This window comes from Thermobia domestica, chromosome 1 (genome assembly GCF_964235325.1).
Source record: "Thermobia domestica chromosome 1, izTheDome1.hap1.1, whole genome shotgun sequence".
NCBI classification, from domain to species: domain Eukaryota; kingdom Metazoa; phylum Arthropoda; class Insecta; order Zygentoma; family Lepismatidae; genus Thermobia; species Thermobia domestica.
Genome location: NC_137454.1, coordinates 175257220 through 175328311, shown reverse-complemented (window position 1 = coordinate 175328311; position 71092 = coordinate 175257220). Strand labels below are relative to the sequence as shown.

Here is a 71092-nt window from a genome sequence, read left to right as displayed (position 1 = left end):
AAGTGCATTTTACTCCTATACTTATTCAGGGATTAATTATTTATCTAATTTGTCTAAGGATGAGTAAGGAAAGAGAATGATTCTAGATGGGGTTTACAAATTACGTGTCCGTTTCGAAATTGAGACTAAAATTGTTTAATTGAGATAAAATAGTTTCAATTGATAATATGATGGAAAATGAAATCAAGTTCAGTTTTCGGTCATTTTTGAATATATTTTATCTTTAAGATCACTATCTGAAGTTCTATTCAGAGCTTGAAAGATCCATGTCTAGATATTGAAAATGACTCATAATTTTAGAAACTTTCTTAACTTTTCCACGTACTTCAGCATACCGTACAAATTTATGTTCTTTTTCCCCCAATTTTGGTAATTGTACTTAATTCCTTTGTGCTCTGAAGCCCCATGAATCTTATATATGATTGTTTACTTAAAGATAAGGCGGAAATTTAGATTTTGTGGGACTTTGAGATAGTGGTAATCCTTTAATAATGTTCATGCGATGAATATTAACTTAAATGGAATGAAGTCTTTAAGTTTTGCATCCTACGGTTATGCCGGCTACGCTAAAGGAGATGGTCGTGATGAGAAATGAATGAAACGGTGGAATGGAGAAAGAGGGAGGGAACTAGAGAGCCCCGGGAAAACCAATTCACATGGTGTTTGTCCACCACAAAGCTTATATGGCGCTAGCTGTTATCGAACCACGGATCCTATGCACCAGAGTTGAACACTCTAACACCCAGCCATCGCGACCTCATATTAACTTAAAGGAGAATAAGAATTTAAGCAGACAGTGTGTCACGATGAAGGATAATTTATACATTAACGAAGTAAAATCGGTTGAAATATTCGTATTTTGAGTATTTTTCTAAGAGTTAGTTCTATTTAAAACTAAATGTAAAATTTTGAGTCTTTAGCTTTGAATAACATAAGTTAAAAAGAAAATACCTGAATTAAAGTGCGTACATTATTTTATACAATTAATATTTAGTAGGTATTTACTTTCTGCGCTTACAAGTATAATGAACATTAAAGTAAGAGAAAAGATTAAACATTTTTTTTAAAAAAAGTACATAAATGAAATAGTTCTTACTTACAACCAGCAAACGACATTTCGTTTTCCTAATCATTCATTAATTCTATTAATATTTCACGCATCCACTCCCGCCGCAGCCTCCATATGTACATAATGCTATGCTGCTTAATATTTAATGATGACCTTTGTGTTACAATATTCATGTGTCACGATGACGGCATAATTATAGTTGTTTATTGACTCACTGCACAGAATACCCCAAATGTTTGTAATTTTTAGTCTATAACTTATTAGTAAATTTAGTTATCCTTCAGAATTCAAACATGAAGCGTTTCTTAATATTACAAGAAGTGAACATTGATATCGAGTAAGAGTAAATGACTGATTAGTATGAACACACCCAAAAATAAGATTTTTTTTTCTTATACTCGTAATTGTTGAAAACAAGAAAACGATTTTACATCTCGTAAACTGTGGTGAGTCTTGCTTTATGTCTTTTAAAGGATGGGTCTACAGAATCACTAAATTAGGATTTCATGTACTGCTTTGTTTCATACTAGCCTGTGGGCACCGTGCTGGAAACGAAAAACTGGAGGAACTCTTGTGAATTACAGATACATGTATATTTATTTCATTTGTATGTTTATTAAAGTTTAACGTTCCGTGTCAGCACCGAGTCTATATGTAACGTAAACCCATAGGTCTACTTTAAGATGAAATCCGGACCACCATACGCGTTAAAATTTCTCAGTATTTTCCATCGGGAATGGAACCAGGGTCCCTGTTTATCAAAAACGCGAGTTCTAGCCACTTGCTAAGTAGGAACGGCATATTTTATGTAAGAGTTGTCAACGTAGGTATTATAGAATTCAAACATGAAGCGTGTTAATATTGCTAAAAGTGAATATTGATATCGAATCAGAGCATCTTCAGTTGAAGGGTTTGGTAGATTTTATAAATCGCTACTACCGGTGGCGGACATATCTTATGTAGCAATGTTTAATTCACAAGGCTAGACATAAATGCAGCATTCTAAACTTTGCTGTTCTTAATGTTTTAAGAAGGTAGAAACTTCCATTTCATTTTAAAGGCGTGTATCATGGTTTCATTCTCTTCTCTTTTCTTATTTAACTAGACAAGAAAAGTAGAAAGGAAGAAGAGAAGATGCAGGAAGGAAAGAACAACATAGTGAAATAAATATTATATTCAGAATCGTATTTCTTTTCTGGAGCTTCATGGCTTTCATTACTTATGCATCCTATATCTAGTTCATTGAACCTTTCTTCTGTCAGATCAACTGGGGCTAAATCTTAACATTTTTCTTTCACGTCAGAAGTAGCATATCTTTTACATTTCTTTAACACTAGGTATTCTGTATTATTTCAAAAACGATGCACAGAGTTGTTGAATGAAAATTGAGCATTCTGTCAAAGTACTGAATAATAATGATAAATTTAAATCGTTTTCACAAGAATAGAAATAGTATATCTGCGGTCTTTGTCAAATAAAAATATATGAACCAACTTCAAAAATCACTAAACACCAGAAAATAATAAAAAAAAGCGCTACAATGCAGAGAATAATTTTCCCATCCTATTGGATAAGTTTTAATTTAATTTAATTTATTACAAAGCAATAACTTTATGAACCTACCTACTTAAATACTTACATTATATTGTATCTATCTATATACGATTGATTGAGTTTTATTATTGTTATCTAGCTGAGGTTTTGTTGTATCTCTCTCTCTCTTCCTTTATATATATATATATATATATATATATATATATATATATATATATATATATATATATATATATATATATATATTAGGTACTAGCTATATTACGTCCAGAGGCTCTTTGAAGGTAAGGCCCCACACAAGAATTCGACACATAAAAGTGATGATGTGGTTAGCACCACAATCTGTCAATTTTCCCCTCAGGTTTCAGCAGGTACCGTATTTATAGCAATTGAGTGAAATTCCGAGTCACATTGGCACGAAGGTAGGTACAACGAAAAATGATTCCCGTCTTTATTGTGTATCGAAGCTGGGTAACCTGTTAATATATATTAATAGTATTAAAGAGGAGACATATTAAATATTCATACTCAACGATAACAGAACGAAATTCACGAAGAATTTAACTCAAGTTAGTGAAGTATTTTGTTCATGTTTCTACTTGACACAAAACTTTGTATTGTCCTGATAGTAGAATTTAGAAGATACTACAAACCTTGTTTGTTGGCAATTTCGATTTTAACATCTCTTTTCTCTCCATGGTATTTATATAAAACGGGAGACGTTTAACTTCGTCTTAGAGAATTCAAACCAGACGTATTTCCGCTGATAATCGAACCGAATAATGCAAAAGGTGAGCTGTAGTTCGCAGAAATGAAGTTGAATTAAACCGTAATTTATCACAAAATCTTGAAGAAAATTTTGTGGCACAAACAGAGACAAACAAATCGATTAACAAAGAAAGTTTTGGAACTCGAAAGTAAAATGTTAACAAGATGTACAATCTTTTATTATTGATTTGTTTATATTTAATTAAAAATAAAAACTTTGACACCTTTTCCTATTTGAAAAGGGAATTTGATTTAAAGTTTAACGTTCCACGATTATACGCCGAAACTAAGAGACATAGTAGTGATGATACTGAATCGTGTTTTCATTTTGAGCTGTTTTCAGATAGTTAAACCTTTTAAGTTTATTTGCAGCAGTATTAGTATATTTGCAGCAGTTTATGCACTAAAATATTTTTCTGAACTTTTAGAAAATAAAGGTTATACACAAATACGGCTTATATACGCCAGAATATAAATATGGAATGAATGGGAGGGAAGGAACTGTCAATGATGCAAACACTCTTAATACTAAACGTGTTTTTCAGATACTTGTGTCACACACTCAAAAAGAAATGAGAACATAATGCTACGGTGAATCAATTATTTATTGATTTCAGTCATGCTTGCAACTCTGTTGAAAGGAAACATTATAACATTTTTACCGAATTTGGAAGATCTACTAGTTATATTAATTCAAATGTGTTCAAATAAATCCCAAACTAAGGTCACAGTAGAAAAATACTTGTACGTGAGTTTTCACATCAAGAATGGCCTGAAACATGTTTTAGAATACGCTCTAAGGAAAACCAAGGACTGCATTCTGAGCCTAGAGCTGAATGGCACTCACCAGGTTGTGGTTTGTGCTGATGATGTCAATCTGGTAGGGGATGATATGAAGACAACAGAAAGAAATGCAAAAGTTTTATTAAACGCCTGTTTGAACATGGGTTTAGAAGTACATGCAGAGAAAGCTAAATATATGGAAGTTCGTCGAGATCGTAATACTGCAACTTATGAACACATTCTAGGACGGAAAAAGTGAAAAGGACGCAAGTTCCAGAATAGCGCAGGCTAAACAAGCATTCAATAGGGAAAGAGGACTGCTAACATCAAGAAATGTGTCGTTAGACGTTTGTAAACGATTTATTAAGACCCTGGTATGGAGCTTGACGCTTTACGAAGCAGAGACGTGAACATTGAGGGAAGCTGAAATATGAGTTTGAATGGAAATGTGGTATTGGCGTAGAATGCTGCGAATATCATGGATCAAAAGGAAAAGGAATGAAGACATACTAAAGGAAGCTAATGGAGGACAACAAATCATGAAGATTATAAGGAAAAGAAGAAAGAGCATGCTTGGCCATCTTATTCGGCACTCCGATTGGATTAACGTGCTGATAGAGAGAAAGGCAGAAGGAAAACCAGAAAGAGGAAGACCAAGGATAGAATATCTAAATGCAGTTACGAACAAGAGATCTTATCAAAGTATAAAACATCTCTCCCAAGGGAGAGAAAAGTTTTAAAATTTTCATGTTGACCACCAACCTATGGTTGAGATGAACAAAAAGGAGATAATCAGTATTAGACTTTAATCTGGAATAGTTCTCAGAAACTAGTGAAATTTTATATCATATCTCATATTTCTTCTCTCTTCTGGAATTTAAAAAGGTTTGTCTTGTCTCAACTTTCCTCTCGTAAGAAGCACTAAAAGATAAACAAAGTTTTTTTTTTTTTTTTGGTAAACCCAATTAATCTCAAGGACTTTTTTGATATTCCCTCATAACAATCTGCTCGCATAGTTGTAACTTCTTCATTCATACATTCCATGAACTCAAATCTGGAATTGTGGAGATAATCATATGAGCATAGAGGAGTGATTCAGCTTCACATGTAAGCACAAAATAAACAAATACATTAAAAATGATTACTTTGTTATGGTCATTGCTCAGCTTAGTACATCCCTCGACGATTGGATGTCTCATTATTGGATGACAGATACCACCAGAATTAACTTTTGTATTAAATCTTTTGTGTGGTTTTGATCAGTGTGTGCTATCAACTGGAAGGGATAATTGAGGCGTTAAGCGAAGGTCCAATGAGCAAGGTGCAATTAATTTGCCTGTCATCAAGCAACATGTATCCTGGGATATAGTGCTCAAGTGTATTGAGGACTCAGTTATAAAACAGCATCTCGCAAAGAGATTGTGTTGCATTATGGTTATTGATCTCCTCTTAAAATCTGAAACGAGCTTGGCAATAAAAGTTATCTCGATGGCTTTCCTGGATTAACGCATCATTAATTTTTTAAATTTTGATTTCTGTAATGAATTTACAATAGTGATAAGTATATCTCAGTTAGCATTGTAATTGTCAAGTTACTATTAGATCAAGATAATATACATATTATCCTATTTAGGAAGAATACACGTGGTCTCTGGTTTGATTTCTGGTCGGGAGAGAACAAAACTTTACTTTCAAAATCATTCACTTTCATTAATCATCCGATTTTTTAGTTCTAAGAGCATAATCGAAAGACGTTAAACTAAATATATTCATTCCATTTTTTTTTGATAATATCATGACACGAATAAACGCAATGATAGTAAAAGGCAAACATCTTAATGTTTCAGTCTGGGTGTCTAGTTAATTTCTAATAATAAACATTTACTCTAACAGATGTTACCATCTACGCTATCGGTTGCTACTCAATGCTTTAAATCAACGTAAATCTATAAACTGTTCTGTATAATCTACTCCTTGAATAATTGAATAATTGCATGATAAATTGTATGGAGTTTGGGGTAGAACTAAAAAATCGTTTTTATCCGTACATCGGGCCGAAGACTCGAAGAGAAAACAGGTAATTGCAATAAAAAAATAAGCATAACCAATAAAATAACCAAGTGGAAAACTGTGAGCGAAGTAGTGTTATGCCATATAATTATTCTAATGAAGTAATTTTGCACTACTTTAAGTTTCAGAACTTCTGAGTATACGATGTATTACGACGAAATTCGATTTTAAGGACGATGTCGCAATTTAACAATACCAGTACACAGTCTTATATTAATTCATTGCTAACAAAATAGAAATTCTCAATACAAATAGTCGAGTAAAAATTATTTTATAAAAATTATCTTGGGCCTATTTTTCAAAGTTACTAGTCTTGTAATATTTGTTTTCCTGCCACATCGGTAAACCTTGAGTGCGCTGTAATACAATAATAATAAATTTGCACTCAAACATGGAATGTCATTTCTAAAGCAACGCAAGAAGGTAGGCAAACATTACAACTCTGAATTAACTAATAAGGCAAAGATATAAAGAAACAAGATGGGAAACACAATTAAAACATCAAATGTAAAGACTAATTTGAGTAAACCCGATACTGACACGTGCCGAATTAAGAGGAATATTGCTCAATTTAAGCAAAATATGGTGTATTAGCCTACTATCTTGCTTAGAACTTTTCAAGAATTCCCTACACCATTTAAATCATCATCTGAACTTCCACAAACGATACATCTGTACCAAAGAGTTGAACAAATCTACACGAAAGTCTCTGCATTAACTGTACTGTTTAGCTGAAAAGTTAATTATTGTAGAACTTAAAAACGTTCATCTAGTGACTTTTTTGTTCCCGAAATCAACTTACTAGTGACCTACACAAAAGATGACTTACAGGGATGTTACAAACAATGGAGCGGCGAATGAAGTTCGTCGAAGGAGAAGGAGGACTGATTTGAAGGTGACACCACCGACAGGAACCAATAATGTATATAGTCTGTGTTATTACTTCAATCTGTGCGTGTGCAGGTGCGTGTGTGTGTGTGTATGTGTGTCATATCTGGCATATGGGAAAAGTTGGTGAAATTTAATAAAGAGTCTGAATACAATTCGTGCTACATTTGATAATATTGGAGCTAACAAGTACAAAACAAATACTGATTCTGTCTTTTACTGTAGCAGAACAGATTAATAGCGTAACCTGTTCTATGCAGATATTTCTATGCAGATTATTAGCTTAAATTAAAACTTGAGTGCTTATACATGCTTATATACTCTCTTTAAATTTTTATCCTGATTACTCTCTACTATAATATTGGGGGTGGCGTATTGTGACCCTGACCAGTGACGATGCGATATAACTATTTCAATATATTTTTTTTTTAACGCACGTTACACCATATGGCATGATTTTCTTTACTGTCTTTAACAGAGTTTAGTAGAAAAATATGTACACATTACTTTACCAATAATATACAATAAAATCTGATGTTTGTATTTAGGTAAAGTAATAACGCATATACCTTCATTAGAAAATCCGAGACAAATGATAATAAAATCCAACAAATACATTGAAATTTGTATGATAGAGCACAAAAAATGACAGCATATATTCGTATTTCTCGTATGCGACCTACATAATTCATTCTATATTAACCAAACTTGGCATTGGCATAAAAAATATTTTTCTGTGAATGGTTTTGGTATCTGATTTATGGTTCACCAAAGTTGTGGATTTGGTTTAAGAGATAAATCATTAAATCCCGGGCTACATACTTAATCCCTCAATAGTCGAGTCAAAATACGGTTTGACCTGGGCAAAATTGCAACCTTTAGTTTTACACCTGTATTTTGTTTAGGTACCTCACCTGATGAAAATATCCAAAATCCGACAAAATCGGACCATGGGAACACCCCCAAAAATGGCTTTCAAAATGGCGGACCATAGTTTTTCGAAATAATCGTAGACCTCTATGTTGGAGGCTCTAGTAGCCCTCTTAATTGACACAGAGACATGAATGATACCTCGTTGGAACACTCATAGACCACAAATTGCAACGAAGTGACTTTTGTACCCATCATGCCCAACCCGTAGAAGAAGAAGAAGAACAAAGTCGATTTTTGTTTTTTCAATTAATATTTCTTGGACCCTGGCAACACTGTACGTCCTCATACTCCGGCAGAAAAATTCCTACGCGTAGACTAGACATTGGTAGCAAAAATATAAAAAAATGAAGGACGTAGGTTCAACAGTAAGGGAGATAAAAATTCGGAACCGCGGACAAAGGAGGGTCCCTCTGTATATTTTTTACTGTGGTCTAACTTCTGTTTCTTAGATCTAGCATCCTCCCTAATTGTCACAGAGACATGAAGCATGCCGCGTTGGGAAGCTTATGGAACCCCCTTGCCAACGACGTATCGTTTGTGTCTCCTGTGCCCAACCTGTAGAAAAAGAAGAAGAAACCTTGAAAAAATTGGGAAAATCTACACTTTTACCTTTCTTGGGCCGCGGTGGCTCAGTGGTAGAGCGTTCACCTTTGGTGCTTGGGGACTCGGGTTCGATCCCAGCCCCCGCCAAGTGAACTTTGTGGTGGACAAACACCGTGTGCGTGGGTTTTCTCGGGGTTCTCCCGTTTCCTCCCACTTTCTTCATTCTACCATTTCATTCATTACTCATCATCACCGTCTCCTTTAGCCTAACCGGCATAAGCGTGGGACGTAAAACTCAAAGATTTCATTTTTTACCTTTCTTGGGCTCTGGCAATCCTGATAATCGTTCTATGCATGAAAAAAATCTTGTTTCTTTCTTTAAATCAAAGGTCGCTTTAATATAAGTACTATACATAAAACAAAAATATTCTTAAGCAAAAGAATGGGTATAACGAAAGACTTTGGGAGGCAAATTACACATCTACATCGTCATTGCCTACGCTAACACTGTCCTCACCATATTCATTTAAACAGTTAAAACATTCAGTTTCTTGGCATACACCACAAGCAATAGCAAATAGAAGGTAATACCATAATACAGTGTACAAGACAATTCGGTTTATAGAAACATAACACCTATATATAAAGCAAAAATATTCTTAAGCAAAAGAATGGGAAGACGAAATATTTTGGGAGGCAAATTACACACCTACATCGTCATCGCCTACGCTAACACTGTCCTCACCATATTCATTTAAAGAGTTAAAACATTCAGTTTCTTAGCACACACCACAAGCAATAGTACATGGAAGGGCATGCTTTCTGCAAGTACAATACGTTCTTGCACACCCGATAGCACAGTTGCAATGAACAATGGTGAGCAAATTCCATACCCATCAAATACGATAGTTGATGTGCCATATTTACGAACCGTATACTCAGCAAATGATGCAGCGATATTGTCGTACGAACTGCCTTTACACCATGGTAGTCTATGTAACAGGGATCCTCCGTCTAAGACATACAGAATATTGCCTGGCTCCGTTTCCTCGAACTGTGCGAACGATCATGCTGCGTGACTCAAATAAAGCTGGTGGGTAGGCACATAATTCATGCGCTAAGGTCTCCTCTAAAGATGTGCTGCCTGCATTAGCGACAACTAACAGTCTTTGAAACAAAAGATTCTAATCGACGGAGATATCGCTGCTGATTTTAACACTACTCGGGGATGCTAGAGTTTTGACTTTATCTGCACGTTTCCACTTCACAGTGAACAGGTCTTTGCCAAATAGTTTCTTCGCAAGCTCTTCTCCAACTGAAAATAAATTATGGACGTTGACTGAGGAATCCGCTGTGACGGCAGTGGCAATGTTTCTCAACGATTTGTCTCCGCAAATGGTGAAATGGGCTGCAGTCCTGCAAGAATGCGACGTGTATCACTGATATCACGTGACGTTCTTGACGTTTCGGCTTCTTTATGTTGCTCGCTAGTGACATATGCTGTGTGAGTAAAAGTTTGCATCACCAGATTGTACTCGGAGCACGCTGGCATTGAGAGCACCCACAAAGATCGTTGCATCTCCGACATTCTACTCCCATGGGTTAGACCTCCAGTGGATTTTAGCGATCTCATCAGAACCTGCTCTATGACTAGATCAGAGGACAATCCAGCCCAATAACGGTTGCTTCTAATAACTCCGAACCCATTTTGAAAGCTTTCGTGAACTGTTGGATTAACTGATGGCAGCGTTAACATTGTTTGCAGGTACAAGCACGTCGACTTCAAATAATTGAAGTGTCCTGCTGCAGCGAATATAGGGATGCACTCTGCTATAGCATCAAGGTGATCCTCCCAGCTTCCTGTTCGGTCTGCTGCCACAAGTTTCCTTGCTGTAGTCAACATGCGCTGGTATGCAAGCCACAACTGACTTGTTTTTGATGTGTTAATAAATTCTGACTTTCGTGCTTCTATTTTTTCTCATGCTTCTTGAAGAAGAGGTGAAGAACTAGCCCCAGTTACAGTAATCTTCCCCGACATCAGACTCTGGTAGGGAGAGTAAGCATCGTTGATAGTTCTGTGTGTTCCGTTATCGGTCTGCAGAAAAACATTTTACACAAGCAATGCACTTAATGCGAGGTCAACCATCATGTGCGCACGGAAGGCTCTTGCTACTTTCTCCATAAAGCTCATGCAAGATTTCACGTAAGCCTGAATCATCCATCAGGGAACCAATTGCTCTTAGAAGGTTCATCAGAGTATGAAATAAGCCCAACAGGACAACCGTGTCCTTAATACTGGTGTTATGTGCTCTGCCATGCAGGATACGTGAAGCTTTCCGAAACAGTGGTTGGTCTAAGGTGATGATTGGTGTGACTTTATATTTTCTCGCAAGATTATTAAGGTACACTAAAGTGGAATAGATGCATGACATATCAGATGGATGGAGGTCAATAATCGGTAAGCAGAGAACAGTGGATTTCCCTGGATGATGAAGAGGTGGATCTGCGTGAATGGCCTGCATCATTCCTGACCAGTTTGGTGTGCGTGACGGAAAGTGCCAGGAAAGTTTCCACAAAATATCCAGGGAGCTTTCGTTCGGTGATGGTGCTGTTACCAGTTCACAGTTGACCTTTTCAAGAATAGCCCTGGCTTCAGTGTATGCGTGAATGGGAACACTGGCAAGGGACTTCACATCAGCATCAGAGACGGGCTTCCGAAGAATGGTTAGACTGGTAGTAGTGGATGGAGTAATGGCCGCCAACATTTCCATACTATGGAATGTGCCTAAACCACTCAGCGTTTGGAGATTATGGTCTACATTATCCGCTGCAAAGAGGAGAGTCTGGTCTGCTGGCATTTCGATCACACGATTATCAAATGTACTTGCAGTACAGCGTTCAAACCGCTGCACTTCAGTGTATGAAGAGCAAAATCCCAGGTGATGCAGCGTGTCAATCAGGTGATGCAGCGTGTCGATCGATAGTGGTGGTGCAGCTGCACAGCAACACTTACTGCAGAGGAGCTAACATATCTCTTGGTCTGGCTGCTTGCATGAAACACTGGTCAATCGATGCTATTTTGGTTTCATTGTCCTTTCCGGCAAAAAGTATGGCATAGAATAGTTTAAGGCTAGGTGGAATGTACTGAAGGAATTCCTGAATGGTCAAGTCGCTGGATGAAGGATATGTATCACTTCCAGTTTGTAGTTTGGATTTTATGTCGCATTTGATCAGTCAAGCTACGGTTCCTATTATTCTATTTTTTCTTTTCTTCATCATATGCAGTGGAAGTCGCTTTTTCCACTGTCACTAGAAATTATAATTTTTTCACCGAAGTACTCCATTAGTTGACGCTTCATGTGCCGTCTGTCATATGCAATGTGATCTGTCCCTACAAGAAATGTGCCCATTTTTGTAACAAGTTCTCCCACAGTTAGTTGCTCATCATCGTGCTCTTCCAAATAACTACAGATGCGCTGAAATGATCGGATTCTCTCATCATTTGTAGGTCGGCCAGCCCAGAATTATTTTGACGCTGACTGATTGTCGGTGCAGTATTGTTGAGGAATTGCTTTACCTGTTCGAAAGTTGATATTACATGATCTGTGATAGACACAATCTCCTGCATGAAAATTAGATGAGAAGTACTCAATTAGATCTCGGACAGTTTGTGACCTGGTATCGTTTCGTTCATTTCAACACTTTAATGAACTGTGTGTCAATGCTTGTGTTTTCACTCGCACATTTTCTGATTTCAACACGTGACGGTCATCAAAAAAGACAGGCGTTCCGCTAAACAGGCAGTCACTGTTACTATTGAAGGACCCATCCTACGAGTGAGTAACTCGTTTTTGAATCGGCGATGACGTTTTTCTTTTTAGGGCAATCGCAATATCTTTTTTATCAATGTAACGTTGGCGACAAGAGACATGAACCACCATACTTATAGCGGCGAGAATGTTACTACTGCAAGCCTTACTGACATTGTTCACTCTTTCAGCTCCCTTTTCTTGAAGTGTGATGAGGTTATCGTCAGGATCTAGTCTTCTGCAGATGATACACAAAAGTGTTAGGGAATCAGCCATGGTTCTTCAGTGCCTAGGTTCATGCAAGACTGTGATATGCAGAAAAGCTTATGGAACCCCATTTCCAACGACGTATCGTTTGTGCTCCCTATACCCAACGATTATCAGGGTTATCAGAGCCCAAGAAAGGTAAAAGTGTAGATTTTCCCAATTTTTTCAAGGTTTCTTCTTCTTCTTCTTCTTCTTCTTCTTCTTCTTCTTCTTCTTCTACAGGTTGGGCACAGGAGACACAAACGATACGTCGTTGGCAAGGGGGTTCCATAAGCTTCCCAACGCGGTATGTTTCATGTCTCTGTGACAATTAGGGAGGATGCTAGATCTAAGAAACAGAAGTTAGACCACAGTAAAAAAATATACAGAGGGACCCTCCTTTGTCCGCGGTTCCGAATTTTTATCTCCCTTACAGTTGAACCTACGTTCTTCATTTTTTTATATTATTGTTACCAATGTCTAGTCTACGCGTAGGAATTTTTCTGCCGGAGTATGAGGACGTACAGTGTTGCCAGGGTCCAAGAAATATTAATTGAAAAAACAAAAATCGACTTTGTTCTTCTTCTTCTTCTACGGGTTGGGCATGATGGGTACAAAAGTCACTTCGTTGCAATTTGTGGTCTATGAGCGTTCCAACGAGGTATCATTCATGTCTGTATCAATTGAGAGGGCTACTAGAGCCTCCAACGTAAAGGTCTACGATTTTTTTCAAAAAACCATGGTCCGCCATTTTGAAACCGTTTTGGGGGTGTTCCCGTAGTCCGATTTTGTCGGATTTTGAATATGTTATTCAGTAGTAATTCCTGAATCGAAAACTGTTTAAAAAACTTGTGTTGCAATCTTGCCCAGGTTGAGGGTAAAATTGCTCTAGATTTCCTGGACTACAATTCCTTAATCCCTTAACGCTACAATATAACGAAATGTTCGTAAACCAATCTTATTTTTCCCATTGAAATCAATGTAAATAGTATTAACTCGTTTTAGTCATTACAGAAACTGGTCCTGTATGCATTTTTAAGTGTTTTCTTTGATAAAGAATAAACAAATAAATAACACTAAATTAAATGAAAGAGAACAAGGGCCAAAAATACACAAAAAGTGAGAGAAACAGAACAAAAAGTAGTTTTTGAACGCAGCACTCATGTTTCCGGAAAACGTGCAAAAGCACGGCTAAGAACGTAAAATTGTCGATACAGGCGAGTATTTGCGTTCGTATTCTGAAATATTGTTTATAAGCTGAGAGAAAAATTATTCGGAGAAATTGTTTGTTAAACGACTTACTTGTGAACCGAGAGATTCGTAAAATATTGGTCGACTTTAATCATATGTGATCTGAAGAACTGACTAAATTTGGCATGGGATTAGATTTTGAGTTATGTACTTAGTGAGCATATGAAATATCTTTTTGTGTACATCTTTAATTTCCGAGATATTTACCAATATATACATACATGCAAACTTTAACCCATATATACATACATGCACGTATACACGGTGTATGTAAACTCGTTACTACAGATAATTCCCGGCGGGAGCTCATGTGGTTCGGATTCCACGTTAATCAGTAGGTCCACGTCTCATATAGCCTCGCTGCTGAACGGGACGTTAAACTCAAAATCAAATCAAATCAAATCGTTACTACAGATAGTTTTAAAATAAACTTTGAAATATGTGTTAAGAAAACTATACCTAATAATTTTGTAACACTGAATTATTAAATACTTTTTTGAAACACTATTATTACCGTTGGCTATTTTCACCATATATGTAGAATTTATTAGTCTTCAACACATATAGGACACTGTTCATAAATAAATCTATCTACGTACTTTTAAACATGTTTATAATATGTATTTTTTCTTGTAAACATTTTTTTGTAAAGAAGAATATATAATACGTAAACATATCGCCCTTGGTGTAATTTCTGTTTGAACTTGCAACACTGTTTATATGGTCTGTCATAAAAATTGCTACTGGAGACTTGTCACTTGGATGTTCTGGGCAATGTGTGCTAAATGTGCTAATCTTGCCTTGGGGATGGAAAACAGGGGAGGAACAACAAGGAAAAAGGAAAACAAAAAAAATCTCTGAAGAAAATTTAATGATCCCATCACTCGTAATAAAAAAGCGAAAGTTACATTTTTTTGGTTTTGTTTGTTTGTTTTGTGTAATAGTACTATAACAGTATGCCTGCGCAACAACAAACACATATATAAAGCCAGCAATAATCTCGAAAAAAATCAGAACAGTCGTTTTTCAGTTTGAGATTCCATAGTGAGTGAATCGCAACATGTATTTTAAGGTAAGAAGCTAATGCGCCTTAGTATATACAAAAGCATCTGCTCTCATTTGTACATCTACACTTTGGATTGTTTGTTTGGAGAACAAAAAAGTGTGTTGTCAAATCGAAAGCTCCGTAGCTTTATGAATATAGTTGATCAGCTAAAGTGAATCCAGACTTTACGTGTGCACCCGTTGGTCAGATTGGTTGGTTGAATTTAGCGTTTCCATTGGAATACTGAAATTTATAGGTTCATCGAACAAATGCGAAATAATATCACAACTCTGTAAATTACTTATAATGGGTCATTCTATCGGATTAGTTAACCAACTCAAATATTAGTAGGGGACGCGGTGGCTCAGTGGTAGAGCGTTCACCTCTGGTGCTTGGGGTCGCGGGTTCGATCCCAGCCTCCGCCAAGTGAACTTTGTGGTGGACAAACACCGTGCTCGTGGGTTTTCTCGGGGTTCTCCCGTTTCCTCCCACTTTCTTCATTCCACCAGTTCACTCATCTCTCATTATCACCGTCTCCTTTAGCCTAACCGGCATAACCGTGGGACGTAAAACTCACAGATTTCATTTTCAAATATTAGTAGCCACTCCTGTCCTCCACTTAAATATTCGGAAGATAAAACATATTGGTAATTTTTTTATGATATATTGCCAACAATTCTGAACCTACTTGATCCATCTGTAGAAATAACAGATTTTTCGAAGTGTTGCAGCATAATACAGTGAAACCTGTCTTTAGCGGAATCGAGCGAGACTTGCAAAAATTTGCGTTAAAGTCAGGTTTCCGCTTAGTGGAGGTAGACCTTTCCTTAAAAAAAAAAAAAAAAAAAAAAATGATTATAAAGGGGCATACTGAGAAAATATATTGCTGTACATACATTGTTCGATTACAGTACTTCTTTCTTCTACGAATAAATACACAAAAAAATTGAAATGAATACAAAATATACTATGCACACGTTTTCTTTATTTTTCTAATAGCCAAGCAGGGTTTTCTGTGCACATTGCTGCTTGGCTGCTTGACTTTCCGCATACATTTTTGTCTGAGAAATTATACTAAGTGAATCAGAATCATTTTTCCGTAAGGCAAATTTTTGCAGTTCCTTTAAACTTCTGAGAGCATCTTGATATGTATTTATTCTACACTCTTCTTCGAACTCGGTATCGTATTCCTCTTCTTCCTCTATCTCGTTTTCTTCTTTCCGACGTTCCGTATGATTCTTGATTAAGTTGCGGGGACTAAGGACAATTTGTGGGGGTGAATATGAGTAGTGGTTGGGGAAGGTCTTCACTGTCCAGAAATATTTAACAAAAGAACGAAAATTTTATCGCAGACAGTGTAATGTATATGTCTCACAAACTCTCTAAACATCTTCTAAACGCTGTAGTCCGGAACTCAGAATTTTCCGTTAAATGTTTATTTTTCTTTCCGCTGTCCGCGTAACACAGTTTCCGCTTAGTGAAGGGACTTTTTACACGTTTTGTTCTCCAAAATTCATGGAGACGTGAAATATTTCCGTTTAAGACAGTTTTCCGTTTAATAAAGGGTCGTTGAAGACAGGTTTTACTGTAGTATAATAATTTCTTTGTGTAATGTCTTGTCATTTCTCGAAAGTATAACTTATTACTAGTTTATGAATATTTTATATTATTAGGTAAATAATCTGAATTCAGAAACGATAATATATATTCTTTAATTTGACACTTAGAACCTTACCGAGATTATTTGAAAGTTTAATCAAAATAACTTCAGTACTTGCGACATTACATATTGACGTAAGTTAATATAGTAGGAATGCATATAATTTGAAAGTGTAAATAAAAGGACACCTCATGACATGGCAACTCGTAATGTTAACGAAATGACACGTATGTGAGATCCGTCCCAGTGATTACATGATTAGGACGATGTACAAAATAAGCCAAGCAGCATACCAATATGTCAGATTTCAGCTTCAGTTTTGTCTTGAGGTCTTAGTGACTTTAGCACTATGAAGTTATTATTATTATTATTATTATTATTATTATTATTATTATTATTATTATTATTATTATTATTATTATTATTATTATTATTATTGTTTGGTACTCTTCCGGAAATTTCACTTGTTCCTTTGTCATTAGAAAAAGAGTTATTAATATGTTGAGCACATCAATTCAAAACAATTATGATGTCTATCTTTTTGACATATCAATATTTGCTTCCCTTGATGAAACATGAGGATTTATTTTCGCTAAGTCGTTTTTCAGTTTAACGTCTTACAATTATGCTCTTTCGGCTAAAGGAGACGATGATTTAGCCAAGTGAATGAAGATGGAAGAAAGGTGGAATGAGAATAAAGAGTGGTGGAATGAGAATGTGGGAGGAAACGAGAGTATCCTGAGAAAATCCACGGATACGATGTTATTCACCACAAACTTACCTGGCTGGGAATAGAACCAGAGACTCCACGCACCAGAGCTAAGTGCTCTATCACTGAGCTGTCATATCCCCTAAGTCGTTCTTGTTTTGACACTGTGTATGCATAGCTGAAATATATAAGAAAATAATATAAAATATTAAAGTTTCAAGCCTGTTATTCTCGAGAGCTACAACTATATTCATGAGAAATTTCAAATTAAATTAATTCATAATCATGGTCACAAATTTTTACAATTAATCAAAACTATATTGAGGTGGGAATATTGTTTATTCATGTGTTTATCGATGGTCTCCCCACAGATCTAGTGGTTCTACGTGCGCCTTTGGTCCACGTAGTCTCGGGTTCTATTCCCAATGGGAGAACACAAAAAAATTAACTTTACAATCATTCACTTTCATTAATCATCCGACTCCTTTAGAATAAAATGTGCATTATCGTGGATCATTAAACTAACATTTCATTCATTTTATTTGTTTGCCGAAGTTTATCGTGAGGATGTGACCTATATGGATCTACAGTTAAAAGTAGAATCCTAACCACCGTAGTGCATTGAAATCTCATCAGGAATTGAAGCGGGGAGCGCGTACACCAAAGGTACATTTGCATGCCAATAGACCAGTAGGGAAAGCAACTCGCTGTTTGGGTATACTACTGAATTTACTCATACAAGTTAATATTAAGAGCAAACTTTTTCTCGTGTTGCCTGGTGAAAATTAATTACACATTTCGTTCTGTTCAATTTTAATAAGCTTCATTTCTCGGATTTTTAAAAATGTTATTGTTATCTAACGTCTTCAGTATAATTCAGTAACTAGCACAATGATTTTTGAGCACGTAGTCTTGTGTTTGATCCATGTATAATCATCAGCAACAACTGTTATACATATATTGATATATTCTTTTTCTATAATAAATAATGACGAATTGGAATCCAGTGTTCAGTACAGTCTCTTTACATCAGAGGAAAAAATAAATAAGAACGGTCGCCTATTCCGAGGTCACTGACAAAAGAATGTACAGAATATGGATCTATTTTTGTTGATGAATGTACGTATGGTTTGGAATACGTGCTAAACATGCACATGTACTGTACTTCAACTTCAAAAACATGTTATATACACTTCAAAAAGACGAAAACTGATATATATCATGTATTACATCATGAATATTAACCAATGTGCAAAATAAGGTCATTAAATTTCAGGACAAAGTAAGCGCAAAAATAATATTTTCTTTCTAATATACTGTTTAAACACATACACACACACACACATATATATATATATATATATATATATATATATATATATATATATATATATATTCTGATGAGATTGTTCTCACATTGTAGTTTTACCTCAATAGTTTCCAGAATCATGGCTGATAATAAACCAGCTTCTTTCCTAATTCGTCACTTTTGTTCATTTGCGTGGAATTTAACATTTCTTTCCAAACGAAGCTCGGTATTAGTTCTTAGCATACAATTCGAACCACATGGGGCGTCTACCAATATTTGAATATAAACCTTCAATACCAAAGATGAGAAACCAAACCATTTATTGAATGGAGAATTCTCATGTTGACTTTTACAATAATTGAAACTCGTTATAAGCCGCAATTACCATTAAACATTAGTAAAAATCAAAGATTGATATCTAAATGACTGGCATTGATTGTAAAGGAAATAAAGAATTGAATCTTATCCTTTTTTTAAAAAAAAATATTAACAAACATTACGTAATATTCGCTACCTAGAAGTTTCACGTGATCTAATCAGTATCCATAACGAGAAAGCAGGACAGAAGCTCCGAGAGGACCATAGTGCATTAAAGTTAATGGATTGGATCATTGACCAACTGCAAATATCATATGCTGACCTAGAAATTACTTGTGTTCACCTCGTTGAGTAGGCTACCATACAAGTGTTATTTAAGTAGATGATCGGTACTAATTCTGTTGATCATCCTAACTTTATATATTTAACACATAAAACAAAACATATATATAATTCTGAAAACAATATTAGAATTATAAGTCTCTATAAAAGTATCTAGCAGATGACTACAAGGAGAAAGAGAGTACTCTATATAATAATAATCACTATATAGAAACAAAAATGCTGACTGACTGACTGACTGAGTCACTAATTCCTAGGAGAAACCGTTTAAGCGAAAATCTTTAAATTTGGACAGTGCATAGGATTTGTAACGTAAGGTACCACTAAGGAATGATTTTATTTTAGGAAATTTCACGTGCAAGGAGGAACATGAGTTTTGCAATTAGTACAATAAGATGTCCATGTTTTAAAATCCCTTAAGGTTAGACACAGGAAGTTGGGTATTCAAACTACTCATTTACAATAAGTAAACACGTGTTTTAGCATTTTCTGTTATTTGTTTTTAGAATGGAAGAAAAGAGATCGGGTTTGCAATATTATAATAAAATGTCCACAACTTGGAAGTTAAGAAAAATGAAATTTGATACTTGGACTTCTCATTTAAAATAAAGAAACATGTGTTTCAGCGATTTTAAATGTCTGACTTAATGGAAGAAAAAGGAGATTCCCATACGGGACCTTCTAATTTCGTGCGAAACTTCAAGTTCAGACAAATTCTTTACTAACAAATCGCAAAACATTGTCTCCAGTAGTAAGAGAGGATATATATGATATTATTATTATTATTATTATTATTATTATTATTATTATTATTATTATTATTATTATTATTATTATTATTATTATTATTATTAGTTTTATTTTAAGTGCTTTGGACAGCTCTTAGGGAAAAACAGCACTTTGTAAATTTAATGGAACATCATTTACAACAGACTAGAGGAAAAACATTATAGTATATGATGAAATATAAGATAATTGTCAATTTCGCAGGTTAAGATCCTTGTCAGAAGAATTTAAATTTACATGGTTCAAGGTGATTTTTACAACAAGATTATAATTAAAAAAATCAATTTCTTAACATACAATTTTCAGAATATAAATTAAGGTTTCATTTCACTTAAAAGAATTAATCAATCTTTCTTAAAACTATATATTCAGCTGGATAAAAGATCTTGATCACTTTGTTGTCATATTTGTAACGTAGAAAATTGCTTAAAACATACCAATAAACATGCGTAACGACAGTAAATTCAAGATTGGAAAATAGATTCCTTATTATAAAGTTTAAACAGTTTAATGTGTTACGAATGCTCCGTTACTGGTCTTTTTTTTTTTTTTTTTGACTGGATGGAGGTAGTATGATCAGTTTAAATTATAATTCCACCACTCTTCTTAATGTTCTATAATTTTGATTGAAAGCAAAGATCCAAGTTTTGGAGGCCTCTACAACAGTAATAACGCAAGTAAGACGGACGGAGCAATACACTTCCAAAGTATCAATGACGTATTTGGAATGAATAATAACGAAGTAGCAAGGGACTGAATATTTGACTTTTCTTTTCAAAAGTGTTCATTTAGAAACTAATTGTTTAGAAAAATATCTAATCAAATTACATAGATGGTTTTCAATGGATAGAAATATCATAATGTTGTTTACAGCATTTTGATAATTCAAAAGGTTATGGAGATATGGTAGAGATTGAGTACGTTTGCAACACTGATTAAAATTTTGAGAATTTGTTGTAATTACACGTAATAAAACCTATTGTTGTAATGTTATAGAAGCAACGGAAAACAACAATTGTTTTTAAAAAGTTTCCGTAAATATGCCACTTTAAACAATATATCATTTTTTACCAATATTTTTCATATCTCCGGACGATTTGAGTAGTTAAATTCTTGTAAACAGCACTGGCGCAAATCCCAGGTTAATGAGGGGAACATGTCCTCTAGAATCCTGAAATTGTGGGGGGATTGTCTCCCCAATAATATGATTTGAAATGTGTCTTTTGACGAGAAATGTGATGATTTGAGTCCGATTGCCACACAAAGGAAAGTGATATGAAATTGATGTACCCCCAGAATAAGCCTCAAATTTGCCCGTCTCCCAATGTCGAAGACAACTTTGCTCCCTTGATTCTCGACAACATTCTTTATCAACTTCTTAAATATTTTGAACATCACTTAAAAAAAAAATATGGAAACGGTCTTACCCGTCTCCTCTAATGTTGAAGACAGATTTGTTCTGCTGGTAAACAGCATTGTTATCTTTATGTATACTGAAATCTACCTATTTAGTTGGATGTGATATTTACCTAAGATTATTTTCAATATAAAATCGTTTGAAGAAAGTGAGATTTTCAATTCCTTGTAACTTCGTTTCTACTTGCTCGTACATCATACGGTGATCGTAGTACTCGACAAAAAGGTACTTTTGATTTTTATTCTTCCTCTAATGTTCCGTCTCACTTGCGTTGTAGAATCCTTCAAAATTTGGTTATTTTTTTAATGTTTGTGATATTGTAGCTTTCTTAGTTTGTAACATTGTATATAAGTGTGACGTGTGAGATTTCGTTGAATATGCAAATATAAAATATAAAAGAACCTGACGTAGTGGTATTTAGATAAAGATAACTTTTTATTTGGTTGGCAACAGGGTTATATTAATGATATTTTATAGTATGTCAAATAATGTCCCCTGTCAATATTTGCATGGTACGAAATAAGTGTGTCAATCGATTAGTTTAAAAATTACAATGGCATTTCAAGATAAAATGATCTATCCTGTATGTAAGATATCAGGTAGTCTAAAAAGTATTAAGACTTTTCTGGCGTTAGTGTTCCAAATCTCAGGGTATATGAGATGCGGCGGGTCAGGCTTAACACCGCTTGACAGCTGAAACTAGTAGAAGTCCGAAAAGTGTTGGAATTCTTACAATCAGATGTAGGGTATTATGTCCTGAAAATGAGCTAACCTTCTAGCAAAACTACACTACATTGTACAACCTTATTTTGTTAAAGGAGCAAATGCTGAGCAGGTCCTTGAAGAAATTTGTCCTGTTCATGGGCAAGGTATGTTAAAACCAACAGCCAAAATATGGTTCAATCGCTATCGTTTTGGAAATTTTGATGTCCGAAATTATCCTCGTAGTAGCTGACCAATCACAGCAAAACTACATGATATTCTTGCAAATGTCGCGCAAGACTGACATGTAAGCACCCATGATATCTCCCAACGGCCTAAAACATCAATCACTAAACAGAGTTAAACTATTTGGAAAAAGCTGGCAACAAAAAGAAGCTCGATGTTAGTGTGCGATTTGATCTGACTCAATGACATTTACTTGATTGAATCTCTATCTGCGAATCTCTATTACAACATAACGAAATCGAGCCATTTCTAATGTAGTTGATCACGAGTGGTGAAAAGTAAATAACTACGCCAACGATATGCGAAAAAGATTATGGTTGTAGCGAGGAAAACTACCATTTTGTTTGTAATGACGCTCAGGAAAGTTATGCTATGCATTTCGTTAACTGGGCATGACAATAGAGTCAAACCTGTACTGTCGGTAGTTAGCGTAAATGAACGGAACAATTCAGAAGAAACACCCGGAACAGATGCTAAGAAAGTGTCGTATATCTTTGTAACGACTAGTCAGGAATTGAGAGACATTGTCTGGGAGGTTTTATTGTATTCACCGTATGGCCAGGACCTGACACCGGCCAGAGTGACTTGTTTCGGTTTCTGCAGAGCTTCTTAATTGGTGTTTCGTTAGTTTCAAAAGAGGCTTGTGGAAACCACAGAAGTTGTATGCAGATGTATCATGTTATTTCCAAATAATAATATATGCCTTCTCAGTTTTAACCTCCAAAGATTCAACACGTTTTAGACGGTATGATAATCAATAGTACAGTACTTAATCAAAATGTGTCGCGATGTCGTTAGCGTTCAGTAAAGTGTCATTAATCAAAAAATACTGGGAGTCATTAAATTAGCCTAATAACTTAATGGACTACTCTGTTTATTCTTTCATTGAATTATCTTCCGTAAACAATAAATTAAATGAAAATAATATATTGCGTACCTAGTGAATATTATATATAGTTCGATCCGTGCACGTATAGATGCTCGCTGTAGTAGATATGCGACATTAAAGAGAGCTGATATAAAAACAAGTTATCCTAAAAATCTCAGGCCTATATATATAAATCCGGCTCTGGGAAACATAATGGTATGTCACATTTGTCACATTTTCTAACTTTTGACTAAAGTGGAAAAGAAGGTTAATCACTCCTTTACAATTCAAAACAATACCAAACAAGCTTACCCTGCTATTGAAGCTAAATTTCCTAAATAAAACTGTCTACATACTCTTCTGTGGTTTGATCACAAACCATTCCATCTAATAACTCATTTTTACCGGAAGTGTTGCTTACCTTATGTTCGCTGGAACAATTCACTGTGTTTAAAATTGTTGTATTAATGTACATAATATAAAAGTATTGCATAAAATAAGAAAGCAGCACATTTTTTGGTGAAAAAATCTGAAATTATTTAGTTTTACTCATCCCATACATCATTATCCATGAAATACACAATTTTTTATTGTCAGAATCTTGTAGAAATGAATTTCAAAGATTCAGAATGTTTTCCTATAATTCATACTATTTCTCTATCGTATTTTAAACTCATAAAAATATTTCTATGAAAAGTAAATGAATATCTGTCGTACGTAGAATATACTCTTCTGAAACTTATTTCATCTTATTGTAGTCTTTTGTGTAAAATATCAACGAAGCCGTATCTGCTCAGACCTTCGCCTATAGATAAATTAATAAATATTAAATGGGCAAAAAGAAATATGAACACAATTACAATGTTATCTCAAACATTTGTAGCTAACCAAGGCCTACACAGGAATAATTCCTCAGAGTGGGAGGTAGTTTAAAAAAATATTATGACAATGGCATAAAATTACATTTTGCGTAATGTAAACCTGAGAATGAGTGTTCTGATCCACAATATTATTATCGTCGGTGCTGTGTAATTACTAATATATGTATAATAAGAAACAATTTCGACAGAGAAGTTACGAAAAGTTTCTTACATTGAGAGTTTCCAATAGCATACAAAATATAAAAATATGTCATTTGAAGAATTGATATACGTTACTTCATAAATTTTGTTGTGTAGAAATGAGTGAATTCCAGAGTTGTGATAGATTGTACCGATATTAAACCAAGAAATAATACACTGTATTTTGTCCTAAGCATTTAAATGCATTCTTCAATCGCTGCATAAGATACATAAATAAATCTTTGAGTTTTAAGTCCCACGGTTATGCCGACTAGGCTAAAGGAGACGGCGATGATGAGAAATGAATAAAATGGTGGAATGAAGAAAGTGGGAGGAAACAGGAGAACCTCGAGAAAACCTACGAGCACGATGTTTGTCCGCCACAAAGTCCATATGGCGTGAGCTGCATGAGATGCCGTTTTATTAACAAACGCAGTGAACGAAACAATTTTAATAGAATCAAGAGGGCTTAGTAGTAGAACTCTCGCCTCTGATATGTGGAGTTCGATTCCAGGTTATGCGAGCTTATGCTGTACAACATGGAGCTCATGCGTTTTCTCGAGGTATGTCTATTTCCTCCTAAATTCTCTTGGGGGCCGCGGTGGTTCCGTGGTAAAGCGTTCACCTCTAGTATGTAGGGTACCTGGCTCAATCTCCGCTTGCGCTAAGTTAACTTTATGGTGGACAAACACTGGGGTTCTTCCGTTTCCATTCACTTTCTTCATTCAACCATTTCATTCATTTCTCATCATCACTGTCACGGCATAACTGAGGGACGTAAAATTGAAAGATTTCATTTTATTTCAAAGATTTTGCTCCTAAATTCTCATTCCAACATTTTTCATGATCATTTACTTTTAATAAACATCTTTCTCCTTTACCTTAAAGTACATACGAAACGTTAAATTTAAAGGATATTAAAATAATTTTAGGTAATTTCAATAATCATTAGAATTCTTAATATCTTTAAAGTCATGAAAAGTAGTCAGTGATATCTAGATTTTCCCGAGCTTAACATATCAATGGATTCCAAATGATTATCTGAATAATAATATATGTTCTTATTTTCTTGCAGGTTGTAGCTTTGCTTTCCTTCTTTGTCGTTGTGCAAGGAGGTGTCATTCCTTATGTACCACCCGCTGCCATTATCGATCATCATATAGGAGCTACTCATGAAAGCACCATCAGAGGTCCTCTAGGAAATTCCGCAATATCTCACTACTCCAAGGCAGTCGACTCTGCATTCTCTAGCGTCCGGAAGTCTGTCACCAAAGTTAATAACGATGCCCTTCTGTACGCACCAGCTTATGCAACTTACCATGCCCCAGCTGTGGTTCATGCAGCACCAGCAGTAGCCACCGTACATGCTCCTACAGCTATCGCAACGTACCATGCACCTGCAGCTGTCGCAACGTACCACGCACCTGCAGCTGTCGCAACGTACCATGCACCTGTTAAAACAGCAGTTGCTGCTCCTGCTGGACTGATAGGTGTTGCTTACTCTGCTGCTCCAGCTGTTGCTCACATTTCCTTTGATGGACTTGGTGTACATTACGCTTACAAATAATTTCAGATATTTATAAATATTTAATTTTCTGTGTGAGTTCTGCGAAGTTTTTGCTTATGAAGTCATGTATACGTTTTTATAAACCAATAAATATTCCTTTTGGAGAACGAGTCTAAATGAAAGAGTAGCATATCTTGTATGATCTGATATTATTGAAAATAACAAAAAAAAGTGAAATATACTAAACATATTAAATATTCACTATTTTATTTTTAAAAGCCCAATAAAAATTTAAAACCAAAAAATTCTGGTTCCTTTTCAATTAAAAGGATCACTAAATATTATGGACTTTTACTCATCTTTCTGCTTCTTACTGATCAAAACAAACAGTTCTCTAAGATAACGTACCGAAATTAATGTGTACAGTAAACAGTGGCTGTTGTTCATAAGCTTTTATACTATTATTTCTATGATTATTAAATGTACTCCTATTACTCGTAGCGAATGCACTTACTGCTTCTTTTCTGCATCATCCTATATCTCTCTCCTTATAGCCCTAAACGTCAATAGTTTGAAGAAAGTCCTTCTCTGTGAAGTAAACGACGTGAACTAAAACCTGGTATATTTTCGAAAGAGTTGCAAATAATGAATTATTTTGAAGAACAAAACTTAGGTATCATAATTGCTATGTTGCATTCATGAATGATACATTTTTTCATTAAAAAGGATTACAGTATTTTAAGAAATCCTGAGGCTTCCTGGATATGAGTTTGAACATACTCGCCTTTGTCACAGATGTTATTCTGCACAATTTGAACCATAACCAGTGTTACCATTATTAATTAAATCTACAAAGCAATGCTTCTTAACCCTTTTTTTAGTCTGATAATACACTTTACTTAACACACGACGTAGCGATACGCTTAGGTTTGATTAGGTTAGAATTGAACATTGTTGCTGCTGTCTCAGACGATGACTGTTACAGTTTGTCTCAAAATAATTTTTAACGTATTCTTCATGGTAAAATTAAAATGTGTCATATACCTAGGTAATATCAAGACTGGATGACATAAAATATAACCGTATAGATAACTGTTCCACGGAATTAATTAAAATTCCAGTTAAAGTAGGGAATATGATGAAATTTGGGATCTTGAACAGTGCGTCCATTTTCTGTATTAGTCACAAATCTCTGCATGAGTTCTTTTATGCCTCAACTGATGTGGTCTCCAACTAATGACTTACGTTAATGAGAAATTATTTTTGCAGAAGAGTGAAAAAATGCTGTTGTGTAACTTAAACAATGTAAGTTTTAAAGGGATTTCAGAAATAGATATAATTTATATTAGGGAAAATAATCACTGTATTGTATGGGTACCCTATGATTTTATTTTTAACTTTAACTGAGTCCAGTGGGAAACAAACAAGGAAGTGTTAGGAAGAGTAGGGTTGAAAGAGCAATACTGGATGTAATAAAACTAGTGAAATATTCATGGGACGCTTAATTTAATCCAGAATACTGCTTCTTGATATCCATTAACATTTTTATTCTATAGCGATTAACGTTAAAACTGGAAATGGTTGATTTCTGCCACTTCCAGTGTTAGACTGAAGACAGTACCTGGTCTTAGGAGGCCTAAATCGATTCCCAAAAAACTGTTTTAAGCTTTCCCTTATTGCTTTTGCTCTATGTAGATCAATATTGAAACCGGAATTTGTAGTTAATTTCTGTCACTTCCTCCTATAATAGACAGTTAAGGATGTGGAGAAAATGTATTCTTGGGACTCTTATTGGGACAAATCGACTCTTTCGACAAATCGGTTGTAGGAAACCGTTTCTCGCTGTCTATTATCGTTTCTGTTCTATATTGATCAACGTATAAAGCCAGAAATGATTTGATTTCCAGCCTTTCCGGTTGGAATATTACCTTCATCAACGATCTAGACGCGTAACTCTTGTCCATTCACTTCTTGGTCAAAATTGATGGTAATTCATCGAGTAGTTCTTCAGACTTCTTGTCTCCCGGACGGACGGATGGAGAGACCGACGGACAGAGCAGAAGGTGCATAAAGGAGTTTTGGTAAACCGAACTGCAAAAACATTGTTTATCTACCATGTAGAAACGCAACTGCTCACGAAGTTAAACTAGTGATGTAACTAGTTTTGTGCTGTTTAATGAAGTCTGTATGTGTTTACACTTCTTCGTGAACATGTTCGGAGTTATCAGTTATTATACATAGTTCATAAAACATTTAATTATGACATAATTAACAATACAAAGCCTTATCGTGAATTGATTAAATGAGGCGCCTAGTATCAAAATCCGCTACATCCATGTCGCTTAGTTTCGAGTAATCTCGCAAAACGTGTAATGAAGCTCAATATACACACTCAGAAAGAAACTTGTAGGTGGCGTACTTAAAAAGATAGGTTACGTGCGTAATTCCTGTAGTTTTTGGACTTAACATACAGCAGACGTATAACTGAAAACGCATGTTTTATAATACTTTCTGTATAAATGTTCCATCTATACGTACTTTCCGTATGAAACAATGTAGGCGGTCAGGATCTCACATACAAATGGACGTATATAACATATAGCTGACGAAGGTAACATAAGTATATGCATGTGATATACGGAAAACTGTTAGATGTCAGACATCCTGCAACGGCATGATGTAACATCTAAGGGCAGTACCTATGTAGCATACGGATAACTTATGCTCGGTACTGAACTAGTTTTTTTGAACTATTTTTTTTTTAGCATGAAATATTAAGCTTTTAAACAAAATTCTGTTTTCATGGAATTCCTTTAAATCAAACATATAACAAGCGACATATAACTCAATTTCGGTAAAAAATGAATTTGCGGCTTTGATACTAGGCGCCTCAAATATTGTATTGTAATTGGGAATAAGCACACATACATGTAAATTTATATTTAAAAAATGATTTGGCAAACGTAAGTGTAAAATCGATTGAAAAATAAATTTCAATAGACCTTAGCTATGAAGAAAAGTTAAGTAAATAAGTGAAAATGCTTGTCTGACTAGTACAGGCATAAAATAGATCACCTCTCAAAAATAGAACCTAAATGTTTTTGTCTCTCTTATTTTTTATATAACCAGCACAGACTAAATGATTAAAATTATCTGCACTTACAGTATTTTGACACATACTGCTTTTGAACAGAAATTTTGAACTTATTTACAATTAGAGTTCTTTGGAAAAGGTTACAAGCGCAGTACTCATTAAAAGAATATGTGGTTTTGTAAATATCCACGAATTGGACAATTTTATCAAAAGTGAGATTAAATTTACGAGAAGTATCTTTGGTTAACCACAATGGTATTCACACCTTCACACCTGTCTACCTACATATCCTAACTGGATCGTTCAATATGAAAACATACATTTAAATAAATATAAAAATGTAAATGTTGAAACCTTTTATTTTCTCACTCTTCAGTTGAAATTTTCAAAATGACGGTAGAGACAATAGATTGAATAAAAGCTAAGAAATTCTTTACGAATGACATTTTAATCAATTGTATTATCAAGTGTTGTTAAAAGTAACATGTGTCCGGATTGTAGTATTACTAATATTTTTTGAGTGAAATTACTGTAATAATAACTTTTTTCTACTTTTATAGATAATTAATTAGCTTAAACTTCTTACCTTCAACATCAATAATAAACTTTAGTATATGGCAGATTTCCTTTCCTTTCCTTCACTTTCTTGCGGGTATTATCATATGTTATTGGTCGCAGCTATATGAGTATAGTCGACTTTGTCGCTAATATTGTTTTAGAATAAAATTGATTTTCAAAACGACCCGTCTATGTGGATGGTTGCTGGTTATAAGTGAACTTGTTACCACTAGTGATTTTAAAGTTAACTCTTCATTTGGTCATGTTGCTTATGAGAAACATCGCTTTCTATTGCGTTATTCGCACGAATTCTAACTCCAGTGATCATTTAATTGGCAATATTGCTTTCATATAATATCCATATATGTGATTTGTGGATTGCTTGTTTAGATATTTTGGTCAACAGAGGAGAGTCATATTTTGTACTGTAGAATATTTTATCTCCCATGTTCTATGAAAGTTTGTTTAGTTTGTGGTTTATTGCTCTGTAGGAAGATACTTCAACGAAACTCCTGCTAATTACGTTCTTATGATAATTGGCCATATTACGAGCAACACTGTTCAGCAGTAATACATGATTATCTATTTTATGATAATGTTGCTTGGAAATTGACATCCTATATTTTGTATCCAAAGTACGAAAATACTTCAAAAATTACGAAATCACGGTCAAGAAAACGTGTTTTAACAATAAAAACAAACCAAACATTTTAACGGTAATGTATCCATGCTTGTCAATTAAAGGGTTAAAGGACATAAGCGGTGCCGGACATAATTAAAATGTGCTAAGTACCGGTATCTAAATAAATGTGTCTAAAAGTAAAAACTGACTGAGATTAAAATTGATAAAAAAATGAGAGCATAACGCTCATATACTTATAAGCCTGGTAGCCACCTTGATCCCTCATTGACAATATCAATTTACTTTGTGAGTGTGAGTGCAGAAGTCATGGCAGGTTTCAATTTAAATTATACCAGATAATTTTATACTTTCCAGTGTTCGTCACAATTGTTCTTCTTTTACAAATAATTTTCAGGGCATTTTGCTCGTTTTTAGTATAGTTTGCCTCCTTTTCCAATATCCAATTTTTAATTGAATCTTTGGTTTCTTATTTTTTGACACTACCAGGAAAATAATTTGTGATTCCCTTTTGGCCGCTTAGGAGGTGCATTATTAAACAGTAAGATTGTATCATTAATTGATAGAAGCTTATATTAATTTAGGAAGCTATTTTAAACACCCTTAATATTAAAGTTCTTTGCAAACAGAGCCCTCTGTCAAAAATACATATATGATTTTGATACTAAGAGGAGTCAGGTTGTACGAGGATGCGTCAAAAACTTCGTGCAATCACCTAAAAGAAAACCACTCTGAAGAATTCTGATACCATCATGGTAGTAGTTTTTCTCTCTGTAGGCACCGTGGCTAACGACAAGTTGTTGCCAGTGATTCTTCACTTTCTGTAAGCCCGATTTGTTAAAAAAAATGCAGTCTTTTTAGGAGTGGGGGAGGAGGAGTGTTTCCATTGTTTGCTCATTTCCTTTGTTTCTGGGTTATAAATATAAACCAAACGGTCATCTATTGCCACTAGGTTGTCGAAAAAGTCCTCTTCATCCACCTCACAGCTATGCAACATTTTTTTTTTCAGCGTCCTCGCGATTTCTCTTCTGAAAGGGTGTGAACAGCCGTGGTACCTAGCGTGCTGACACTTCTGAATATGCAGCTGGTTGTGATTGATATTCCAGGCAGATTCATAACTCATACCTAGTACCTATTGCACACATAACACTTTCAATGGTTATCCTCCTTGTCTATCATCATGGTCTTCTCAACTTTCTTCGTCAAAGCGTCATCATCAGTGAAAGATGGTCTTCCAGATCTAGAAAGCCCGCTGTGATCATATGTCCAGATTGGAATTGTCTTTTCCACTTGGATACCATCTCACAGGATGGGTTTTTTTCCCCATAGACTTCTTTCATTTCTTCGTGGTTTTACTTTGCTGATTTCCCCTGAAGATGGGGGAACTTAATGACGCTCCTTGCCTCAAGCTTGTCAATTATCGCACCTTAGGTGATTCACCTGAAAAAAAGAAAAAGAAAGAAAGCGATGTTCTAACGAGTCCAGAATTTTCATGGTTAACATACAAGGACAAGGAACCTATAAAATGCATATTCAACTTAGTTCGTAGTTCGTCACCTTTAGGTGATTGTGCGAACTTTTTGATACTTTCTCTTATATCAGGGAAATACTAATTAACGTGCTCAAGTGATTATCTGTACAAGAAAACTATTTAATTATTTAATTCCTCTATATTGTATATGGTATCTCCAATACTGGCTCCAAACTTGCTTCTTTATCTCATCTTCATCTTCAAAGTTTTCCGAATGCCTTTTAAATTACAGTGTTGACCATTATACTATACACTTGTTCTGCTAACTTAGCGGCTACAAATATTAGGGTAAATTAATTTGTTTTATTGTAGTTTAAAGTTAATGCCTGCACTGATGCTATATAAAAAGGGACTAACTTTATAACAGATTCTGGATTAGCGTAGAGCTATGCCCCTCGTAAAACTAATAGACTATGAAATAAGACTGACGACGCGACAGGCAGAGATTTCCCTTTACATTCTTATATTAAGCTTTGTTGTTTTCAGAAATCTCTTTCAAAATAAAACAATCTAAACGAGTCTGTTTTATGAATTTTGGAAACACACACACACACGCACACACATACATACATCTGTCTTTAAAATAAAACTCAAACAAGACTTGTACAAAGAAATACAGCTTATGAAGTTTCTTACAAAATTCGTAAGGATAGTTTACGAATGAAAGAATTGCCACTTTGGATACGCAGGGGAAGAACCAAAACCGTCATACATTTTATCTACGTTCATTGAGATTAGATATTTTCTAAGACTATAATACTATGGAGGATTCTGAACATATACAGTTCAGCATAATAGCTCAATAAGTGGACATTTTCGAAAAATAAAGCTAGTTTTATTCTTGCAAGAAAACAGAAAATATATTTTGAAAGATTTTTCCGTTAGTTTCTACTTACTTCATTAGTGTTTCCATAAATACAGTACGCCTACAAAGTTGTGGTGGAATTTTAGGCTTCTACAGTTTCATACACAACAAAATAAGATAGTGGCTACCTGCATGGAAGAACATTTCAAATAACCTGGATGTGTGGAGTAGACTTAAGCTATGTATATAGACACTTATGTGATGCTGATGGAAAAGCAAATTGTGCCACACAATTCCGTCAGTAGAAATGTGGCCAATATAGAAGAAGATTCAGTGTGTCCTTTGGCTTTACATTCAAATATATGACACGTAGACGTTGCGAGTACCGTCGGCTGTTTACTGAAGAGTCACCGCATTAAAATAACATTAACAGTTGGGGTCTACTGTTGAAGGATACAGGTAGTTCGTTGGACACAACACGCTCGGGTAGGCCGTTCCCTAGTGACGAGTATATACTCAAAGAAATCGTTAGTGCATGCGTTCGAAGTCTAGGCCTTAAGAAGACCTCATTGTAGAAGATATTGAAAAAATTTCGCCGTTTTACTGCGAAAAATTTACATGTTACACGCGATTTGGCCTAAACCGAAACGTTATGGTCCTCCCGTACAGATACTTGATAAGATGAACGATGTGAACAATTTCTACAGAAGATTGTATGCAATAATCAGGCTACATTCAATGTGTGATTCAATGTGTGCGGTTGTGTTCATCGATATAATTTAATTATATTATCAAATAAACACCTAACGCACCTTCAGGGAGACTAAAAATAACAGCACTAAATTAGCAGGACAGTGCTTTCTGAAGCATGATGGAATTACTGACCTATTTTCTTTTTCTAGCAGACTACGATATCCCATAACTGTCTGCATGTTGAAATTATTTACAGTCACAGCTTAAACAGGAAGGTGTCTTTCAATACAACAGTGCTTCTCTATATTACAGTCTGACTTTTCGTGAATTTTTGTATTTGATATTTCCATATTGGTGGATGGATAACATGGCTATCACCTTTAGGCTTTTACTTATAGGGAGTATGCCAAGCAATGTGTAAGAATATTACTAGCAACAATATTGAACCCTTGAGAACCACAGAAGCCGTTCATTCTGATACACCTAAAGCACTGTGTCATGCGTGGCCAGAATAGGGAGTATTCATTAGATGTGTGTAGGGCGACGAACTGATGCCGCACACAATTCAGGAAACTTTGTAAGTTGTTTTATTATTTAGTGCGTACAACATATCTGTAATATTTACAGTTTAAAGTAATAAATAGTTTTGAAATCCGAAAATGATTTTACTGAAATAGTGTTTATTATTTACTCTTGTTAGTGTTGTTAGCTAATAACTTGCATAGTTGTCTTGTTCCGTTAAATTATGTAAAATTCTAATTACTGTACCTAGATTTTCAATAGCGGGAAGCAAGTAAAATAAAATACACATTATGTTTGAACCTTTTTAAATGACGCTATTAATATCGAAAATCCGTACTCTTTCAAATGGATTTTTCTAATATTCAAAACTGATTGTGGCAATAGTTTCAAATAAAAACGCGTTTTATTTATAATATATATTTTATTTACTATACATGATAAATAGTAACATGAGGTACAGATAGTTGAGGATGAGGAATGTGTTTCTTAAACATTACCTACATTGAAAAGGAGAAATATATTTCTTATGTACAACATAAGTAACTTACATTGAATCCATTTAAGGACTCAATAGAACTAATATCATAATTACTATACATACTTTGCTAAGTTGGTATAAATAATTCTTAAGGAACTTTCAACATGTTTTAGTAAGCGTAGTTGATTCCCAATCCCTGGAAGGTCATATGAGCGACAGTGGGGGCAGCAGAATAAGCAACACCCAAGAGTCCGGCAGGGGCAGCCACAGCAGTCTTAGCAATAGCTGGAGCAGCGTATCCGTGATAACCGGCAACAGCTGGAGCGGCGATGGCGGTCTTAGCGATAGCTGGAGCAGCGTATCCGTGATAAGCGGCAACAGCTGGAGCAGCGATAGCAGTCTTGGCGAAGGCTGGAGCAGCATATCCAGGGTAAGCGGCTACAGCAGGAGCGGCGAAGGCAGTCTTAGCGATAGCTGGGGCAGCATATCCGTGGTAAGCAGCAGCTGGATAAGCAAGAGCATCGTTGCTGATACGAACATCAGCCTTTCGTACACTAGAGAATGGAGTATCAATGGACTTTTGGTAAGTTGAAATTTGTCCCAAATTTCCAAAAGACCTCAAAGTGTTTTGAGACTGAGAGGTGATGGCAGGGCTAGCAACAGCAACGGAGCCATAAGCACCGTAAGCAGGTGCAACAACACCAGCTCGGGCGACAGCAAGGAAAGCAGCGAAGAGAACAAACTGGAAAGAAATGAGTTATTTTAATTAGAAAACTAGTAGCATTATATCGCCTTCCTTATTTTAAGTGTAATATAATAATTGATTTCAGTAGATACTAATCAAAAAATATATCTTGAAAATAAAATTCTGAAGTTTCATCGGATGAAAGAGGGTTTGTTTCCCAACAGGGTGTCTTGTTACTGAAGTAGGATAAAGAAACACAGAGATTCAAGAGCAATAGTGTATACTGATTTGTGACTATACTTGTGTGACTATTTAAAGCTAAACACCTCCGCACTTTCGTGATTCGTTACTTAGCAGCAAACCAGAAGTGAAGTTTTTTGGTTCAGAAGGCTAAAGAAGCAAGCGGATAATAAGAATAGCATTTTCCTTAATTATTATTTATTAGAACTCTTTACTAATTAGCCATTATATTGGTGACATATGATTTTCATACGTAAAATTGGCGCAGTATATAACTTATAGTTCTAGATAGATTTTTTAAATGTAAATGATATTTAGATAATCCTCATAGAGATATAACATAAAGCTAAATGTAAAATAGGTGGGAAAATAATGATAACACTGATTAGGTTGCCATTGTATATGATTTGATTTATTAGTCGTCTGAGGCATTTATCCTTCTGTTTTCTATCCTAAAGTCAGTTTACATAAAGCCTGTTTCGATTTAGTGTATAATAAACACTACATATGAACTATGTACATGCTAAAATTTAGACTGAAAAAGTACGACTGAAAAAGTACGAAGATTCTGAGTCTTCACATTACAGTGCTGTCTCCAGCTACTTAAAGAGCTTTCGAGATACTATATTTTTCACATGAATTTTGAACCATTCTTCCGCCTTATGAGAAGAATATTGATTAAAATGACATCGTGAAAGTATGGTTCAAGACAGACACAATGTTCAAAAATGCATTTTAAACGGCTCTGCCACTTTTCCTGTGCTTACGAGACAGACAACGTCGATTTAATGTGTAGGTTTAATTACTGAAATAGCCTTCTTCCTCGTCTTAGGAATGGAATTTCCGAAATCGTTGGAACATGTGATCAGTTATTCTTAATGAGGAGTTTAACTACTGAGTCTTATCTTCCTAACTTGAGGGGCTGCTGAAATATTCTAGTTTAGAATACATACTGAATCCCTTGCCTCCCTTTAGGATGCGCATTTTAATCGAAGTGACATAAAAAAAATGCAGTTCGAGGTCTGTAATAAAATGATTTTTAAAAATTCAAACAGTTAAATCTGCTTTTCCGTAATGATGTATTGGAGTCCGTTCTTCGCATTGGAAGAATAGGTTTATGGAGTGTGTCCGGTATCAACATTACCAGTATAAAACGAATATAACTCAGGAAATAATAAGTGTATTTCAATGAGTTTTGTATATAAAAAGATAAAACAACAAGTTTTTATGCTGATAAGTAAAACTCCACGTATGCAGCAGTTGTTGCCCTACAAATAACCAAACGCTGAAATGAGATCTTCTCTGATCGTTGAATAGGACGTGGCAAGCTCATACAATGGCTTACAAGATGCCTTGATCTTCTCTCATTGCGTGTTTTTGTTTGGATATACATAAAGGACAATGTTTAAAATTCTAGTAGAAGGGATTTAGTTGGAAGATTATATTGATGTTTGTGAAACATCACGCCTCAGATGCTTGAAAACACAAGGCGAGAGGTAGAATTTCGTTTGGACAGTTGTAGGGGCAATAATGTGGTGTACACGTGGAGACTGATCAGAATAGAAACTTGTTCAGTTGTTTTGTCTTTCTAAAGAAAATGCATTGAAATCCACTTATTACTTGCTGCGTTACAAAAGTTATGGATATATTTGAATCTGCCTCCTCTTCTCTTAAGGTACGCGTAAGAAATATGTATTAAGTTATTGTATTTATGCCGTGAAAATAAAGGTTCACTTTCTGTGCTACGTAATGCCAACTCTCTGTTTCTTGACGAAATTACTGATTCAGAATATAAACTCCATATGAGTACATTCTAAACCACCTACCATCTTAGGCAATCTGTAGAATGACAATATATACGTTTCTTACACATAAAAATTGTTTCTGTTTGTTATTTCATGTCCACGTAAAACAGTAAAATACATAGATTTCTTTCGCTTCTGATAATGCAATTACAATAATTGTAAATTGTGATGCAAATTAACATTGGATTCGAAATTCAAAAAGCAAAATCTAAAAGAAACGCTGATTGTGATACATAATTATATCAAGAAGCTAACTATTAGCAAGCCTCCAACAAGATGTGCCCCCAGTGAAACAATTCTGGTTGCGAACTTGGTCTGGGGTACAGTCATGGACGATGCTATTGGGGGCACGATTTTATTGGGGGAGTCTGACCCGTTGTTCCGCTCTAACGTCGTCATTGATCATATCTAAGATGTTTCATTTGTATTCTTTTTATTTTATTATTTCTTTCTTTGGATACAATGAATGGATCTACTAACAAATACTTCTTTGTATATTTCATTTTCCTTGGCTACTATATGTTAGGGACACGTCTTTATATATAGCAAAATAAAACTGTTCCCAATAGTTTACATGAATAAAATCTTTTACAAAGAATAATATACTTCTTTATTTCAACAAGCATAAAAGTGTAAAGCTTTGAAATTGAAGCACTTTGACACATAGATGTCCTGTATTATATTGAAAATGATACTGTTTTCTTCAAATTTGTGCATACAAAAACTCTATTTGGTTGTCGTGGCACGCAGCAGAGAAATGTTCCACAGAATCACCTAAAAGTGCTTCCACTGGAGTCTTTTGTAGCTTCGTTAAGCTCAGAAATTGTAAGCTTTTTAATAGATGATGTAAAAGGATAACCTATACTCGAATGGATGCATGGAATAGGAATACTCTCATTATGAACGCTTAATGAAAAAAAAGATGCTTGGAGATCAAACAAATTCTACATGATTTTTTTTTTTGCTTTTCCTCTTATTTCTCCATTTTCTTTTTTAAAAATAAAAAAAGATTGTTTATCTACATAGAACTCCAACATTTTTAAAGTTCTTCTTTAAAGGTTTAATTAAATTACAACAAACGCGTCATTCAGGCATTGTTTATTGCCACGTAATTTTATCATCTGTTATGTGATGTAATAATTGATGGCTGTCAAATTAGTCGGTGATACATACTACAAGATTGTGGCAAATTTTGAGGCGTTATTGACAGGTTTTTATATTTCGCAAAAAAAAAAAAAAAAAAACATATCAATTTTGTGAAAATGTGATCAACTCTTTGCGTTCATATGCAATATTTGTGTAAGGCAAATAGCAGAAATTTGTAGTTAACATTTTAATTCATAAGTATTTTATACTTTCACAAAAACGTACGAAAAATATGAATAATATAAGAGAAATAGGGAAGTACAATATTTACTCTATTGCGAGATAATATAGCCCGGGAATAACAATGTTAGAAATGCAAAACAAAGGCAGATGTTCACTAGCAAACTGAAACAAACACGAATAATGGAATCAAAACAATAATATTTCTGTTCAGTAAGAAACGATTGATAATGATTCCGAATAATAGTATTCTACTTCATGACTTTGGAATTCTACAACAATGAAGATGACTCCCATGTTTATGGTGTCCAAGACACATCGGGACATTCCTACAGTGAGTGCACTGATGATATCCTGAGGAAAAAGGTCTTATTTCACTTAGTAATGTGACTGAGGTCCTGCAATGTTTAGAGGGATTATTGACTACTAAAAATGCTAATTTTCAAACTTTTTCACACGTGTTCAATGCAGTTCATATCTAGTGACAAAGGGGACCAGTTCATGTAGCCAATATTAACTATAATCGGGAAGTTCAGTACCAGTGCTTCAGAATGTGGGCGTATGTTATCGTTCACAAGCTAAATTACTTCTTATAATATAATGGTCACAAAATGGTTGAACCTGCCGAATACATGACTCCACTGTCAAATACATGAACTTCCTGCGCATGGTAATACTTCCCATTACGTTGTTTTCGTTGTGAAACAAGTTGTTGTCATTTTCTGTGTTTCATCAGAAAACCTAACCTTACGCCATTATTGTAAACCCCACCTGATATGCTGGAGAGTTCACTTTTCTCTGTCCACCGGATAATTAAGCTTGAGGAGTATGTCACACTGGCCTATAGGACCTTATTTGTACATACATCTCCAGACATCCGAAAACGCGTCTCTAAACACATTTTTCGAAGTCGGACAAAACTCGTTATTACAAGTTTTTGTGGACGCTCTTTCAGATATAGCATCGTCTTCGAAAAGCACCTAAATACGCTTTTCTCAATCAAGAGATTAATATCTATATCGATTTACAGGGAAAATCTCTATTACAAGTGTTGTACTAGAAATATGTAAGATTCGTATTATGTGACGAAAAGCTCCATGCATGTACAATATCTCTAAGCTATTTTGTTTAGTGGCTAAAATGACACACTTAATAATAGTAAAATTTCCCCTTACTTATTACCCTTTAGTAAAGAAATCTCGAAAATTCATACAAGTGAACGCAATTTTCGTAATTTGTTTATTAAAAAAAATGTATGCCGATTTTCTTGCTTGTACACCTAGAGGTTCAAGAAAAGCCTTTCCATTCTTCTACGTCAGTCGTATTGAATCCATGCACTTGATCGGCATGTTCGTATTCTTCAAGCCCAACCAAAGTTTTGAACTCAAGCATAGTTGCATTTCTATCCAACAGTTCGAGAGAAACATATAATAATAATACTTTCTCGTTTTACCTACTATTTCGCAGTGAATTTTTCAAAATGCGTGCAGGTGAACGAGAATGAAATACATTGTATATTAAATATTATATACGAGGCGCGTGTTGAAAAAAGGGCCGATATTTATATAAGGTTGAGTTGGCAAGACTGATGAAGTTGAACATGAGGAAGAGCATGTCCTAGTATTCTGTGCTTGTAACAGATAGAATCGTTAGAGTGGAGTTGTGTACGCGCGAATAGCAATAAAGTGAAATAGTTGCTGTAAAACATAATCCCGCCAAATATCAAATGAGATCTGGCAAACGATTTCTGAACACCAAACGAGAATGCAGCTGACATTCATCGGGCAATAATGATGTGCCATTTGTGTGTCATTTGTGGACCGACAATAATGAATGAAGGGAAAGTCAGGCAATAATGCAAAGAGTTCCGGGAAGGGCGTTCAAATATTTATAACGATGAGCAAAGCGGAAGATCTAGTGTTCAGACGGAGAAAGTGTTTGCTTCTCCGTCTGAACACTATAAATTCACAAAAAACCTGACAACCGTGTTTTGGGAACAAAAGTGTGGATTCTTTTGGAATTCTTGGAAACAGGACGAACAATTACACAAACGTGCATTGTCAAACACTAAATAATCTGTAACGTCCCATCCAAAATCGGCAGAGATGAATGATACGCTCCGGAATTCTTTTGATCCATAATAACGCCCACGCACGCAGCTGCTCATACTTTTGAGATAATTCAAAAATATCGATGTAAACTACTCAATCATCAACGTTATAGCCTCGACCTTACCCCCCCCCCAAATTTCTTTCTTGTCTTTCACCATAAAAAGTGACTTGCATTGAAGCATTTCAAGAGTAGTAAAGTACTCAAGACAGTTCTGGACAGGCTGCACTGTCAGGTGGAAGATTTTTACACAGAGGCTTATGCCACGCTACCATATATCTTTGGACGTTCACGGTGATTATATCAAAAAGTAGCCAAAACATGTACTCATTGTTTCTACCATTTTGTAGTAAATTTTCCAAATTTCTTGTCAGGTGAACGAGATTTTTTACTGTGTATGAACATCATGGAGTGCATATACGTTCAGAATTCAAGAAAAAGATCACCATACCCTGCTTCAGCCATACCGAATTTCAGCTGCAGACAGGTATATTAATATTCTACAAACCCAGTCTCACATATACCAAATTTTCTGTCTATTTGTTTCGCAGTTGAAAAGAAATGTGCGATATGCGATATTATTTGCCACTCTCCTCCTCTCTTTGGGATTGAATTTTCGTAACTATAACCTGTTAAAGGTAATGATGATTAGTCATCACACCAAGAATAAACCCTGTGAGCAAAGCTATATTCGCTTAACACCAGACTCACAAACAATTTCTTTTATTAAATGCATATTTAAAATACGAAGAAAAACTTGAAATAAAATCAAATTTTAATTAGTTGAATAACCGACAGTAATAATACCCTTTAGGCAACAAAAGAAAATGAAATAGATGAATAAATGATACAATTGGTGGTACGGTTGAGTCCTACTCCAAGATATGCATCTACACAATGATTGTTATCTATATTAGTCAAAACGTGCTGCAATTTTTTAAAAATTACTAAACATTAAATGAGCTTCTTTTTAGACTTCCAAACTGTGCAAGCATAAGTGTCGGAAATCTTACAGAACGACTGCATCTTTCCGTCCAAAACAAAATGGGAAAGATATGTTGAGAAGCTGTTGTTTGCAATCGATTCAGCATTCAGCGTCCCAAAAATAGGATGCATCTTCTAAGGTAACCCCTTATTCAAATCAAAATGGTTAAAATTAGTCATTTCCGTTTAAACTTTTTACGCGGTAGACAAACATGGTAAAAGATAGCGACAAGCTCTTTTTTTGCAATTGATTCAGCGTCTTAAGAGAACTTACTAGTATAACCTGCAACATTCTACGGAAACCGGAAGGGGGTTGAACTATATTAGTAATTTCGGTTTCAATATTGATTTTCATGAAGCAAAAGCGGTAAGGGATTACTTTTTACATTTTAAACGTCCCAAGAATGACTTTTGTCTCTACTTCTGTATATCTGTTTAAACCAAAAGTCTTGAAAGTGTACATTTTTTCGGCTATAATATGGAATGCATAATAGATGAAACGGAAATAATCAGCAACAAGCATTTTTTTTTCATATGGGTTCTGTAGCAAGAATATGTTTCACGTCTGATTTTATTCCTCTATTGGAACTAGAAGTGTAGACATCACTACCATTTGTGGTTTTAATGTTAACCACCATAAAGGAAAAACGGTTGCAGATAGCGAGTACTAGTTCTTGATATAGATTCAGGGTCCGAAAAACAGGTTTTATCTTTGATCTTTTTTCTCTATTGTGGTCATTAGTTATGGATGTACTATTTTGAGTATTCAATTCACATAGATTGGGAAATGAAATGAAATCTTTCAGTTTTACGTCCTATGGTTATGCCCTGAAGGCTAAAGGAGACAGTGACGATAAGAATGAAGCAATTGGTGAAATGGAGAAAGTAGAAGGAAACTGGAGAACTCCAAGAAAACTTACGCATATGGTATGTGTCTACCACAGAGCCCAATTAGAGCGAACTGGAATCAAACCAAGGACACTCACACACTAGAAATGAACGCTCTACCACTAAGCTGCCGTTGCCTCATCGCATAGTTTGGAATTTTATTTTAGCTTCACACTGTGAAACGAATCTCATTTGTTTTTTAATGTGCTGGAAGTTCCTTTGCAAAACTGAGGTTACTCGCATAAAAGATAGGGACCTACTATTTACATGAACTCCTCCAAACCACCATGTAACATCAATCCTCGTGAACGTTCACCACCACGCTATATCGCCTCGAAGACAGTTTTATTAGAGGAACTCACCCACAATCCCGGCTGAATGTTAATGGAAAAGTTAGATTCAATTACAGTAATAGTATCAGTTCTACAATGTTTCTTTACGACTAAACGCGCATATTACTAAGATTCTGAGGATTTTACGTCCTTTCTATAATGTGTCTTAAGGGTATAACAGCATGTCATTAAAAATTCCGTGTTTTAAGATTTAATTATTCTTGCATTGTTTTCTTTCTCTCTTTTATTTTTGATTTTTGTGTAATTGTGTCGGGCTGGCAATACTGTTAATCTGGTGGTATTGCCTTGTATGTTAAACAATGTCCTCCTGTCGATATTTGCATATTACAAAATTTCAGTATTTTGTATCTATTAGTTTAAAAAGAAATGATCCACCCTGTATACTGTTTGGCAAAATCGATATTAATAGAATTTAAAACGACTTTCAGGATATTTGTAGCAAAGTTAATTTTTATGAGTGTTTGGAATTCTTCTGGGAGTACATGTGCTCTTGCAAAAGGAAAATGTTTGAATTTACCTTTTGGTGCGACTTAAGAGAGAAAGAATTAGCAGTCTTAGCTTCGTCAATAGCTACTTTATCGAGCCACATGGCTTCACAGATACACTATTTAACTGAAGTTAATAATTTTAACAACATCTTTATGACATACCTGCATACCTGGAGAATATCATAGTGAATACGTGGTATAAGGGAATATATAATTGAAAATGGATACATTGTAATTGTTAGTACAAAGAAAAGGAATCTTCAATCGGATTCGAAAAGCCTGCCTTACAGATGATGTCTTTTTTTTCCTTCGAGAAAGATTAGAATATTATTAATATTTCCAAGAATATTGAGTTTGAAATGTGCCGATCATGTTTGTATTTAATGTCCATTTAATACATTGGAAATAAGCATGTAAATGTAACATTATTAATTCGGAAATGGTATTAATTCGACATGATCCGGCAGAATATTACATACTTTTGTAGAATAGTATGTCATTTACATTCTAATTTTTTTAAAAGGGCTCTGTAACATAGACAGCGCCGGTAGCCTACTGTCAGTTATAGATTGTTGTATCACAAGTAAAGTTAAAACATATTTGGCCATGCTTTTAAGGTGTGTTCACGTCACATTTGTCCCACACAATGGTAGCACGTAAAATTACAGTAGTACATTCCAAAGTGTTTTTCAAAACCATGGTAGAACATAGAAAAACACAATTATAACAGCATAACCTCACGGAGGAAATGACATTTTTTTCCGATAGATCACTCACTACACAAATCCGTATCACACGATTTAGAAACACAAAAACTTCATATCATGTAACTAACTTTTAAAAAATTCTCCATCATATTATTTCTTCGGTCGTAATCCTTACCTTGAAAGCCATTTTTGCCTTAACCGTTTTGGAAACGAAAGAAGCTAGTCACAGTATAGGTAACGATAGAAACGTTGGAACACTACAGGTGTAGATGATTGAAACGTGGTACTTTTATACTGAAAATTTTTAGGCCAGAAAACCTATTAAATCCGAAACAGGGAGTGGCATCCGAGAATGGTGAAGGAAAATTAACTGACAGGGATGGGAGGGGGCAAGGATACACTGTAACACAAGAGGGATCATTTTCTTTTAACTTTAAATGCATATACATTTACCTACGCATATGAAAAAAAGGTTGGCACTTTCGCTTACAAAAGAACCACGATAGTAACACTATAGAAAGGGTATGATTTCAATGAGTAAATCAGCTTGCTTACCTCATAGTTGTGTTGATCCTCTTGCTAAACTATAGAAGCCACTCCTATCTCTATTTGTATGTGTGTGTGTGTGTGTGACTTTTTTTGAGCCTAATATTGTCCCGTAACCTTAATCCAAATGTGTAATCATTATCCCCACTTCATTTCACAATATTTTGATGTTCTAACGGATTCCAGAAAAGAGAGAGAGAGAGAGGGAGAGAAAGAGAGAGAAAGAGGAGCTTTTACATGGAATTTTCCGGAAATTTATAAGAAGGATCGAACGGTATTTCAATATGGTTAATTGGAAATACTGTAACGTGATTGGATAACTGAAGCATCACATATAATGAGATGCTTTTGCGGGTATTTTAATGAAAAACAGATACATTTTGCATTTTTTTTAACCAAATAATATTCACTCTCCTCTCTCACCTCAGACTTGCTTCTTTTCTTTTAGAGCTTACAAAACCCTTTTTAGCATCCCCCTACTACTCCCCGTTGTTTTGTTATAGCCCCACCTCTCAGCATCATTATCTCCGAGAAACTGTAAAATATTCCCGCAGGGCTGCTATTGGACTCTCTTGTTCATTCACTCTCTCACACAGCCTACGTCATCACCATCACTGCTTGATTGTTAGTTACCTCTTTTCTTGGATTTAAAAACAGTATTTTTGTTTCCCTGTTGTGTTTGTGTATCTATTTTTCGAAAAAAAAAGTACAACTGTCTTACATCATTGGCTTAGTAACTATATCCCTTTGGTATAGAAAGTACTGTTCAATAAGCTTGTTGGTTAAGGCTACCAATCAATACGTAAAAAATATACACTATACATATAATCATCTGGTGTTATATCCACGCAATATTTGAACATGGAAATGATACGTGCTTCGTCTCATATCACTTAAAGTGTGCGTGACTATTGGGAGACCTTGAAGAAAACTTACAAAAAATTCAGTGAAAAAAATCGGTTCAATGTCGCTACACTAGAACAGTTTAGAAGCTCATTAGAGGAATCTATAATTATTCAATTAGTCATTTAGTGTCGTAAGTTGTTCGTTCATTGTAATTATACCTATGTATAATATGACACTAGTCGTCCACCTGTCCTGCTTAGTATATGACATAAACTTATATCCAAAAAGGGAGATTTAATAGTATTAAATTATTCGCATATGGTATGCGTGAGTGTGGGTATTAATAATGTGTATGCCTTAGGCAGTAGTATCGACTTCATTAATATTTTCTAACTTCCGTTGACCTACATTACTACACAGTATTAGAAATAACTATTGTGAAAGCATTTCTAAGGAAAGATACGCTATAATGTCTGAAAACAGCAGCTTTAGTAATTGATATCAAGAAACAAGTATGCTTGATTAATGCTTAATTAAGAAGGGAAGTCACGAAATAACCATGAAAGAATTAATTTAATTCAATGTATATATAAACAATATATATATATATATATATATATATATATATATATATATATATATATATATATAGGGTGTTTGAAAACAGCACCGACAATATTTGGGCGGTGATTCCTGACACCAAGATAAAACAAAAAGTATAGATCAACCTGGGTGCACAAATGCTTCCTTTCGTAGTTATAGGCTGTCAGAAACATGAAAAAATGAACTTTAAAAGTCCATAGCTCCAAAACTATGGGACCTATCGTAGTCGGGTGAAGACTGCACTTAGGAACTAGTATGTGCCCTATTCAAATATCAATGTTTCAAAATACTGCGACAGTTCCGAAACAATTTTTTTTATAGAGGTAGTTTTAGAGTACTTCAAATTACTGTATATGCCTGTAGTCAAACTCCCGCTTTAAAAATTGTTGCTTGAGTGTCCTTAAATTCTGAAACATGAATTTTATCGTATATAACCTCGGTACATTGATGTTGAAAAATGTTATTATATATATAAACTCAATATCGTATGAACAACACCAATGTGCTGTTTTGAGCAAAATCACATAACTTAATGTATAGAATATTTAGAAAATCTTTGGCAAAATTTTAAGAATGATTCTTGATTTATTCCGATAAGAATAACAGTGTCAGAGTATTATTCATTTTAATATTCCTTTAGCCTCATGTCAAAAAGCGGACGTCTACGAAATGTTAAATATTAAAAATCAAACTAAATCAATTTTTAAAATACTTATATCACAGCTAAAGCAACAACCATTTAGGCAATATATCAAATATAACCATTCTTTTCATATTTCCAAGATGATTGGAGATGTCAAATTGTTGTGATTACAGTATTATCTTATGTCCTTTGAAAACCACTTACGTCCATTGAATTGGATGTGATACTTTTTTAAAGACTTTTTCGAAATAAAATTCTTGGAAGAAGTCAGATTATTATTATTATTATTATTATTATTATTATTATTATTATTATTATTATTATTATTATTATTATTATTATTTGTAACTTTGTTTCTACCTTTTCGAAATACACCATGTGATGACTGTAGTATTTGATGTTAAAGTACTTTGGACATGCATTACCCTCAGGGTTGGGTAATTACGCGTAAAAAAGGTTTTCTACATGACGCGTAAAATACGCGTCAAAACGCGTAATTTACGTAAAATACGTAAAGTACGTAAAAAATTAGAAACAGGTCTACAAATTAAAAGAAAACGTTCTAGGCGCTGAGCTTTTAAAAAACTTCTTCCTAAAATTGTATGGAATCTAGCTGGATTTTGCAAAACTTAATCCGTCAGCATAAACTGGGAATTTTGTATTGGCTTTGTAAGATAGCATTGTATAATACGGTTTGCATGCTTGACTGTTCAAAACTCATTTCATCATGTTTCATGTTTTAAACCCTCTGTAATCGAGAAAAGTTTTATGCTAGAGAAGCCGTGGGAGAAACTACCGTACAATACAACAACAATGGTAAGCCTTCGTGCTCTCCATTTGTGACGACTTTCTGCAATGTCTGAGAAAAGCATCACGAACAAGTAGAGGAGTTTCAGTTGGAAAACCTCGGCCCTTCAGGAATAACTAGCTACCAGCAATCTCGGGGAAAATTTGAAGAACTTGTGAAGAAGGGAATTACAACACCACGCACATCGGCAACATAAGGAGTTGTCGGAATTTGCTATGAAGTTACTGAACATCACAGCATCTTCAGCGCAAATTGAAAGACTTTTCTCAAATTGGTCCTTTGTCCATAACGTCACAAGGAACCGGCTCAGCTTCGAACGTCCGAAGAAACTACTTCAAATATACTACACCCTTAAATTACAAGACCACTCAAGTTATGAATATTAGTGTGATTAAGAGTATTGTGTTCGAATTGTCCTAAACTATATTGAAAATGGCATGTAACATTTTTTTAGAATTAAAATAATGGCTAAGTTTAAATGAAATGATATACTCAGTGTTACTGGAACCAAGTGAAATATATTCAGTATTCGAACTAGGAAGAAAGAAAAATTGTTTCTTTCCAAAAACAACGAAGAAACAAGTAGTTAAATATTCTGTTGAGTATTTTCTTCAGTTTTGTCTATTTATTATGAGCATCAAAAATTTCTACATTAAAAGTTCAAATGAGAGTCAAGTGCTAAGGGAAGTAATATATTTAGTGTTGTTGAACTTGGAAGAAAAGAGCAAAATAAATGAGTTCATTCCGAAAAATGTAGTATAATGTTCTGTTGGGTGCTTTTATATTTTTTCAGTTGTGTGTGTTTAAAATGAGAATCTAATAACTTTTACATCGAAAATTCAATATGTCCCACTGCTAAGTAAAGTGGTATATACCTGTATAGTATCGTTGGGACGTGGAAGAAAAACAAGTCAGTTTATTCTAAAATTTCATTATTTCAATATTCTGTTCAGTATTTTTCGTATCAGTTATATGTGTGTTAGTGTGTAATATGAAGGTGAAATGAGCCTAATAGTCAATCTCTTTTTCTTTTCTAATAGAAATTTCAAAGTATACTGAAATGTTTCGAGTTTTATATTAAAAGCTACAAAGGTATAACAATAAATTGTTATAATCAAAAGGTTACTTGATACTTTCAAACATATCCGAACCAACACATTTTTAATGTGTGTGCTTATATGTTGGGTGGCTGTGCTTGTGCGCGCGCTAATAGGTGGAAAGTAGTAGTGGGCCGGCAAGGGGCTATCCAAAATTATCTTTTATTACTATGATTTGGCATGAAATCATTACTTTTCAATATAACGTTTAGAAGATAATAATGTTTTAATGCTTAAATAAGAAACCTAAGCTTACAATATAACCGATTATTCAAAATGATCTTAGTTTTAATGAAAGAAATGTAGTTTTCTACGTCTGCGTAAAAAACTGGTTTTCTACATGACGTATATTACTAGTAAATTACTCGTAATTTATGTAAAATACGTGACAAGTAAATTACCTTGCCAACCCTGATTACCCTATCTTTGTCACTTGCGCTATTATGGTTGTAGAATCCTCTAAAATTTTGGTTGCTATCCTATTTTTCTAAAAGTTCCATAGTGAGTGTAGCTCGAACAGTTTTCATTTTGGGGTCGCATTTCTATAGTTTAGTTTACTTGCAAGTATTCTTGAGACAGAATTTTCATATGGAGATGTGTTACGAAACATAGCTTTTGCAACAGAAACAGATACACTTTCCGAGATAATACATCACTTTCAAGATAGCTTTTTCAGACCAGACAATTTCATCCCTGATCTCAGGCAATCCTGATTAAAGTCTACTTAGGCACTGTAAATATGGTATGAAGAATGGGGAAAATGAATTCGGTCGAACGAAAATCTTTGATAAAATGTTACGAGCAGTGGCGGATTACCAAATAGGCCCACTAGGCACGTGCCTAGGGGCGGCAACTCTTGAGGGCGGCAAATCGTTTCTCCAGAATATAAAAAATGTCTTACGTACGCAGTAACAATTTAGACCTTTGAAACAAATGTTTCAAATCAATGGTTTGTAACACTTTCGCTTCATACGGAAGAAACCTTGGTGTATTGTATATATCATATGTGTTATCGAGATGTTCCGTCTGCTCTGCTTCCTTCAGATTCGAATTGAGGCGTCAATCACTTTGTTTTTTAATCTGTGCTGTGACTTTTTTCGCTTGCAATGACAATAATGCAAGCCGCCCACCCAATCTTGCTGTTTTGTTTTTGTAAATAAACCGTTGATTTGTCACCACCCTTGTGAAACCAATGGCCAGGCGACAAAGAAGACTGATTGTTTGAAACTCGCATAGTCGCATTGCCTGTACAATGTCAGTCTTTTTTAAAAAAATATATATAAAAGACAGAGCGAAAGAAAATACAGTCGGTCATTTTTTAAATTGCTGTTAAGTGAGTTAGTGCATCTTTCGCATGGGCCTAAAAAGTGGTTGCTTTTTAACCGTGTTATTAATCTACTCGGAGATACTTTTGTTATATGCAGACGAGTATTGGCGATTTGCAATAAATAATTACGCAGATATCTAATTCGATGTAACTAGTTTTTGCCTTACCGTGTTTTCTGGTGCATTCAGTTGGTTGTTAGTGCGTTTGCGATTTGGTGTTGTTTTTTTTCAGCGTGAAGGAGAAGCAACCTTACAGAAAATGCTTTTTACACTGGATACATTTTTTGGCGAACTGAACAAGTGATTTCCGAAAGCAGCTCAGTAACTGATGTGGAAGCGGTTACATCGGGTGAACTCTGTGAAACGAAAAATGTTGACAATATTGTGGGTTTAGTGTATGAAGGAAGTACACTTAAAGTACTGTCTCCTCAGTTCGTAGGAATTAGTGATTGTGACAGTGAGAGTGCAAGTTTTGTTAGTGACGATCGTGCCGAGTTGTGTCTGAAATAGTCTACAATTGACATTCTTCTAAGACATGGAATTAATCAGAATACTGAAAACGATATTTCTAAATTGCAGAAATTCATATTAGGCCAGACAAGATTCTTAAATAAGAGTGATTTGTTTGTTTGTTTGTTTTGTTTTCGTAAACTTGTGAATTGCGAATCGATTTTGCGGAATTATGTGGTATATTCGTGTTGCACTGGCGCCGTGTACTGTGCATCATGTAGGTTGTTGAAAGGCAAAACAAAGATAGAAACTCAGGGCATTTCAGACTGGAAAAACATTTCAAATATTCTAGCATCACACGAAAATTCTGGACCCAAAAACTGCGAACAATGCAGAAATGCAGAAACCTGTTGGTACCTTGGAGAACCATTTTCAATCACATATTCAGAAGTCACAGTGTAAGAAGAGTTTTTTCTGTCGTAAAGAAGTTGACAAGTCGCGGGCTTCCTTTACGTAGTCACGAAGAAAAATTCAATTCTCTGCACAACGGGCAATACATGATGTCTTTAGAGCTTATTTCCGAGTTTGATCCATTTCTAGCGGAAGACATTGAATGGTATGGAAGTCCGGGGAAAGGTCATGGAGTGAGAAAAGAAATTATTAAAGACATAAAACAAAGCAAATATTTCTCCGTAGTAATTGATTCAACTCCAGATATTTCGCATACTGATCAGTTATCTTTTGTGTTAAGATACGTGAATAAAGAGGGTAAACATGTTAAACGGTTTCTTTCGTTTCTGTCAAATCCAAGTCACAAGTTTGAAAATCTATCCGAAGCTGTAATAGATATTTTGACCAGACATTCTATTGACCTTACAAATTGCAGAGGTCAGTCGCACGACAATGCCAGCAATATGTCGGAAGCATATACAGGTTTACAGGCTCGAATTAACGGAATAAATTCTAAAGCGTATTATCTGACCTACGCAGCTTATTCTTTGAATTTGGTCGGAAGTAGTGCAGCAAGCAGTTGTAGGAAAGCATGTGCTTTTTTCAATATGCTTCAAAATATTTACATTTTTAGAACATATACTTATATACGAGTTTGTAGCAGTCAAAGTGAGGCAGAAGCACCTTCATTTATGACTCGTGAATGTAATTTTTCAATACATTACATAATTTTAGGTATAGCACATACATAAAATGAATTGTTTGTACTAGGACTATTACTTTTATTATTGATTTTTATACTTCGCTTCTTATTTCACTAGTTTTATATTAGCCTTAAAATATTTCAAATACTATTTTTCTTTTGAGAAGGGCGCACATTAAATTTGTGCCTAGGGCGCCGACGAAGCTTAATCCGCCACTGGTTACGAGGGAGTAATAAGCGAAGAAAGAGCAATATTGGATATAATTTTATAAAAGAGGGAAAGAAACTGGTTAAGACAGCTCAAAAAGTAAATGTGTTCTGGAGAACGTAATAGAAGGAATATTAGAAGAAGAAAGAGAGAAGTAAGAGAAAACGACAATTGATCGACAGCAATAAAACTGATGATTACTACATCAAAACAGAAGTTTTTGCTGAGAGGTGTGGAAGAGATGATGGGAAATATTACAAGTATTAAAAGTAATGACTGCTACAAGACAAACATTTTAGCTGAATGTGGTAAGAGAGAAAGAAAAACTGTTAGAGGAAAGAGAGAAGGAAGCAAATATTACAATTGATCGACATTATTGAAATTGTTGACTGCTACACCAGGACAAAGATTTTAGGTGAATGTAGTAAGAGAGGAAAGAAATAAACTTACAATCGATCGAGAATATTAAAACTGATGGATGCAATATCAAGACTAGATTATTGCTGACTACCTTAGAAAATGGAAACTACTCATTAAGCTGCAGTGATTGAAAAATATTCATGGGGTTAATGAATTTTATTGTTTGATCGATCTCGACGATAATAACAAAATACCAGAATCATCAATGTTTGTAAAATCAAGAGGGAAAGCTGAATCTGGACAAGTATATTGTTAAAGTTACTAGATCCTTAATCACCCAGCCAGGCGAGAAATTCCACTGACCCGACATCTGACCTTATGCGGAAGACCTCTTCACCTCGAGATTTCATTTTAAGGCGTGTTGGGACTTAATTAGCTCTCTGTCTCTCGCGGCTGGTAATTATCTTCAAAGTTCGCTTGGTGGTTGGGTCTCTTCAGAGATAAACAACATCACTTGGATTATATGACATTGTATTTCACCATCAGAAACAGCTAGTATTCTGTAAGAAGAAGATGAAATTTACAGATACTGTACATTGTTAGCTTTTAAGCTTAATTCAGAAACATGTTCAAAGATTAAAGCAAAACTATAAACATACTTATATAAAGCGGAATATCAAAATGCATATTTAAAACTTTTTTCATTGCATTAAAAAATAAGACTATTAATTCCATTAATTTCCTTAAACATATTCAAGCGACTGTTTGCGATTGTTTCAGCAAAACTAACTATTCACTTGTTTCTTTTCTTATATATATATATATATATATATATATATATATATATATATATATATATATATATATATATATATATATATGATAAAACCGCAATTACAATTTCGAGGAGTTCTTTTATTTGATACTATACACAAAATGTTGCTCCGTCATGTGGTTATTGAAATATTGTATTTAGGATCTATCATATTAAATTTTACGTAATACCATACATTCACTGCTACTTCCGACATTACTACAGATCTATTGATACGTCATTACATTATGTGAGAGAATTGAAGTTACCAAACCAACGAGCAGTAAAATTTTACCTTTAGACATAGGTCCTGAGCAACTTTTATTACGAAAATACAGACCCAGTTCTAGTGTAAAATGGCCACATACCGCATATACCGTGTGTTCCATAATCTTCAGTAAAACTTGGAGCTATGATGGATAATGACCAAAGGAAGGCAAAGTACTCGTATTGAAGGAAAAATAAGAAAATATGAAAATCAAAAATCCAAAGTATCATAAATATGGAATGTTTATGACATAATTTCTAAAGGATGAACTTATATGCATATTTACCTCACATTTATATCACGCATTCATTAACATTTACAAAAAATCAGGCTAGTGGCGGATCCAGGGGGAAGATCGGGGCGATTGCCCCTCCCCCAGAAGAGTAAACTTCCTTATTTTATATATAAATAAAACCCATCCCAGAGATTGGAGCTCTTAAAAATAGCTCTAAGTAGCAGTATTACAACCGACCTCTCCCCAGAAGTCGTCCTGGATCCGCTCCTGAATCAGACGTATGTTTAACCAATTATCTATTTGTATATCTAAATCTGTACTAATATATTAAAGAGCATAAATGAGTTATTCATCATTGTACAGGCCATACTACCATAGCTAGAATCGTGAAATTTGGACAGAACACTTATTTGTTCACGGAGACAAGAGATAAGATAGGGTTATTTGAACTTATATTCTAAGGAGGGAAAACAAGGGTTCAAATTTTCTACCAACAATTGGGTATCTTACAATTCCATGAAGTTAGAAAGATTAAACTCAGCACATAAACTCTTCGTTAAAAATAAATTAATAAGTGTTCTACTGTTTTCGAAAACTCCTCTTTAGAGCGGTAAAGACGGGACATTTCTATAATACTCAAATTTCTCTACAGTTGTTAAAAAAAATGTCGAATACGAAGATTAACTAGAATTAGTGGTGTGAAATTCAGTACATAGACCCCTAAATTAAAAGTAAAGAAATGTACTCATCCCTCGTTTTAACGGAATATAAGAGACAATAGCAGTAAGATGTTGACAATTGTTTACACATTCTTACAGCAATTCTGCAAGGTTTAATATTCTTAATTACATTAAGAAAGAAAGAGGAAATGATGCAGTACAGTACTTCTAATCAAGCATTATCCAATCTGAGAGCATAAAATACAGGTACACTTTACGTATACACTACAATGTAGTATGGCCATTTGGAGCAATACCGACACCCTAAGGGCATTTACACTACTACAAGATTGTAACGAATTATTAAAAAAACGAATTATAGCCCATGGCTAAATATACTATTTCGACTACTTGACACGTACACTACATGTTACACAAAAGCAATGTGTGGCTGTAGAGCCACAATTGAAATTGTAAGGTTATCATCTTAAATACCATAAATATATTTCTGTTTTTATACACACTATTTAGCTATAACAATTTTTGATATAGCATTTAATTATTATCTGGTTCCTTTTAAGTACAAAGATAAACACAAATTATTATTTTGGTACTAGTTTTAATGATTAAACACACGTAGCCGTATATCTTGACTTATTCTTCATTACAAGATGTCTGAATTCAAATTCATTACATTTACTTCGTAACCATAGCAACTATATACGAAAAATTGACAATCGAAAATAATTTACATATATCTCTTTTCATTATATAAAATTGCTCACATAATTCGCCTCTGATTCTTTTTCTTGTAAATTGGCACAGGTAAATTTTATAATATACAACGTTATCGTTGTCAGGTACGCCACTAAATCTAGTAAGTGACTTAACCTCACTAAATCTTATGCGTTTACCTGTATTGAGTTTCGTACGCCTGTTATAATTACGTCGGGATGATTGTCTTCCTCTTCTTTCTGCATCTGTACTTTCCTCTTCACCGCTTGATGACGTGTTGATTTTCACTACTCAGCGATGGGGACGATTAGGTTGCCGGTTAGAAAAGGCAGAACGTACTTCGTTCCTATGTCCATCCTCTTGTGATGTATCGTCAGGGATACCTTTCTCTTTCAACAAATTGACCTCTTCCTGTAACCGCTTAATATGGTTCTCATGCACACATACTGTGGATTCTAAATCATTTATTGACCCTTGAAATTCATTGACCTTTTGTCCTATTTCTTCTAATTTTCCGTCATATCGCTCAAATCTGGTGATAATGCACTGATTCATGTAAGCAAGTTCACTTTGAACGGCTTTCCATTTGTTTTCGTGATATAGTCCTATTTGTTCAAACTTCGCCTCGAAATCTTGCGTTTGTTGGTTGATCTTTTTCTCAAGATCTTCCTGGAGATCCTTAATTTGTTGACTTTGTTCTTCCTTGAGTTCCCTAATTTGGTGAGTGTGCTGAGTCTGACCTTCCTTCATTTGTTGACTTAATTGCTTTAACATATCCATAACTTGGTTGATAGTTACAGATTGCAACATGGTTTCTTCTGTGCTATCAGTCATAGATCTATCGTTATTCTGTACATTAGCCATATTTACCTTTCGTTTTATCTTTCTTCCACTACGTAAACACGTATATTGAATATTCATAAGTCTCTTTAAATAAACTTAAAACCCCGTCTTTGCTGATCTTCAAGACTGTACAGGGTCCCGGGTTACGTTGCACCATAAAAATGTAAGGTTATCATCTTAAATACCATAAATATATTTCTGTTTTTATACAACTATTTAGCTATAACAATTTTGATATAGCATTTAATTATTACCTGGTTCCTTTTAAGTACAAAGATAAACACAAATTATTATTCTGGTACTAGTTTTAATGATTAAACACACGTAGCCGTATATCTTGACTTATTCTTCATTACAAGATGTCTGAATTCAAATTCATTACATTTACTTCGTAACCATAGCAACTATATACGAAAAATTGACAATCGAAAATAATTTACATATATCTCTTTTCATTATATAAAATTGCTCACATAATTCGCCTCTGATTCTTTTTCTTGTAAATTGGCACAGGTAAATTTTATAATATACAACGTTATCGTTGTAAAATGAACGATGAAGAAATGTCGGAATTCCCCAACTGTATGGGGAAGGCCGACAGGTAGTTTGGGTAATACCGACATCAACATTAAAACCTACGTATTATGAAAATGTCACTAATAATTCCAGAACGCACATTACTGTTCGTAAAGTATTTATAGTTCCTGAGCTTTAAACAAACACGGGAATCTGTAAGTTTAGGAATGAAGAATGTCTTTATTTACAGCTACAGAAAATATTTAAAAAATGTCACTGAGTTACAAATGAGGGAAAGAATAATAGCAAAATTTGTTCAGTTACAAGAAATATATGAAACAAGAATTTCTTTTAAACAATAATATGCTAAATGTGAGCTAGTGCAGAGAGCACAAAAATTCTGTACTTCATGAAAAAGTATTTGTTAATTTACGTTAATCATATGTTATTAAAAGTATGGTTATGGATTAAAATATTAATGTTAGTTTCATATACAAGAAAAAGCAAACATTATACTTATAATTATACTCGTATGTCTGAGATTTCACACTGTTGACAGACAAAGAAGTGATAGTCTGTATGAAGAACATAGTCCTCGTTAAACCGCTGAAAATATTTTGTATATACATTGAACCCAATCAGTGGAATTGTTTTTTGCCGTTAAAAAAAAAAAAGACAGATAGCACAATAATTTTCTTTTTGAATTTTCTCATTTTTGTTACTTTGTTTTGCAACATTTTTATGTATCTGTACCTTCTTTTATGTGTCACTACCTTGTGATTTTTCTATTTTATTATTTTTCTGCAGATGTTAAAAGTTTGACACTATTGTCCTTCGCTTTACATTACCACATCTTACATTCTTGGGTGAATCCATACGCGTCTAATATAATTAACTTTTCTTCTAGTACGTGTTCGTCTTCTTCGGCAAATGCTGTATGTTCACCAAAATGTTTCTTGCAGATAACTTTGAATAACCTGCCACGTAACGTATCCGAGGAACTTCAAAAGCTCTTGAAGCAGTAGCAAGTAGCACAGCATTCTTTACGGTCTCTATAGCTACTGACATTTTGTTCAAATTCTAAGGAGCATCTCATGCAATGGAAAAAGGATGCAGACATTCTATTATCTATATGTTAATACTAATGTAGTATTTTTGAGATATAATTATTAAAAATCACAACGAAAGGGGGAAAAAAGCATCTGTCGAAAGTGCCCCAAATGTGAGTGTCGGAAGTATCCCGAATGCATATGTTGCACTTAAACTATATTTTATGCAAGTTAGAAACACTGCACACTGATGAGCCTACCAACTGTGATTGCACAACTTTCAGCTGTATGTCATGAGTATGAACACAACTTTTACTTGCAAACAACAGCTTAACAATATATACTCAAATTTTACAATAACCCTTCACTTCTTACATATCTCTCACATCTTACCTCATAAAGTTAGACCTTTCTCGTCAAATTATTCTACTCATTTTTAAACTTTTACATATATACATTCCATACACCCCACAGTTTCACTTAGTACTAATTACGCCAACTCCTTCACTTCCAGGGAGAATTGACAGCGCTTTAAGCTTACAAGTGACGGTATTCCCCAACTGTCGGTCATGCCTTGAATGATATATTAAACCTTTTTAGTTCGAAATCAGGGTCTGCAAACTGAATCAGCTGCTCCAGCTTTTGTCTGTTGCTTCCAATATCCGTAAAATAGAGAGATAATTGCACGTGTTTCAGTATTTTAGAAAATTCTGTTTCTAAGAATGAAAAAAAGAAAAGGAGAAATTCTACAACATCCTTATTTCCCTTCCTGTAGTCACGAAGTGCGGAACATCATAATTTGCTTAACTTGAGAGATGGGGAATTCAGTTTAAAATAATAATAATAATAATAATAATAATAATAATAATAATAATAATAATAATAATAATAATAATAATAATAATAATAATACTTAAGGGTGTGTTTTAGCGTTTTCAAAAATTTTCCTGCTAAGAGTAAAACTGGGAATTATGTCTATAATATTCAAATTTCCTAATTTTTTATTCAGAAAGTAGAGAATGTGAGGATTATCTTAAGTTGGGGATGTAAAATTCGGTATACAAACCCTTACTTAAAATAATGGAATAAACATTTTGTAGTTTTCGAAAATTCTGTTCCTTAAGTAGAAAAATGGGGAAATTTCACTACCGAAGCTTTTTTCTGTTTTATTTAGTAAATGACCAATGTGAGGATTCATTTAAGCTAAAACAATTAAAAAACATTTAAGTTAAGTCGATTCATTTCGTTAGACCGGACCTTGATCCGACAATTCCACTTATGCTAATTTCTGTATCTAACTCAAAACCGACTCGATTCTGGACAGTAATTCCGTATCTAAAAAATGCTCTCTTGTCATTGTACATCATCTCTGAAATCCGTATCCAAGGTCTTACACAAATATATTCTTTTCCAATCCTATATTTGTATATTTATTGCCCATGATGTAGGGCATGTTTTTATTTGAAAATTATAATGATTACAGTGTATCATTTCTCGTCGGATTTTTATATGAGACAAGCGGAATATCATAGTTTTCTTTGCTAGTTACCCCTACACCTCCCCTGCTCCCCATCCACTTTTACATTAATTAAATCTATAGGTTCATTAACGAAATATTACCTTTGAATGTACCTAGATCCATCAGTTTTCTCCCAAAATATGGATATTTTTGTATGATTGCGACAGATCTTCGGCGGACTATAGTTCAGAATCGAGCCATTTCCGAGCAGTGTTTTTTCTTTAAATATCAAATTTGATTATTCTACGATTGTTCATTATCCCTGCAAGTTTATAACTTTTATCTAAGGTCGCAGAATCACTTAGTATATCTAAAACTTCGTTAATTACTAGGCCTACTTATCATAAATGATATTACTACATGTCTTTAAATGATAAATAATATTATTTTTATTTTTACAACAGAAAACAAGAAAACAGGAAGTTTTGCACTTGTAGTGTTCTATAAATGAACTCCTATGTGATCAAATGGTGCACACATGGGTGATTCCAAAATGGTTTCTGGTATTGTATGGAAGTTTTTAGTATTGATGGGTGTCGTGAGGCAATTTAGAAACTACTTGAATTAAGAGAAAGCCCACTCTGGTCTGGAAAGCCAGAGATCACGATAGTGGAAATCAGTGTACGGATCACAAATCGCTCGCTCACTTAAAGCCATCTGGATGGCCATTTCCTCTTTTTATGGTTTACAACGTTAGGTAGTGGTATATTGAAACTAGTGTAGCCTATGAGTACATTTTTATATTTTTAAATTAGGGACAAGACTGAAAATTTCGAGAGTCTTGTACTCAAAATTAATTCACCCAAGTCTTAGAACTCAAACACTATTCTAGTATTACATGATTTATAGTGTAAGAACTATAAATTGATAAATTGTTGTTGCGAATGTAATGAAAAGCATTTATCAACGTTCCAACGTACGGAAGTAATTACACAGTATATTCCAAAGATAAATATGATTTAAACATTGCTATACCACACTCTTCATTTGGCCACGCTTAGCGTACTCACTAACACCTCAACTTGCTGCGAGTGGTTCTGGGTTCGATTCCTGGTGGAAACACTCGGTCGGATAGGTGTAAAAGCCTTTTCAGGCCAACCATCCAGAGTGAGGCTCTCCGCATTCACACCAGGTACCTAATACCAAGGTGACAAGGCCTCTTCCTTCCTTTCTTCTCAACTCCCTTCAGGGCATCATCTCTCATATGTAATGGGCTAAAATGGCCATGGACACCGAAAGCCTAGAAATATAATTCCTAATCACTTTCTTCGTGGACCTCTCGTAACACGAAAGAATTTTGATTGCTTTTAGATGAAATTAATTGAAAAATCGGGGCATAAATTTGAAACGAATTTGCAAAATGAAACGAGAAATTTTTGAGACGAGAAGGAATCCTTCGGGAATCGAGACCAGACGACACTTTTAAAAATTTACAAGAATAAGACTAGAAAACTTTATTTCTCGTCTCATGGACAACAATAATTGTAAATAAGAAGCAAATACTTCATATTTTTGAGATATCTCAATTTAAGGGATTTTATAAACAAAGCAGTGTGAATTTCTTAATGATAAAGAATATTTGAACATGGGTTGCTATTAGGTTTATAACTCTATACTATTGTGATAGACATACATGTAGAAAAGTGAAATAACTCACTCATCTGCGTTCAGCTCATATTGTCAATTTTGGACACAATACTTTCTCTGTCACGAAAGCAAAAGGAAAGTAAGTTAAAAAAAAAAAAAAAAAAACATGACATTATATGCTAAGCTGGTATTAAAGGAAGATTTCAGTGGCGTATTTAGGGGGGTGGCTTCCGGGCTTAAGCCCCCCTGAAATCTTACTTACTATAGTAAAGTATATGAAATATCGCAGAATTTTCATATTTTCAGGCAAATCCCCTCTCGAAAGTTAGCAAAGCCCCCCGAAATAAAATCGTAAATACGCCACTGATTCAAATGTTATACCAAGAATAGAACATCTCACGATTAGCTGAGTTAATGGACATGAAAATGTATCCATAAAATGTTCTCTTTAAAATTTCTGAACTGCAATTCGGCGTTTTCGAAAATTCTGCTTCTAACGGGGGAAAGGAGATTGTTTAGGATTCTCTTAAATCGGGAGTGTGAAATTCTGAGTAAATTCTTCTTACAAACTAAGAGAATATAGACATTTCCGAAAATTCAACGCTTAAAGAGGTAATGAATTACAACTTCTTTAATAATCAAATTTCCGATTCTTTGCTTAGAAAATGCTCAATTTGAGAATTTGTTTAAGTTGAATGTGAAATTTCATATACAAATTTTGTATTAAGATAAGATATTAACACGTGTTTCAGCGCTTTTAAAAAATTCCACTTCTAAAAACCGAAAGTGAAGGAGCAATTTTTACAATAATTAAATTTCCTATTTTATTTTTTATTGTTTATTCTCTCTGTGTGAAGAATGAGTACTTCAATGGTGCTTAATACATATACTTCTAAACACCCATAACCCTTTGGTTTACTTCTTGCACTATTGAAAACTATGAAACGGCAATCCTTAGTTGAGACGATTAGCTGTTTTTCTTTAAATACCAAGTATATCCCATTGGAAAATAACTTAATTGCGGCAACGCCAACTAGATAGGTCCCAATAGATAAACGAAAAAAAAAAAAAAAAAGATTATAAAAGAAAAATGTTCTCGTATAATTAAAATGGTTTTCCTGGTTCTTTTTGAAAACATATAATGAGAGTGTATCTGGTTCTGACAGCTTGTAAAAGAAACTTGTTTCTTTACAATTGCCATGGTAACTATAATGTATCTTCTTTTTTTAATAATTTGTCAGTATCTTATCCTCTTCCAAAATACTCAATAGAGAATAAAGGAGATTCTTTTATTTCCTTTATATTTTTAATTTCATTTCCTCACACCACCATGAAATTGCTAAGATATCTCCTTAAGCGTATATTCAGAACTAAAATAATATTTACTTTAATTAGCAAAATAACTCTGAACTGTACGTATTAACTTTACGAGTATTTTCTTTAATAGACAGAAAGAAAAGGTAATTCCATAAAACAGGGATTTCTTTCGATATAGAACTGACAAATTGTCACGAAGGGGAAGGGAGGAGGGAAAGAAGTTCTTGGCTTGATCTGCTTTCGCACATGTCATTCTGAAATCATTCGTTGCCTTTGAAACCTTGATTTTTTGTAAGTTTAAGTGCCAGTTAGGATAATCATAACACGAGAAGTATCATTGACTGATTGATCCATGGTGCAGCCAATTATAAATTCACCAATAAGTAGTTTCGAAGTGTCCTGAAGTTTTTCTTTCTGCAAAGAAGTCCATGTTGCATGTCAGAAACATTGAATGTACATTGAGCTCCACAGTGCTTCATACTCCACTGTGAAGAAATGCCGCTCGAACTTGAAGCTTGGTGATTTTTCAACTGAAGAGGCGAAATCTGTGGGAGGCCAGTATCAGCGTCAAATCTGGAAAAAGTGAATTAGGTTCATGGTCTGATTTTGAGTTACAGATGAATTTCACTTCAAACGATAATTGAGACCATGAGAACGTATTTGACGATAACCCATGATTAGTTGGACATGCACAAACTTTCTGCAAAATGGGTGTCCCAACGTTTGAAAACTGATAAGAAACGCAAGAGTGGGATATCTTCTCAGTTGATTTTGGGAACTCTAAGAACGATTTTTTAAATCATCTTTTTACACAGGATGATTGTTGGTTGCACTACTTTTATCCTATCATCATACAGCCGTCATGCTAGCGGGGCCACTTAGGATCTTTAACGTCAATGAAATTCAAAGCATAGAGGTCCGTAGGCGAGCTGTTTGCCTCAATATTCTGGGAGAAGGATGTTGCTTTGTTATTAGACACCTTCCAAAGTGACAAACCGTACATGAGAGAATTACTGCAGTCTTCTGGCTAGGTTAAAGGACGCTATTAAAGAAAAGCGCCGAGGAAAGATGAAAAGAGATTCGTTGTTGTTTCTCCAGGAAAATGCTCCCGTTCACAATGTCGGAAGAACAATGGATTTTTTAAAGAACCTAGAATTTCAGTGCATTCATCACCCCTTACTTATCAAGCCTTTGTAAATGGACGGAGACGTCCATCAAGCCCCACGCTTGGGAGTCCACGTGGTAAATAGACGAGTGAGCCTCAGGCTCGGGTGCCAAATGTAAAATGACCTCTCAAGCACAGGTGTGCTGAAATCTGCATACGACATGAAGTGTCAAGCATGTAAATTTGCGTGAGGCTCTGTAGAGAGAAGAGGAAGGCGTACCAGTGATGGTGAGGTGTGTCTCTCTCTCTACATTTGACAGCAGTCTTACGTCACGTCACACCTGAGAAGACTGTCTGTCCTCGTGGGTTCCATGAACTATGAACTGTTTGGTTGCGGTAGAGACTGAGTTAAAAAAAAATGTTGAGACTCTTTAAAAAACAAAAATTTAATTTTGATAGAATAATCAAAAATGCCCCTATGTAGATCTATGCTACTTTTAAAATTAAACAGAAAATCCCGATTTTGAGATCTACACAGGTCTCATAGTTCATGTTTCCCTACCCTGATTGTACGATCTCTCGAAGCGACTCATGGACTACACAATTAGTAGCGGCTAATGTAACATGAGTTTGAGTCTAATGATTACCAACAGAATACATTAACAAGGAGTACTATTAGCAGTAAGTTAAATGAAGTCGCCGAACGAAGTCCACCTGAAAAGAACAGAAGTTACAAAACATTTTAGATATTTTTGTACTCACCAGGCAGCAAGTAAACCTTCAGGATTCGTACGGGAATTGTAGTATGTAACAGACGTATAAGTAAATTTTCATAACTATTTAATAGATCCTTGGCGGAATTGAATTTGAAATATTTACACTCGATTTCACAAACAACACTTGTGCACGAAAAGAAAGAAAAAAAAATGATACTCATTTTAGTGGCCAATATGTATTACTTATACCAATAGTTCTAGTCCACGCGTGATTTAGTTTGTAGTTTTCACAGATATGTCCTGCATAAGTCCAGTCTTCACTGTTGTCTGGTTCCTCCCATCTGCACGCATTCTTCCGTATATGCGTGACGTAATTTTATCCCACATATTACGGTTTTTGATGATCAGTCTTGAAGATCACGTTGTCTTCGACGATCTCTGCATTGATATCTCTCTGTTACAAGTTGAGAGTTACTGTCATCACTATTACAGTAAAGGTGACATAGGCTCGTCACGCCTTACTGTATTTGGTGCTCTGTGGTGCAAAAAGTCCCACTATTTAACTTTAACAGGTTAAAAAAAAATATGTTTGTGGTGCACTAATTTGCTATGCACAGGTTAAAAAAAAAATGTTTCTTCTGATGACATATCTTCTAACATATTTGTGTATTAAACACAAAACAAACTGGTTGGAAGTGTGCTCATGGTAAATGTGAGCCACACGGTGAGTCCACCAACACTCGTTACTAATCTCTTTATAATACGTACATGTTCTTAGATAATAGTTGGTCTTGGTGTACAACGAAACACCCCTAACTATATATATACGCATATGTAACTATAGCAAGTTACTTAAAAAAAAATTACACTCCCGATGGGGTCATATAGAGAAGATATTTCCCCTTTTTGCTATCTAAGCCTTTGTCATAGTAGTTGCTATTACACTAGCAAAGACATGATAAACTAATGTCACTAAATGAAATGTTCTATGCACTAAGAACTCAAACGTAGTAAAGTCTCACTGAGCGACGTGAAGTGTCCTATGAACAGACTCGAAGTGTCACTGAACGATGTGTCCTGTGTTCAAACTAAGAACGAAGTGTCACACTGAGCGACGTGAAGTCACTCGATGTTCCTAACGAAGTGTCTCGTGACCTCTCCTGCGATCCTAGTCATTAGGCTCGCTGGAACTTGAAAAACCTAGACTCACCTTCAGTCTACCGGTTTTCTTATGGTCAACGTTCTCTCTCTCTTTTGGTGACAACCGAAATTCCTAAATAGGTCACCACTGTTATGCCCTAATATTACATTTATATACAATCTCTGGTGAGTTTCACATACTTTACATGATTCTTTGATCTTCTAGGAATATTTTGATATATAACACAACACATGTCATGTACCGGAAGACTATTTAAACAATTAAGAAAACAAAACATATTAAAAAAAATACATGTTCCCCCTTCCATCAAGAACTCACGTGACAGGTAGTGACATCTATACCCAAACACAGTCTGCAGCGGGGTGTAATCTCAATACAAACTTTTACTGAATTTCACTCATCCCTGCTTATTGAACAAATATGCTGCAAAATCAAACCTTAGATTAATAACATTATACAATTTACTATATATCTACATTATAATACATGACTGTCATTACCTTAGGGGTGGTTAATTAATTAATATGTCTTCCGGATACATTGGTGGGCTGAAAACCCCTTCCATCTTTGCAGACGAACACCGCTCAACGAGCTCAAACAACTGCCTGTAAATAGTACTGTCAAAACGTACTGAAAGAGTACGTGTTACTGTCGGACATGTGACATACCGTGTTAAATAAACATAATTTATAAACGGGTGCATCCAAGAACCTTTTAAATTTGAATAAACACAAATTTTCGAAAACCAAATCACAATTTCAAAAACATATTACTCCGCGTTGAGGCTGGCGATAGCTTCGTTTTTACCGGCCTAGAGCCGTGGCGGGGAAGGCGGGTAAGGTGACAAAATACGTCATCAAGAGAGTTTCTAGCACCTTATTGTTCCCAAAAAACAACACTACTGTGTGACTAGTATACAATAGCCATGTACACGACTGAACGGCGCTATATTGGAGAGTAGCCAACCCATCTCTCATCCACTAGTCCTTGACATATAGCTGTAGTCCAGCATGCAATTATTTCTGAATAGTCCAAAATCTAGTCTGGAAACTCATAGTAAGCTGGAAACAGTTGTACCATCTTAGTTGCTGTTCGTGTGTGTTCCGCTGGAGGCTATGAGTTTGCTGAACTTCAGTTTGAAAATTTTGAAATGCTCTTCCAGAAAAAAAAAAACTTTGTACTCGAAGTTCTTCCATCTCTTCCTATGAAAATGATGTGAATTTTTTACGAAGCATTTACATCTTGTTGGCTTTTAACTTCTAATTATGCATGATTAAATATTTAAATGAATTGATATAAAATATATGTGGATACATATTAACATATAATTTCCATTTTGATATGCAAAGATTTTGATATGACATTTGCATATCAAAATTTAAATAACGTACGCACTAGGTCTTTACAAATTCCCCCCTTTCGATATGTTTTGAGAGTAAAGATACTTTAGCTATCAAAGCTTATCGAAATACATCATTACACACAAGTATATACAATAAGTGCGGACGTAATAGAAAATACTTTAACACAACAATACTGATTAATACATAATAAAAACATGAAAGAAAACTTGTTCCCATAATAATCTAATGGCATAATACATACACAAAAGCTTTAAACTATTAATGTTACACGTAAAACAAAATATTTACATGAATATAACACGAAGAGCTCAGTTCTTCTTCGGTGTTTCAGCAATCTCTTCTTCAGTTGCTGGTATTTTTCTCTGACTTTCAGGTTCTCTTTCTCTATACCGCTTAAGCAAGTAAGCGTTTCTTTTCATCACTGCCACTTTAGTCTGTGGGTCAGCGAGAGTATACACATTCTTGTCAGTTTTAGAGAGGATCAACCAGGGTCCAGAATACATCAAGTAATATTTTCTTCGAAATTCCGGCCAAAGCATCAGATTTCGGGAATACACGTGCTAGCACTAACTGTCCTACATCATATTGTACTAAAGTATGATGAGCATCGAAGTATTTCTTCCTGGCTGCTGCATTCTTCTTCAAGTTCTTGTGTGCTACTTCCACGAAGTAATCCTTATCTACTGGCCGTTCAACTTCGGGTATTTCAAATATTCTGGCAACGTCAGCAGTGGACGAAACTCCCAGATGCAGCTCATAAGCTGAAAACCCTGTACTAAGATGTTTAGCACTATTCAAGCATCTTTCTACTTTACTTAAATGTCTTGGCCAATAACGTTGATTGTTATGGCAATACTTTCTCAACATCCTGGTTGTACTCTTCACTACTGTCTCTGCAGGTTCCGCTTGAGGGTAATAGGCAGTAGACATGTAATGTTTCAGTCCTAAGGCCTGAATCTCTCTCTTCCACTGATTACTGCAGAATTGAGAACCGTGGTCCGTCAATAGAATTTCAGCTCGCGGACACAGTTTGAGAAACTGTTTCAACTTCTGTAAGGCTGTGTGTGTGGTTGCGCGACGACATGCGAAAAGACCAATTAATTTGGAGAAAATGTCAACAAATACAAGTATGTATTGGACACCACCTATACCTCGCACTAGTGGTCCACAGAAATCTGCGGCGATGAACACACCAGGCTTCTCAGGAATAATAGAGTTTAGTGGCCCACACATGTAGGTGTGTGGGGCAGTAGCCTTCTGACAAATGACACATGACCCGCAGTATTTCCTTATCTGCTCTCTCATTTTTGGCCAAGTGTATGTTTCGACGAGCTGTGGTATCAGCTTCGAAGCGGATAGATGCCCACTTTCATCGTGGTGGTACTGCAGAAGTGGTCGAACCAAAACTTCTGGTATACAAATCTTTACACCATCCTTATCTCTTTTACATAATCTTCCACTAAACAATATATATTCGTGATGCTGACTTTTTATTTTCTTCGACGTTTCGGCACTCTGTGTCGCCTTCTTCAGAGGACCGTAAAAGGCATCTGACGATTGCAGTTCTGGCAACACTGCAATTAACTTCCGAAGTTCACACGGAACTTCCTCTAACAATGACATTAATGTCTCGCGTAACACAGGCTTACTGTCAAAATTTGTCACGTTACTAGACTGCGCTGGGTAGCGTGAATGATAATCCGCTTTATTGTCTCTTGATCGAACAAATTCGAATGAAAAATCTAAATTCGCGAGCCCTAAGGCCCAACGTGTGATACGTTGATTCGTCAATCGACAATGTAGAATGAACTTCAATGATAAGTGATCGCTGCGAACTCTAAATTTCCTTCCTATCAAATAATATTTGAATTTAGCGACACCCTCTACTAAGCTCAAAAGTTCCTTCTCAGTAATCGAGTACGCCCTCTGCGCACTATTGAATACTTTTGAAGACATCCCAATGATTCTGTCTTCACCATTGTCGTCTATCTGATATAGGATACTATTACAACTCCTATCACTGGCATCCACTTCTAAAATAAATTCTTTATCAGGAAGTGGTTTCTTTAAAACGATTTCTTCTTGAAAAATATCTTTTATTTTTACCAAGGCATCATCATGCACTTTTTCCCATTTAAATTTCGTATTCTTCTTCAGAAGATCAAAAAGTGGAATTAGTACCTCAGAATAACGATTACTGAAGGGACGATAATGTTGGAGGAAACCTATCAACTGTCTAACTTCCTTCACCGTCTTTGGAGGTCTAAAATTTACTACATTCTCCATCTTTTCCCTGTCTTTTCTGATTCCTTCAGCAGACAACTCGAAACCTAAAAGTTTGACATGTGTGCGTGCAAAAACACATTTCTTTAATCTGAGCGTTATTCCGCCAGTTTCCAGCCTAGTGAAAACTTGGTCTAGATGGTCTAAATGCTGTGTAAAATTGTATGAGCCTACCGCTAGGTCATCGACGTATGTTTGACAAAAGCTCTTAACATCGTCTCCTAGAACTAAATCAAGTGCCCTTATACAGGAAGACAGAGACGTCTTTGTCCCAAATGGTAGTCTGACGAAGCAATATGAAATGCCTTCGTGCACAAATCCTAGATACTTCTGAAATTCCTCTTTTACACGTACTTGAAAAAAAAAATCGACTGCATCGAAAACAGAAAAAATATTTTTGTCGCTCAACTCTTGTAAAACATCAATGGCGGGGATTGGTTGGTCTGTTTCTGCCAAAGTGACCCGCGAAAGAGGGCGCCCGTCGATACAAAGGCGTAACTTCCCATTCTTCTTCGGTACTACTACTAGTGAATTGCTATAAGGCGTGGCAGCCTTTTTCACTATTCCCCATGCTAGAAAACGATTAATCTCATTCCTGACCTGATTCTGATAACAATGTGCAAACGGGAACATTTTTGAACGAATCGGTTTTGTGTCGGTTAGATGTATCTCATGTTCATAACCTCTAATGCAACCGGGTCTCTCATCAAACAGCTGTTTATGTCTTATGAGGAGGGAGGTGAGTTCTGCTCTCTGAGAATCAGTGAGATCAGTGTAGCCATCTACGTGCTCTTTAATATCACGCTCACTCGCGCGCGTTTGAAAATTTTTCCACTCTTCTGGTGAAAATACAGTTCTGGCCAATTCTGTGGGCGTCGGGTATCCTCTAACCTGCGACTTTACGGGTGGGTTGCTCTCAATTAGCCTATTCTTCCCTATCTCCGTACCCATCTCATGATTGCCAACTTGTCTACCTCTTACAAGTGAATAACCGTTACTTGGATCTCCGCCTTCGAGATCATCAAAACTAAAAATCTCCTCAATATTTCTTAGCACTAGATCTTCATTTGATATTTCGACGTCTTTGAAACTTACATCTACTTCTACTGGCTTCTTCAAACTGAACACCCCTCTCCCATAGTCTAACACAGCGTCAGTCTCAGCAAAGAACTGAGAACCAAGAATCAACTTTCTATTCAACCCTTGCACTACTAATGACACAGTTTCAAACTCTTCTCCATTGATTGTTACTTGCAATAAAATCTGACCAAGAATCTTAGCCACACTACTTCCGAATGCAGATGTTACTTTCATATTATTTGTTCTAAGGAATGCAGGTCTGGGGTTACTATTTTGTACTGTTTGCCACAATTCACTACTGATCGCGTTGATACTCGAACCTGAGTCCAACAAACCAAGTACCGGCTGAGCGAACACGATAACTTCAATTTCAGGTAAAGTTATCACATTATTTCTAACAACTAGGTCATCACTAGTGTTTAATAAATTATCAAAAATAGCATTAGCCTGATCATATTCTGTTCGATTCAACAGTATTACATTTCCATTTCTCAATCTCAATTCTAATTTCTCACTATTTGTATCAAAATTTACTACATTTTTCTTAAAATGATTTTTCTCAATAATTTCCTGGCACTGATTACAATTATCACTAGCATTTTTATTTACTTCCTTGACCAATGTCTCATTTTCATCTATTTCATTTCTCGAAATTTCCAGCACACATTCAGTTACATTATCCGACCTCATTGGGGTGTAATCGCTATCCTGAGATTCCACGCTAATGGGATTCCAAATGTGTGCCGAATGTCCTCAGTTACGAGAAATATTCAGGACACGCCCATTGTTGTCGGACTGTACTTGTCTCGAAGTACTTGCCCGAGTCTCGTCTCGTGTATCGTACACTTCAAGAACTTGTATCTGTTCATCTCTACTGTTTCTCATCTGGTGGTTAGGCCTATTTCTATTACCTCTGTTGCTACCTCTTGTACCTCGGTACGAACTAGTTCCATTCCCCCTGAATCGATTCTGTCGGGATTCATTACGAGGATTACTACTAGGCTCTCTATTCTCATTAGATCGTTCTAGCCTACCCCTACTATTTCTAGTATACGGCCCCCGCTGTGCCCTGTTACGTCTCGTGTTACGTTTGAAGTTCCCCCCTGCTGATTGATTGTTTTCTGTCACTTCAATCATATTTATGTTTCTACGCTGCTGGTTATTACCATTCTCCCTGTGCGTTAACTGTACTTCATTCACTAACGCGAGAAGCTCTGAGATGCTTTGTGGTTTAGCACTAATCAAACACCTACAGATCCACTGAGGAAGCTGTCTCGGTAGTAACTTTAAAAGATTTTGCTCGGACAAGGGAGGGTCCAAAACAGCATTTCTCTGCAGCTGAGTGAGAAGGTACTCACTCGGCTGTCTGAAAATTCTAGGGTCATAATGACTCATTAGCAGGGTTGCACGCAAGGATGCTAAACGATCGGAGCTTAAGTAGTTCTTCTTAAATTCCTCTATGAAACTAGTATAGTCGGTGATCTTGTGTTGCATCACTTTGTACCATTGTAGACTGATTCCTCTTAACGAGCGTGTTAAGAAGCTCAGTCTATGCTCTGGCGCTACTCCAGTTAACTCGAAATAATTATCTAAATCTACTAGATAATTATGGGTAGCTGATTCGTCCTCATTCCCATTGTATGTCGGTAGTTTCAGGTCTCTGTGCAAGAACGAGTTCATGGCAGTGGCAAGTTGGGCAGCTTCGCCACTACTTTGAACTGTGTGAACGCTTCCGTGTCCTCCCACACGCGATGTTGATGGCACAGGTTCCCTACTATTACTCGACAACAGTTCAGGCGGGGCTATCAAATAGCTCGTGCTGGGACCACTGTCAACAACTACTCTCTCCTCTGTTTGTTGTGTCTCGTTCTCGCTAGAACGAGACGACAACCCGTCTCGTGAAGTTAGTAGTGTCTCTATCTCTAGTCGTGAACTCTGTTTTACTTTCTGTATCTCACGAGACATTTCGTCTCGGAGATCCTTGATTTTGTCTCCCAGCTGTGCTGTGGA

At 35.2% G+C, this 71092-nt stretch overlaps 1 protein-coding gene across 1 annotated transcript; it reads left to right on the top strand.

The window, feature by feature from the left end:
* Positions 1-14886: 14886 nt before the first annotated feature.
* On the top strand, positions 14887-29591 carry LOC145691307 (cuticle protein 76-like). The gene is made up of 2 exons (XM_081766889.1): positions 14887-14986; positions 25453-29591. The coding sequence occupies exons 1-2, from the start codon at positions 14975-14977 to the stop codon at positions 25942-25944; spliced, it is 504 nt and encodes a 167-aa protein (XP_081623015.1). The 5' UTR covers positions 14887-14974; the 3' UTR covers positions 25945-29591.
* Positions 29592-71092: the final 41501 nt, after the last annotated feature.